At 35.3% G+C, this 56915-nt stretch overlaps 1 protein-coding gene across 6 annotated transcripts; it reads left to right on the top strand.

The window, feature by feature from the left end:
- The first annotated feature begins 13114 nt into the window (after nt 1–13114).
- LOC129249334 (mothers against decapentaplegic homolog 7) lies at nt 13115–56676 on the top strand. 6 transcript variants are annotated; one of them, XM_054889127.1, is made up of 9 exons: nt 13115–13435; nt 15672–15699; nt 15886–16264; nt 38267–39677; nt 43512–43565; nt 52505–52579; nt 55327–55536; nt 55627–55777; nt 55848–56676. In XM_054889127.1, exons 4-9 carry the CDS (start codon nt 38762–38764, stop codon nt 56011–56013), a joined length of 1572 nt encoding a protein of 523 aa, XP_054745102.1. In that variant the 5' UTR covers nt 13115–13435; nt 15672–15699; nt 15886–16264; nt 38267–38761; the 3' UTR covers nt 56014–56676. The 6 variants fall into 6 exon arrangements, with proteins under 6 accessions (XP_054745102.1, XP_054745082.1, XP_054745091.1 ...); XM_054889107.1 differs by having other exon boundaries at nt 15672–15766; XM_054889116.1 differs by having other exon boundaries at nt 15669–15766.
- Nucleotides 56677–56915: the final 239 nt, after the last annotated feature.

Here is a 56915-nt window from a genome sequence, read left to right as displayed (position 1 = left end):
CAAGTACACCAACTTGTAAGCCATATGTGGATCGAAGGCACTTGAGGGAACTTCTAAAGTTTCTCCTTCTGCTGTTCTGTTTTTGCGAAATTACGGTTTAGAAATCTAGTCTTTCTAGTAGGTTTTGATATTAGCACGAAGCGGCTTACGTAACCATAAACAATTGTTTTTCGTAAATAGTTTTACCTATTCTTCTTTCCTGCTTCCCCCGTCACACTTAAATGCTACCACAATAGACGTATTTATAATTCTCGTTCAGGTGGGCTCTCTTACTTTGGGAGAAACTATTTAACATAACCTAATCTATTCTTCTATTCTACTAATTTTTACAATACATACATAAGTATGTAGTAAGTGTACCACTATTCAGATCTATACATAATCCATAAGTAGTCACTTTTGTACTAGTTCTCGGTACTTTATCAAAGTTTTTTACTTCTCTAGGCTGCACGCAGGAGTGCGAGTCGTTTTGAACGCTGTGTGGTTAGTTGTAATGTTTTACAATCAACTGAATTCAGTCGCTCCTCCCGAGTGGCGTCTGTTTTTGTTTCGTGCAACTTGGCTGGAGTCGGCATTTGCCCCCTTGACTGTATTTGATGCCAAACTGGCTAACAGACAGAGCAAAATAATCGAAAACAAACCTTACCGACTATTCATCCGGGGTCCATAGCTACCACGAATTTATAATAAGAGCCGGTGTTTGCAACTCGGTTTACTGCCAAACCGAATAATTGGTAGCAGTACTCAATAGAATGTGTGAATATGTATGTGTACCAGGACGTTCTGAACTAAGTATTTTTGTTTGCATAAATGTGTATGTATATACTACATACAATACTATAATATAATATACCAATATTTATACCTAGCAATGACTAAGCAGTTGGAATTTAATAATTATAATTTAATTATAATATTAATAATTTAAGATATAAAATCGGCATACGCACATCATAATTGGGGTGCATTAGGGTATTATAACTTTGTTCACATAACGGATATATTATACTTGTATAGGGGAAATGGGAAGACTCTCGCAAAAACCAAACTTTCTAAACTGTGAATAGTAATCTGATTAAAATGCTTAAAATTTTGATTGAACTTTTTCTAGTTTTAGAAATTTCATATTTGAAAATAGCGGGTAACATTAGCTAAAATATCACTTGCGGAAGCAGCTATCGGTATACCTGTGTAGTTTATAGACTTTATTTTTTACGTATTCTAGTTTATTAAATTTTGATCTAGTTTATTATTCAACTGAAAAAAAAATATTTGCTAATGTTTCGAAACAAATATTCAAAACAGATTGCGTGAATATCACAAAAGGCAGTGACATTTGCCACTAAGCAATCATTTGCCATAGTGTGTCTCCATTGACTTTTTAAACTTAAGTGGGACTTTTCCATATATGAGGGATAATACTCGTACATATATAAGGTAGTCTAATGAAAAGGTAGTCGATGATGATAGACTGTGTTGTTTTGGCGGTGTCACCCAAATACCTGTATGCTGTTTCATACTCAGTCAGTGATGCCAAGTAATCATATCAATTTATCATTTACAAATGATTGAACTTTAGTATGAAAGATTTGAGAGTATAAATACTTATATTTCGCTGGGAGAGTTGACCGCTAAGATCGTGCGATGTGCCCCATTCGAATTTTTCTTGTGGAGCTTTTTGAAGTCGCAAATCAATATAACTCATAACTCAGGCCATTGCTCGAATTCAGTTCGATATATGTACGGGTTGGTGTCGAAATTCTGTATGTACAAAATTCTAAAAACAAAATTTTGCTTTTTAAAGTCTGCTTTTTAAAATTCTGCTTTCTAAAATTCTGCTTTCAAAATTCTGTATTACAAAATTCTGTATTAAAATATAATGTTAACAATGTTAAAGAGGTAATGTAATTATTTAATTTATTATTATTATTTTTTTTTATTATTATTCGAGATATTAAATTAAACAAAAAAATAATAATAATAATAATTTTTTCTTCAGTTTCGATAGAATCCACAGTATTTTTGCGTAGAATTTCTATTCGCGTGGGCGGCCTTCGGCCGCGCTTCAAAAAAATAACCCTCATCAGTCCGACTCCGGCTACGCAATCCACCGTATTTTTGCGTAGAACTCCTTTCCGTGTTAAAACCATTGAGGCCTTCCAGCCTTTTTTTGTATTCAATATCTCGGAAACTAAGCGAGATATCAAAAAATTTTACCCCTTCATTTCGTTTTCTTTTGTCGACTTCTATAAGAATCCGCCATAAGATTGCGGCGCCACGGAAACAGCAGAGTCCCCTCGTACATATGTATGTACATACCTACATTAATTATAGTTGATAACAGTTATACATTGGTATGTACATATGTATGTTTGACTCTCTTCTTGTATGACGAAAATCACAAAACTTGAATAAAGCAGAATTTTTCGCATTAAACATGCAGAATTTTAGAAAGCAGAATTATAAAAAGCGGAATTTTAAAAAAGCAGAATTTTAAAAAGCAGAATTTTTTTGCAATTTACAGAATTTTGTCACCCAGAATTTTGTAATACAGAATAATGACACGCTCCCTATATGTACATATACAGCAGTGATTGATGATTTGAAAATTGTAGGACTTTAAAATCGACCTATATATTTTTGCCCAGAAGTTTGGTCAAATATTTTACATCCAATTGAGTTAAATAAATGTTTGATAAAATTAACACCACACTGAAAGTGGTTATGTGATTTAATAGTCGTTGGCTTCTTAGTCAGCTATTTTTAAAATATTTTCAAAGTATTTTCACAGTTTTGTTGAGCGGAATATTTGCCTTAGTTTACTATTCTGCTGATATAGGAACGTAGTTCGAATTAAAAATTAGCGGAATTTGTCCACACATTTCTGAGCACAATATATTATATTTTTATTAGTTCCGGCCTAGAAGTTTGATAAATTGAGAACGCAACTTTTTAATATTATGACTACATTTAGATAGTCAAATACACAAACTGTTATAGGGTTAAAATAAAAGTTGTAGCGATTTTTTAGTATTTTGCACTCGTATTTTCTTTAAATTCGTAGCCGAATAACCATCTGTCGTTAGGAGGGGCGTGAAAATATAAAGCCCTCCATTTGTGGAACAACATCAAGACTCACACAACAAATTGGAGAAGTTCGGGCAATTCTGTAAATGTCAACATGTAAATGACCCTTCTTTTATCATGGTGTAAATAAACAAAAGGAATGGAAAACTAAGCATCTCTTTTAGTATGCTGTGAATGCTCTTGCACTCAACTTAAAAAAATTGCTATTATATTTTGTAACAACGATCGTGTATTGTTGCATTCCGTACTTGCTTGGTTGTTTGACCCAGGTTTCCCTCCAAGGAATTATGTCATATTAGGATTTTCTGGATATGATGCGTCCTTCTTTAAGCAAAATTACGTATCCGTTGTCATGTAACAATATATAATATTACACATTTATGAAAAGCCATTGGATGATTGATGGTTTAATCCGTAATATTTTCTAACTATAGTCAGTGATAAGAATTACTAAGTACAATATGGAGATTACTTGAGGAAATCTCGAGAGGTACATAGTTCCAAAAAGAGATTTTTTATATTTATATTTTTTACAAACATTGTGTATTAAAAATAAAATGTATTGTAATATTCCACGCTATTTATGTCAAACCAAATTATAACTATTTATTATCAATTTGAAATTCCTTTCGTAGACAAACATATCGGCAATCTGCGCACTAAAAAGCATTTACCAACAACGAAATATATATGTATGTATATTAAAAAAATTAAGTTTTATGTTCGTTCTTTAAATAATCTGATTCTTAAAATTTTTTTTCATTTGTAAATTTATCTAACGTTGTTGTTACTACCCTAACATTCGCGTAACACTATAAACCGAATATTTGTTTACGAAAATAAAGTTCTTCTAATGCCACTAACAGCGCGCCAAAGACAGTGGCAGTCTGGCGTCGAAAACGAAAAAAATCCTGGCTACCATTCTATGGTGCCGAGCTTGCCATAGAAACTCAGCAGTCAGGATGAATGGCGACCGGCAAACTGATGATGACTAAAAAGGACTTTGCATTGAGCAAATTACACTAGCGGGGTTTGAGGATATACTAGGTACAAAAATTTTCCCGCGCTCACCATCATCACAGTCGCTGTAATAGACATACATGTGTATGTACATATGTAATTGTTCGATATTCTAACTCTTCATATTCACAACAAACCAGCGAGCCACGTCTTTGTACTTGTATATAAAGGGACAAACGCGATGTGTTCGCATTTAGTCTTCTTCCAAACATCACAAATAATACTTCTGCCTTCTTAAAAAGACTTATGAGAAAGAGAAGAAACACGTGGCTTTCGAAGCAATATTTTCACCAGCGAGTGATCAATTACGCGATTAACAAGCTTAACAAATTTTTAAACTCCGACACGACTAATTCAAAAAATTATTGAATATGTGAAAATTTATCCACAACACTTGTGAAGGTTATATGTAAAGGGAAAATACATAAATATTGTTGGCTATAAACCTAATATGTTGAACAAGGAACCTTACAGATGTTTTAAATAAGAAAACCGTTAAGTGCAAAAAAAATATACCAAACTTACATCGTTATATATTTGAGTTCATTTATTTGATTATATACCAATGGATGTGGGTCGGAAATATACAAAAGTAAATATGTAGAATAAATAAACATTATATCAACGAGTGTCAATGAAGTAAGGTAAGTTCCTCCAAGCCTTTGTTCCTTTGTTGACCTTTATGCTGCAATACCATGCAATACAACTCAAAAACTCAAATTAAAACAATCACTAAACAATTTTCAACTGTCATTTGATGCATATTCTTGTGAGACTTTAAGGGTTATCGCTTGGAATTGACGCAAATGTTGAAAACTACTATAAGTGTATTTTTAATTAAAAAAATTAAATCGTGGTTGGGACCGGCTATCAAGTAATTTACAGAATCAGTAGGCTTCAAAATGAAGACACAATTTTTTTCTTAGGCATAACACCCTGGGTATGCAGTTATGATGGAATTCAATACCGTCTCTAATGCCAGTACATTCAGGTATACAAGTATTTTTCAGACTTAATATTTGTTAAAACTTTCTAAAGTCAAATAAGTTGTTTTGAAAAGTTCATAAATTTGGTATGTTCAATAGATGTAGTAACGCGCAAGCTTATTCGGAATTTGGATGCCCGCTCACTTGAGTACAAAAGTATTAAGTAAACTTCTGTTGACAAAATGGTTGCATATAACAGCCTAAAGGAATCGAGATAGATATCATACATATTTAGTCGATTTCGCCATATATGTATCGATAACTCGAGAAAGGATTAATATATTTCAGTAAAATTGGGTACAAATATTACTCTTTCCAAGGTAGTAGGTATTGAAAATTGGGGAATTCGGTCAATAACCACGCCCATCACCCATATAACGGAAATTTTCTAAAACAAGAAAACTTGATAACTCTGAATAAGGGCTAAACCGAAAAACAAACACATTAAAAAAAAATGGATAATTGGAAAACGGATTACGTTTACTTTTGGTTAAATGCGTGTATCTCGATAAGGATTTAATAAAACTCGTCCAAACTTGGTATACGTATAGCCCCCACCTTATTTAGAACTTTAATGCTTTTTCAAATAGTTGATGCATATATCCTTTGTGAGATATTTAGTACTACTTCTCCTTCAACATGTGATGTGTGATTTGATGTTGGACAAATGGAGGACCCTTTAGTTTAATACCGCCTCCGAAGGGCGAATGGTTTTGTGAAAAGCCTTTTCATTGCAGAATTACTCTTTGGATTTTTCCATTCCCTACGCCTGCCATTAATGAGAAATAACTTCTCTATTATGTTTCATGGCAACAGTGGACATCGAGCCCGGAGTCAACAGAATGATTACCACTAAAGAAGCAGCACGGTTATGACGGCCGTCAAAAACATACAAAGGAGTACTAATAAAATTACACACAGTAAAGAAAAACGTAAACAATTATACCATGGAGGTAAACAATATATTTAGGACCATTGTTGCGACATTCATACATATGTACATGCGTGTACGTGCGACATACTTGTATATATTCAGGTAGGTAGCTAAATCCGTTTGATTTGTTCGTGCTCGTTGTAATTTTTCACGTTAACAAATCCGTGAACATATTATAAGTTAGTGGCTTAGACGTGCCATAGCCACATAAATCTGCTGATTGAACCAACCTATGGGCGACACTGTAATCGATGAGAGGTGACATACCATAATGTCGTGGTCATAACCGTAACCGTACAGACCAATTGAATTTTAATTTTTCGCCGTAACGGTTTTCATGTTATTATTGTTATGTGCTGTTATTATTGTTGATTACCATGACTAAATGTACTCTTCTGATGATAGTAAATCTACAGTAAACAACATCGGTTCGTTCCACTTTTGGTTTCAAAGCATTGGTTGCCGTCTTTGAATAACCAGAACTGGCAGAGAAAGATTTTTAATCAGTGCAATTTGATACTATTTTGGACTTTCTCCAATTTGATATCCATGGCGAATGCCCGGCTAATAGCAATGTATGCCTACGCTGGAAAAGATTCAGATTTGGGCACTCAAAAATTCTAGAAACATTTCTGGAAACCCACCAAGATCTAGACTACACTGTTTCGAAAATTTTCTTTGAAAATAATTGTTCCACAAGATTCCCAGAAAGATTTGAATGGGAAGACATAAAAAGGTTATATTAACTGATGGATCAAGGCTAAATAATGGGGTCGTCAGAATTCACTCAAAAGTGGTGCAGCTGAATCTAAAAATACTGGCCCAATGCAGGCAGCCTTTGCTAGCTGTTCTTGCTCTGCTCGGCTTTGAAAACTTGTGTGGCCAAATGAGCGTTTTGAACGTTGCCATAATAATCAAAAGATTCATAAAAGGAAAAAGGAAACAGAGATGTTAGCCGTGTTCAATAATAGATAATACATTTTTGAATCATGATGTTAAGTAGAAGCTCTGAAAACATATTGCGAATGCTTCTCTTAAAATGTACAGGATCAGACGCCAATCACACCAACGAAAAAAGTTTTTCAGCTTTGCGCAAGCTTGCAAGAGACGAGGAATTTATTAAATTTTCTTGAAGCATAATTCCTAAAATTCGCTAATGAAGCTAAACCAAATCCAATACATAAATGAACGACAGGGATGTTCAATTCCTAATGTCAAAACTGCTGCAAATAGAATATTGAGCTATTTCAAACTTCGTCGTACTTCAAGCACTTTAGGAAAAGCTGCCATTTAGTCCCTTTTCATATGTTTTAGTGTTGCTCTATTTTTGACATTTGTCGAAGCCAAGTCAGTCTGCATTGGGTCTGTACCGTAATATAATAATATAAATATTATACATTGACAACAGCAGGCGACCGGCGACAACTGTCAAATATAAAAATATACACCTTGTCGCCGAATTAAATCTATTTTTAAAAATCGACTGTCGCTACGTCATGAAGTGATGCCGTCAAAGTGTTTATACTATAATCCTGAGGCTACCTAACTACTACAGTGTCTTTCAAACTAAGCTAATAGCTATAAAATAAGCTAAATTGCGGGTGGAGGAACTCATTTGGGATTGCACATCTTATCACTATCTACTCTGGCAGACAAGCTGCCATTAAATCCCTACAGTGCAATAATACTTCCTTCAAAGTAGCAATTACACCGGTCTACATCGCGCAGGCCAACAATGGACAGACAACAGAGCCCGCTTGTAAGGTAACTAGGCAGGTCTGACCTAAAATGAATGAAGACAGAACTAGACCAATCTTCCATTTGTACAATAGTTGGTATCATGACTGGGGACTGTCTAATTGAATCACAGGGGAAACGCATCGGGTTTAAACCTATTTCAACATTTTATTATATACATAAATTATCTTCGCTTGGATTTCTCTCTGTTTTCTTGCAACGGTTGAAGTCCTATTTATGCAGAAGGCGTTGTGTAGTCACAATTGATGGTATATCCGCTGAAGCATTCATTGTCTGTTAAGGAGTGCCTCAGGGGAGTCTTTTAGTCCACTACTCTTTGTGTTATTTATCAACGATTTTAGCAATTGCTTCTCATTTGCTGATTTTCTCTAATATCTGACGAATTAAAAATATTTTCCGTTATAAATAACACAACTGACGTATGTAGGCTTCAAGCAAAAAATATCAAAAAATCTATCATGTAATTTTTTCCAAAACCCCCATTCCCCGCATATATGTATAATATTGTATTTCAATCTGTTACAGAGTCTAAAGATTTAGGTGTCATTTTTGACAGTTGATCATTATTCTTTAATTCTAGTAGTCAGCTTGAAGTCTAGTTCTCTTGACTTCTTGAAATAAATAAATAAATAGCTTTATACTACGTGTCCATGATACGAAATTCCCTCTCCGTACTACATAGTATCGTACTAGGAGAGTTTTATCTGGTACATAGATGTATGAACCAACAAATAAAAACAGATAAATATCATTATACTGCTTCTTATCGTTTCCGATATATTTTGGATGAATATTTTTTATAACTTAAAACAATCATTACACAAAGACGCAAATATTTCTTGTTATTGCTATTGTTATTTGAATGAAAGAAATGATCTCTGGAAAAAATTATAGCAGACACGAAAACTCCCTGTCGGCAAAGATCCAAAAAGCTGTTCAAAGCAAATTTTCAAATAAAAATTAGGGAACAGAGCACTCCGTAGCACTCAAAGCTGGTAAATTCTTATTCTTTTTGATTGGCGTTGGTGTTGGCTAATTTTTCACAAGTCCATTTTTCAACCGAGCCAGACTATGCCCTTCTCCACTTGAATGTATGGTGGTATCACTTCTAGTGCCTTTAGAAGTGTCGGCGTGTCTAGCGTGGAATAACCTTTCTGTTTGAAGATAGAAGATACTTTGGTTATGTAACCAATTTGGCGAAGGAATATTTGTGGACCAGTCCCTGCCTTGCTGCACAAGCATAGACAGCGTTTAACTGGGATAACACTTCCTAACGCCGGATATATAAAGGGCGATCAGATTGTACTAATGAGTCGGTGTGTCCATTTCCCTTTGGTTGTTATATCCCAGCGTCTTTGCCATTTAGATAAACTCTCGTATCTGATTTCTTTGCGCTCCTCAGCTATTAACGACCTGCCAAGGCTTCGGCTTTTGTCATATATTCTCTTACTTTCCAGAGCCATTATATCTGGGGGCATTATGCCAGAAATTACTCCGATAGCTTCATGGGATACAGTGCGAAAAGCGCTTGCGACTCTAATAGCGCTCAGTCGAAACAGAGATTTTGTACTCTTGCCGTATGTTTCGTATTTTAACGCTTGTCCCCACACAGGTGCGGCATACATTACAATGGATTGGGTAACTTTTGCCAGAAGTAGCCTTCTGTTCTGGCTTGGCCCGCCTATGTTAGCCATTATTCGAGATAGCGCTGTATTTACCCGTGCTGCTTTCTCACAAGCTTTTTCAATGTGCACTTTGAAGTCTAAGCGTGCATAAATCATGACTCCCAAGTATTTCAGGTACGGTTGGGTGTGGATGTTATGTCCGTCTATGCTGAGTGTAATGTTCTCAATTTTTTTCCTACTTGTGATCAAAACTGCTTCAGTTTTTTGGCCCGCAAGCTGTAGGTTTGACGATGTAAGCCAGTTTTTTAGTTTGCAAACTGTCGCACTACATAGAGTCTTAATTTGAAGCTCTTTTGCCACTATTGCCAACGCAATATCATCCGCGTATCCGATTAATTCGTCTGCTTTTGGTATTGGGATGTGGAGGATTCCGTCGTAGAGCACATTCCACAATAGAGGGCCCAGCACAGAACCTTGCGGCACTCCCCCAGTTACTCTATATTGCTTAACTCCTTCGTCTGTGTCATAGATTAGTATTCTATCCGACAGGTAGCTTTTTATCAAACGCAATAGATATGGTGGCGTGTCCAGTTTTCCTGAAGCTTGCATAATGTGGGACCAGCATGCAGAGTTAAATGCATTTTTTACGTCCAATGTTATGACGGTGCAATACTCCTTGGTACTATGCATCCATCTTGTTCCTTCAATGGCATTTTCCGCTATTGATGTACGCTTTTTTATTGCATCAATAGTCGAGCACCCCCTGCGGAAACCATATTGGTTGTCGGACAAGCCTTCTTTTTCAATAAGGTGCTGCTCCAAACGATCAGCAATAAGCCGTTCTAAAATTTTGCCCATCGTATCAATCCTACAGAGGAGTCGATACGAGCTTGGTTGACCCGGCGTCTTATTAGGTTTCGGCAAAGGACAAGTCGTTGCTGTTTTCAAATTTCCATCTTTGGAGGTGGTGTTTAGGAAATGTGTACACATATAGTGCGCCGCTTACTTCAAGGCAGACGCACGTCCGGAGCTAAGCGAAGTGAACGAAAATGCAACGTGAAATCTTTATATACATCTATACTAATATTATAAAGAGGAAAACTTTGTTTGTTTGTAATGAATAGGCTCAAAAACTACTGGACCGATTTTAAAAATTCTTTCACCATTCGAAAGCTACATCATCCACGAGTAACATGGATTATATTTTATTTTGGAAATAGGGCTCGAGATATAGGTCAAAACGTGGACCCGGGTAACCTTCGGATGTGTATGTACAATATGGGTATCAAATGGAAGCTGTTGGTGAATGCTTTAGTACAGAGTATTTTTCATGCCGCTCCGTGACTGGAGTCTCGAGATATAGGTCAAAACGTGGGCCCGGGTAACCTTTGGTTGTGTATGTACAATATGGGTATCAAATGAAAGCTGTTGACAAGTGCTTTAATACGGGGTAATTTTCATACCTATTGATGACTAGGGTCTCGAAATATATGCCAAAACGTGGACCCGCCGTGTCTTTGCACCGAATTAAACCAAACTTACACACATTGTTAAGTAAGTATTGAAAATGGGTTTCGTAAAGTTTGGTTGTAATTCGGACTGGCACTGGCAACGGGTACAGCGTTCTTTTGAACCAGCCATAATGTCGCTTACTGTTTTAACGCTTGGGGCGGAACTGAACTGTCAAATTGATAGTGTGAGTTACAATGTGTCAATATTTCTTTCTGATTTGGATGCCATAAGGAAAAAACGTAAGTGCAGCATGTAAAAATTGTTTGTGAATTTTTTTGGAGTGGATTTTGGAACAGTGAATAATTTCTTACGAAATTTGAGAATTTAATGTGAAATCCGAATGAAATTATGTGTTCGTGGAAAAAAAATTTTTTTTCGTTTTTTTTTTTGAAAAATATAAATGGATAATGGTTAAAAAAGCTCCAATGCTTAATAAAACATATAAATTGAAACGAAAAATCCATGGATGATCAGGAAAAAAGACGATTGTTTATTCATATGCGTTGATTTGAAATTTAAAAACAATCTTCTTTTTTCCTGATTTTCAATTTATATTTTATATTTACTCAAAAACAAATAGAAAAACATAAAATATTGTTTATGCCAAAGCGCTTGAATAAAGAATAAAGAAATAAATAATATGAAAATCATATATTTTCTGTTCTAAACCATATCTATTCTATTTTAGTGTGCCCAGCGAAGGGGGCCGGGTTTGCTAGTATTATATATAATATATCTAGGTACATACCTATCCCTTTACTTTCCTTCAAATTTCTAAAAGAACCAATACGTAATACAATAACTAATTAAGTCTGCTTCATCATCTGCCATACATATGCATTTGTTTATGTATTTTTATTAATTTAATGGATTGAGGTAGCTCGCTTTCTAAATCGCAATTTAATCAAGCTGTGTTTCAAAGGCCAATATCGAGACCCGCGTAAATGCAATAACACTTGAAATTTTGTATTAGTTATATTTAGATCCTTCATCATCCATTAATATCATACTTCATCTTCAATGTCGTCATTTTCTTAACAGCAATTGTTGTGTTGGCACTAACCGTAAAAATGATTCGTGGAAATTGATGGGTACACTGAATTAAGCCCAGGAAAACACGCTAAAAAATGTGTGTCTACTGTAAAGTAATTTTAAAGCTATCTGGTTAAAATTGATTCTGAGAATACTAAAACCTATGAAGAGTCTTTTTGAAAGCAGTTCTGATGCGGCGTTTAAACCGTTAGCAATTGCTCAATGCATAATAGATTTTATTACTGTTATAATACTTCACACTGTCAAGATTTTGTGCTGTGGCGATAGCCTGTTGTAGAAGACCGCTTCATAGCACCTCGAGTTTAAGAGTTTTAGTAATTGGTATAAATTAAAATTTAATGAACGTGGTAATTTATCTTTATTCAAATTATTTACATTGTGTTACATATGTAATCAATTTGCATGTGTGAAGCTATAAAGATATAATATAGAATTTTGACAATAAATTAATGTTCCTTATTGGCTTTTCTGATTCTTTTGGAAGTACGAGCAGAAAACCCTGTTTTGGATGTGTCAGTCTCCTGATGTCGATGAGTTCCGCTTGCCTTCCGATAGCAGGCGTAATAATTTTTATTACGAACTTTGAGTATTTTCTAGGTTAAATCTTCCTTGGTTATTCCATGCCACAAATCGAGTTGATTTTTCTAGTAGATTTCGGCAAATATGCGCATTATATGGCAGTTTATAAAAACAAGTATTTATGAGAGCAGCTTTTTACATACGTATGAACTCAGTTTTGAAATTATGTTAAGTTCCTAGAAAACAAAGGTTTGAATTTTATTTGAAATTGTACAGAACTTTTAACATAACTGATGTATTTCTAAACTACTTATATACTGACTCTTGTACATATGCATATCAAACACCAGAAGTTTTATTTGTGGATGGCAACGCTAAGTTTGATCCGAGAGAATTAAAAATGAATAGTCATGAAACAAATTGAATTGGAACTGATACCACTACTTCTGCAATGTGCATATGTAGATACTAAAGAGTATAATCACTCTCTCTGAGTCTGAGCATAATCACATAGATATGCACGCACACAAATACACAAATAAACTCGTCGGTATGTCGTGGGTATAGGTAAAAGAGAATTTTCCAAATAACAAAATGTTTAGTTGCTGTTGTCTGTTGGCTGGTGTAAGACGTGTAATTATGTGTTGGGGGATTTAGTTAGTTTTTTATTTTAATGTTTTCCGGCTTTACGACTACATTCAATGGCAAAAATGTGAAGTGCAATAAAAGTACATTAAAAAATCTGTGTTGTGTATAAATAAGTAAAGTGTGTCATCTCGCCAAATTAAAACGCAGTGACAGCCTATTAAATTTGTGCGTGTTATCGAATTACAATATTAGTTTTGTCTCCGTAAATCGCACCCAATAAATAAACCGATAATTTTTTATATAAAATCGGTGAAAAATGTATAATCTTTTACTCATTCTTGTTATACGTACATGTATGTAGATTGATCAGTGTTGAATAAATTATATAGTATATGTATGTACATTTGTACATATGCACCTTCATTGTGTATTTTTATCGCTGCTGCTCTCATCCACTTCTACCTACCGCACACTCGTATATTTTCTTCTTTCTACATATTTTCAATATAATTTGTAATTCATATACATATTATATATGTATACATCCATACGTATGTATGTATGTATGTATATACGTAGGTATTCTTGTGAACAGATGTGTAAGTATGTGATGTATGTATATGTATGTGGCTATATTAAAACCGATGTGTAGGAAAAGAAGAAATTGCCAAAAAAAAAAACTGGCTAAAATTTATGATTTGACTTAAGAGGTGGCGCTACCAACAGTATGTTTTAAACTTGGAAACAAATGTGTATCTATGTGTGTGCATGTATGTTCGTATGCAGATACGTATATACATATGTATGTAAGTAAGTAATGTGAATGAACGCATGCATCTATTTGTAAAAATTATGTTTGCATGTGTAAATGTATGAATTTTAAAGCTATATTTTGAAATTAAGTCAGTAAATATAATAGATATACGATTATACATATAAAATAGAAGTTCAAAGCAAAAATTTTAATTATACATACATACATACATACATATATTTACTCATTGAAATGGGCATAAGGAACTATTACTTACAAAATATTGAAATTCACATGAGCTAAAAATCTAGTTCGGTAGCGTCTTAAGAATGTAAGATTGGTCCCCTAGAATTTTCTGTGCTAATTTAATTTCTCGTTCATTTAAATTACGTTAACGGCAGTTTTCGTTGAGATGCTGTCATTGAGAACAGACCAAATGCTAGTCGGGCTATATCCCACAACTAATTATAAGTTATCTTTTCAATTTATTGACGAGTCCGATTCAGTATCGATAAGCATCAAACCATATTCCCGGAGAAGCAATTAAAATCTTCGTGAATTCTCACCCCATGAATGAAAAAACTAATATATGCCCTGCATGAAACTCACAGCCTCCTCACATGCTTCCGAAAATCAGTTCGTCTAGCTCCCCTTTCCCCACGTAACAGCACGTCTCTTGGTCTTACCGTTAAATTTTAGATTAGATTTAGTGATTCCGTTAGATTAGTGATCAATATTGCATTTTTTGTGTTTTTATATTCCTTGCATGGATACAGTAGGAACTTTTGGGATTCAAGTAGAAAAAGCATTTAATACCAAATTATAGAGACTGCACAGCAAGGCGCAGTAAGCCAATAACAGGACTTTACTAATCAATAATTTTAACTTACCTAACAAATCCCACATACATACATACATGTCATAAAAAGTGAAGACACAAAATCAATCGTTTTACTTAAATCATACAAATGTTCATGTGCAATGACGAATAATATTAAATTTCTACATGTCCAATAAACTCAAAGCACCCACAATACATAAAATTAAGGTTTAAAAAACATTCGTGGGATAGCACAATAACTTGAATATGCTGTGACTTTTTGCTCGAAACCAAATAAAATATTTTTGAAATGTACATTTTGTATTTTGTATTGTTTCAAACGCGTTCCTGAAACATTATGCCTTTTCCGAACAGTAGATTGTTAATATGCAAAGTCTTTCATTCCAGAAGTTAGAGGAGGTATCACCAAAAACTAAACCTATACCAATTTCGGTGAAGTTTCACGTGAATTTTTTAATAAAGAGCAAAATCGTCGCGCCCTTCAATTCATAATTTTTCAATAGTAATGTTATTATTTACGGGTGGAAGGGGGTGGGCGGCTTAATATATGTACATATGTATGTATACACGTTTCTTTATCTACATTAATATTTTCGATGCATTTTCGAAAATGAAAATATGTAGGTTAAAATAAAACAAAATAACTTCATACAATATATATATATATGTACGTAAGTATTCTTACATTTTATTGGTACATACATGCATATGTATATAGGCCTTTATCTATGTGTTTATAATTTTCCATTGCTTCTACACTGACTTAAAACCTATCTTAAAACATATTTCACTTGCATATGAATATACATATGTATATGTAATATAAAAATAACTAAACAGAATATTTACATACATAAATGTACATACATATAATATATATATGTATATGTGTTTATAAGCATATATGCACTATATAGTGATATATGTAAGTATCTCGTGTACGGTTTCTGCGAATTATTAACTAAAATATGGATTATATTTGGTTACCAAGCAGATAAACAACGAAAAGTGCAACTCGAAATGTGAGTGAGTTTGAATAAAATACAGTAACATAATGCTTTCCACAACAACGTTCATATACAATTGCATGTATGTACATACGTATAAATGTAAATAATTATGTAAGCCCATACATATCTACTATGTTTACTACGGATGGCAACAAGTGTATCGAGTAAATAATTTCAAAAAATCATACATCAATTTAGGCAATACTACCGGGTGTGAACAAATGTTTTTAAATTTATGCTGTGAAGCGAAACAACAAAATTAAAAAGCTTAGCGGTGGTGAACCCAGAATCAGCCAGTTAACTATAAAATATGCAAATTTGCATCTATCAATATACATATATACCTACCATGTACATGCACATAAAATTTGAATAAATTTATCGTGTATGCCAATGTAGGAGGGAGAAAGGAATGAACTTATAATAAAAAATAAGTGAAAACGCAACAAAAACATATCGAAAATATACAAATACAATTCACTTAAATATCATTAGTGCTGCAATCAACACTTTAATCAATTAATCTGGCGATAAGAAAAACTATCTAAACTTCGGATGTTAGCGATAAAATTATCATGTAAGTACAAAATTTGTATTGCTATTTCAGAGCTGTTTAAATAATAAACACCTACAGCCATACATACAACCAGATATGTATGTACACATGCACACACATATGTATACGTATATAAGTTCAACAAGTATTGCGTTATATAATACATGTCAGCAAATATTGTGCATTTTCTGAGTAACTTTTTTCCTTTAGCTAAAGATTACCTTTTACTATTTTTTAATCTTATTTTTGCTTTGTTTTTGGAACTTACGACAAACGTAAAAATAGATAAATTGTAAGAAATTCGGTAATTAAAAAAGTCTGATCATGAAAGGGGCTGCGTAAAACTTAACCACGATTGCTTTTATATCAGAATTTGAAGCAGACTGGTTTTAAATTATTTGCGGTGAACTTGAATAGATATCATTGAATTCTTCATGTTTTTAAATTGAATTCCCTTTCTTGTACCTTTGAAATTACAATGTTCGCTGACCCGAATTTTATAGCTTTCATTATTGCTGTGATACTAAATGGTATCAGTGGTATACAGTTCACAATTTAAACCATTTGAAACTAATTAAAATACATTTCATAGATTATGCTTTTCACAGTAATGGCTAACTGATTCTGCAGGAATTTTTATATTATTTTATATTTGCTGTATAAATAGTGATGGACAAAATTTCCGGCATAGTATCATCAAACAATAAGCAATCGAGCATAGGAATAAAATGCAAAAAATATATTAATTAAAAATGAAATTAATTGTTAATTTATGAAAAAATGGAATTAAAATTGAATTAAAAGTAAATTTAAATTAAATTTAAAATAATTTAAAACATCAAGTCATCTCACTGTTGGATTGGACGAAGTACTCGGTATTCAAAATCGTTGCATATACTCGTATATGTAATCTACAAGTAAAACTAATTTTAGTATCTATGTAGTTTGCATTAGTTTTTGCTTTATAACTTCTTTAGGCCTATTTTGCACAGATTGTACCAAGTTTTTAGTGACTCCGACTGATATTTGTCGCCATTCTTTTAGGATAACAGCTTTTAGTTGATTTTTTGGTGTTATAGTATGCCTTCTTATTCGTTTTCTCAAGCTCATTCCACAAATGTTGGATTGGATTGAGCCTGGTCGATTAGGAAGGTGTTTTTAATACGTGAACGAAAATTGTGCGGTATCCAAAGTCACACTATTTCGTCGTGGTCTGCGCATCATTGTCTTGCTGGAAATATAAGTTATTGCCTAAGTTCAATTCCGTTGTACTTTTCTTTAAATTAAAATATTAAAGATGTCTTCTTTGGTCATTGTATTTTCAATGAAAATATGTTCACCGACTTCTGACTACAAAACCTCAAAAATTTGTGGTACGCTAATATACATTTTTTTTAATTACATATAATTTTATAGTTCTAAACGCACATTACTTATCAAAAGTCTCCTTCTGCATATTCTAGCGTTATAACCTGCTTCATTTAGGATCCATCGGATGGTGCTTGAGCTAACCGCATGCTATTTTTCCGAAATGGTTGCTGCAATTTGTGAGGAGCTGCTTTTTGCTCTTTTTTTGGTAAAATTAAATGATGGGGAGAGCAGTATACAAATCAAGTTTGTGCGAGTTTTATCGAGTCATTATCGAGATGTACGCATGTATATAAAAGTGGGCGTGGCACATCTTGTGTTCATTGTTTACATCACATTTGAATAATTTTGCTTCATTTATAGCGGATATATCACCTTACCATTATATGGTAGGTGGGCTTAATTATAGACTAATTTCAAACCAAATTACCTTGGACAAAAGGTAATATGTGCACAATGTTTGCTCGAGTTACCTCTAGGCGAGATTTTCTGATCAATTTTCATTGCTGGATACTGCCAATAGAAAATTTGGACTGCATCCAAACACACAATGCATAAAATTGCCCAACAATTTCTGCACTAACACGTGAGGGTAAACCATAGAAACCATAGAATCTGCGCTTATGACAATAGATGGATTACCTAAAAATATTGCGAACCAAATTGCACTACATTAAAGTTAAATTTATTGCTATAATTTAAATTAACAATATTGTTTAGACTTAAAAATCAATTTTTATTTAAAAAAATTAATTTTATTTATTACACCTGAATGTAATGTGCAATAAAAAGTGTATACCAAAAGCGTTTTCTAAAGACTGCTCACCCAGCAATCTCTCATATTCTTCCATGACCTTAAGGTATTCTTCACTATAATGTTTCCCTGGCTCCGCGTTGAACAATCGTCCATATACATACATATATGTTACATACATACATACATATATACAATGAACACCTCCGTGTAAGCACCAAAAGCGCCTATTTTAACATAGTGCCAACGTTGGCAAGATTTGACTCGACATTGTCGAGACCTTCGCTAAGAGGACTAACGTCAAAATGGCAAAGCCGGACGGCAATTTATTATCATTTTATAGTTGATGGGGCGGTTTCAAATGATTTATCGTACAGATATATGGGTAATAATTATTACATCGAGATAGATTTTCTTAGTTGCCATTATATAAAAGGTCTTTCAAAAGTGAAGTCTTGATGTCAGTAGGGAATAATTCCTAGATGGTACCTTTTTTTTCATCTTTCACATTTGTCAAAAGACAAATGTACACTTTTACACGATAGAGTAATACCTTAAAATTATTGAAACTTATCAAGAAAATAGCGCGAAGTGTTGATAAGCAACCTTCAACATCAATATCTCGCCGTTCTCAACAATTAAGCATTCATGAATCGACTGTGTTGCGGATTTTATCTGAAGACGTACTCATGGTGTACAATTAAATAATGCCATTTTTCACATGTAGTTGTTAATAGCCGTATTTGGAATCAAAATAGTGGAACCTGAAAGTATCCAAATTTCTTTTGAAAGACCCTTTATGTATGTAACTTGTTGGCAAATCGTAAGTGATGCTGGGCCAGCCGTTAGTTTGAATTGAATAACTCTTTATAGATAAAAAAAAATTGGTTTGAAAACTTTTAGCTTTAAAGCAGTGAATAATAAGTGCAACAATCGGATTTAATGATTTGAAGAGTGGTAGTACAAAATTTCCTGCCGTGCTTTAAATATTGGAAGTTACATACATTTATGCTCCCATGAAAAAGCCTTTAAGCACAAAACAAAATATATAAAATATAATGAAAATACGTCCTATTTTCTAAAAGAAGTACACAATCTATTTTAAAAACTTACTGAAAGAAGAAAGTTTCCTTGCGGAGCGGATACGTATGTATGTACATATATGTATAAGATCTCATATGCAAACAATGTTAGACAAAAATTAGAAGAAGAATCATTAAACTCAGTCTTAAGAAGTTTTGCTTAATTTTATTTCCTAATTCTTTTAAGTTATATGGCAATAAATTTACCTAGCTCACTATGTTCGTTCCGACATTGCACGATGTATAGAGCAAAGTTGTGGCCAACATCAAACCGTCCAATAATAAGGATGATAGATTACCTGATTTGGCCATTCGAAGCAAAATTGTGAGAGTAAACTCGCACCTACTTTATGCCACTGTATGTAAGCTTTCAAATATAGGGTTCTTATGTACATATGTATTAGTGTCATTATCAAAAGAAAAAAGTTTAAATAACTATGCAAAAATTATCACAATTTCTTCTTTTATGCTATGTCAAAATTTCACGGCGATATCTCTTAGCAGTATCTCATCACATACATAAGGCATAGTAAATTGGAAACATTGAAGCCGATTTCCTCAACATTTTGGTTTTTTGGATTATGCCACTCAAGCAGTAAATGAGTGATATGTAGATATACATACATATGTAGTATATGCACATTTCTTAAACGTGTAGCCTATAAGCTAATTTGCAAATAGAAACCGGCGATATTTTATTTATTTAATATTTTATGCAACAATTCACAATACTATTGTTTCCAATTGTTGATTTGCGGCACTTTCGCACTGTTCAAATTTTAAAGAGAAATCAAAGTCCGAGAGAAATATCTGCATACAAACATACGTACTTAATAGAGGATGGCGCCAAAAAGATTTTGAAGAATTGAAACTATACACATATGTACACACATACATGTGTGTAAGTGTATCTACGTATGTGAGTAAAATATGTTCTCTTTGGCCCTCACTCCAATGAGATGGCCTGTCACTCAGGAATATATTCGTGATGTGGTTGTAGTTGTAGTATCTGTGAGAAATACAAATCCCATTCTCGTTTCGCTGCACAAAGAGTTCTGATTGCCAGTGTTACTGTTGAAATTTCAAAGATCGGAAAAAGAGATGCGGCCAAAAAAAGTGTCACTAATTCTTTATACCAATACTACTTTGACATTACGATATCTACCGAAATGTATGGTTTTTAATAATTATAGAAGAAAACAACTTGTGTCAAATAATTCACAACATATAACTAAAATTAGTAAAATCATATTGAACTGTTTCGTCATTTGATAACATTTTTTGATATGGTAGTTCCTAATGAACAAAGTATGTACATATAATAGATAGACATGAAAAACATCGCGAAAATACACCTGATGCTGGTTTTTCGCGTTAGATTATGACCAAAATTGGTTGCGTAAAAAATAAATAGTTTTCAAAAATAATAACTTTCTAAAAAAGATAACGTAAGAAAGAAAAAACGCGTAGAAAAAAACAAAAACAGATTTTCATAGGAAAGCTCTAACTCGGGCCAACTACACACATGCATACAAAAAGATATTTTAAATAAATAAGAATAAAAGAACGATTTCTATTAATTCTGTACTAAATAGGATTTTAAGCTTTGAGCTATTTAATTTTTGGTACTTCGATAGCATTCCATTTCTTTTTTTAGTTCACATCGTAGTACCATATAACCAAGCGCTCAACATTCCGATCGTGACCGCGTAAAAGGAAAATCAAATATATGTATAAAATAAAGTTATTAATATTAAAGGGGGCAAGAGTCGCTAAAAATTAAAAAAAAAAAATCCTTAAATTGTGGAATTTTGCTAAAAGTTGGGGTTAGGGGTTTTGCTTTCAAAAAAGGCCAATTTTTCTTTTCAGTCATATAACGGTAACACTGATGACTGCATAGGTGAAGGAACATATATATGTATGTGACTCGTTTTCACAAGAGTGTGTTCATAGATATCTAAATACAGTTACTCAAACTCAGAATGGGACTTAGCAATTTAAAGTTAAATAGTTAGTAAAAGAAATACATTACCCATTCAAAGTATGAATGCATTTAATTTTTTTCAAATATAATTCAACCAATAATTTAAAACTTCCGGTTAAAATAAAATCATTTCTTTGGATAAATTTTGGGTAGTGATTTTTAGTAGTAAATCGGTAAAGATATGCCCATAATTATTTACAGAAAAAGGGTTAATGTAATATTCAAATAGTAAAAACAGGAATTTTAAATTATTAACTGAAGAATTCACCAGAAAGCTTAAGTTTACTATCTCCGGTTATCATTTGAACTCGAGCATATGGGAACAACTATTAACGTAAGTTGATACACTGAATTTGAATCTTCCTATTGTGTGTCAAGTTTAACGCCACTAAAAATAAATATTGTATTCGATACGTGTTTTTTTTTCTTATAACGGTTTAAAACACACATATATCATTGTAAAGTCTGTTTAAGGTATTTCTTTAAGTTATATGGTATACTCGATATAAAAGTGATAAAATAATAACAAATAGTCTGCAGTAACCACTCACAAGCATTGGGTGTCGAAATTGTTTTATAATGTGCTCGTAACAAAACTGTACAAATGGTCGCTTGATATTCATATTTGGAATCTATGAATTCAACAAACGAGTAGTAGAAGCAATTTGGTCGTGGAAAAAGTATTTAACTCCGCAAAGTGAACTGAGTGATTTGACTCGTGAATCGAATTAATCTAAACAAAGTGCACTCGGGAGCACGGGACGCTTTTACAGTTTTTCGAAAAACAGGCAGCTCTACTGTGACATTAACAATTTATTTGATGTGATGAATACCCTATAGAAAATGATATGCTTACATGGGGCACAGGTATATATGTAGCAACCAACTAACAAAAAACCAAATCCTACTTTTAGTACTTATTGTCAGAGTCAGTCTAATATAATATATAGTGATAAATAATAAGGACTTTGTTAATTAGGAAATACACTGGAATGGCAACGCTGCAAAAGTAGCGATGTTCTTCTGAGGGGAAAATGTAGTATTGTAACTAATGAATATACTTTAAAAATATTTTTTGTTTATAAGCTAAAACATAATTTTTCAACAAAAGGCTACTTTTACGCTAGCAATCTTTTAAAACAAAGTTTAAGTGACAGTCTGGCTTTTATATTGAGAAAAAGTCGACATTTGAAGCAGAATATTTTACTTGCAATTTAATATCTAAATATATCAATTAATATACAACCTGTGTTTAGAATACATATGTACATATGTATAAATTAGCTGATTTGCTTATTCAAATACATACATAGTTTTGAAATATTTTTGAACAAATTTTCATACGAATGATGAATTGAACAGTGGTTTTGTGAAATCGGTACCTAGAATAAAAATCGTCATCATCTAAACCGAACGGATGACCTTTTTTTTATCAGTTTCTTGACGTCTCAGTAATGTGACATTGGCAGAAAAAACACTCAACTTATGATCTCAAGAAATAAAATCAGGTTGAAGCATACTTTAATTTAAATCGCGCTTTATCTTCTACTTCTAGTCGACTCTAACTTGGCGATGCCTAAGATCTAATTAAGTTAACTAATGTTGTTTTCTTTTCTCCTAATAATATCGGATTTATTCTGCTCTGCGCCAGGACTATCAAATTTTCCTGTTCCTTTCTGAGCATATATGTATGTATGTATATGCGTATGTACATAGGATTGCGTCTTATTTTTAAAACATTTCTCTCTGACATGGAATACCAGGCCAAGTGAATATTGGAGTTGTACGAAAAAGTTTAATTGTTTAATTGTAATTTTTTAATTGATTACCTACATGTATGTACATATGTACATGTACATATATACATACATACATATATATAATGTGATTTATGGAAGTGCTGTGTTTTTCTTGTTTTATTCTCTTAAATATTGCGTTTTCGCAGGTCGTATGACAATATTTGTGTAATGTTGTCATATAATGAGATGAAATTTTTTTTTTTTGAGAAGAGAAAACACGTTAAAATGAGCCGACTTGAATATAACTTGACTATGAACTATACGTCATTATGTTTATATTGAAAAGATTGCATAGCGTAAATAAAAAGCAGCAGTTGGAATTGAAAATCACTCAATCTCTTAGGAAATTAGCAGTTTAAAATTTGTACTTACGTACGCTGTGTCTCATTTTCTGTGTGAGTAACTGTATATACAATTAAATTCGTTAAATGCATACATACATAAGTATTTATTTTATATATGCATACACATGTAGAGTACGTTCATAAATTTGTTTGTATGTCCGCACCAGCTATAAACAAGGCGCCTTACCAAGAGAATCGGTTTGGTTTATTTTTTGGAGTGCCGTGGCGCGGTGAGAGGTGGTGTACCGCAGACGTGTTTGTCGTTATCTGGTTATTCACTGGCGTCGGAACGCTGGCACTACTCAACTCGTTATGTCTGTGTACGAACATACGATTGCATGTACAATACACATATATTGTAGGTGAATGCTGTTGTAAATGTATAAAGAATGTGTCTGTCTGTGCCACGCCGTGTTTGTGTCTGAATTCGAGGCGCCATTATGACGATGTCGGTAACGTTACTATTATTTCTTTTATTACGTCAGTGGCGCCCACTGGCGCCTAATGTTTAAGATGCCGCTGCACACCCGCCAACCGGTTGCCTTGCGTTATACTTGTTGTTCTTGCTCGTTTGCCAGTGTGGCTACACGCAAGTCCAAGCAAACAAGCTGTATGTATTATTGTTGGTTTATGACGCCACTGCGTTTCTGGCTAGCTGTCGTAGTGTCTGGTTTTCTGCCGTCAGCCACACGCCTTAGCACCTTACAGGTACTTACATACAGTTGTGCAGATGCATATGCATACTACTATATATGTCTGTATGTATGTAAACACATTCAACCATAATCACGTTTAGATACATACATATATAATATAGAGAGGGAGTGTGAGAGATAGCATTTATTTATGTACATATATATGTATATGCAGTGCATACATACATATCTATCTATTTATGTATGTATGTGAGTATTTACATATAACATTGAAGTAGATATTTGCCTAAAAATGCGGGAAATATTTGCAATGGTTAAATGAGTAAAATAAAATCGCAAAACTTAAATAACTCAGTAAGAAGACTACTTGTTAAATGCTTAGAAAAATAACTTGTGCTGTGTATTGTGCATATGTGTATATACATATGTGTGCACATGTGAGAAAAGAGCAAGAAAAATTCAACCTTTCCACTAATTACGTACATATATGTACATATGTATATTAGATACATAGTATATAAATAGGGCAGCCCAAAATATGTTCTAACATGTTTTTTGTCACGCATGCTAGCAACAAGCTGATGTAATGTGTAATCGTTTTACAAAAAAAATAACTAAATTAATTAAATGAATATGTCGTCATTACGTTCAAAATTAATAATAAACATTTCTGAATTATAATAAGTAATATTTGATGAAGTGAATGAAGTTAATATCCAAAGCGCACATTCACTACATATTTACACTTCTAAGTATTTACATACATACATATATAAAATTTATTCTGCGTGAGAACGACAATACTTCAGTTGCTCGTAATTCTATGCTATCTGGTATATTAATTTTACCACGTTTTAGCTTGAAGAGATTTTACCAGGTGGTAACATTGTTGTTTTTTGTTTTTTTTTTTTGTATACAAATCAGAGACATCGAATATGCTCGAGCTGTAATAATTGCGGCAGTGTTATTTTTTATGAGATAGCAGCACGTTCTATCACATAAGTTCTGCAACAATGCCATGCGTACTATCAGCAAAATGTTGACAATTTGATGGTCATCACTAGCTAAAGCTGAAATGAAGGAGGGGAAATAAGCTTTTATTTAATAAATACGACTTTAAAAGTCTAATATTTAGCTGGTACACAAGCTACAAGCTGTCGTAAGGGTTTTAATGCCTTAAGGGGGGAAGCTGGTCTAGAGCGCAAAAAATGGGCATATTTTATGAATTTATTTTGACTCAACAAAGGAATCAATCGAAAATCTGTGAAATAGGTTTAATAATATAGCTTTCATGGTACAAATACAAAATTTTTCGTCTGAATTAATTTCAAAATGGCCGCTGTCCAGCAGTTCTCCTAAGGCGCCTTTTTTTCTAGTGGGTCCATTGCCGAAGACGTAAACTCCTTAATTTTTGTCCTGGATCAAAAAATAAAATTTTTTTAGTTTCTATATAACAACAGAAAGAGACGTACGTAGGATTTTTTCGATATTTTGTTTTTTTCGCGAAATGGTGCACGTTTGAACAAAAAGTTACAATTTTCACTATAAAGAACGACATAAAATTGTTGATTAAAAAAAAAACTATGTAATATAAATAAAAAATCCTACGTACGTCTCCGGAGAAAGGTATTTCGAATGTATTGTCAAAATTTCGTAAGAATCGGTAAAGACTTGTTCGAGTTATGTCTTCGGCCAGTTTAAAAAAAGTGATTTCGAGAAAAACGCGTTTAAAGTTGTAAATAGCGTTCGGGGCATACCTGCGAGACACTGCCGTCGAATGAAAAATTTGGGCATTTTGACATTTTTGCTGGCATCCCTCATTTGGTATATTATTTCTAAGACCCTAAAGCACCTTTTAAGACAAAAAAAAATTTTTCGATTTTTTCAAAATTCTAGACCAGCTTCCCCCCTTAAGTCATAAAGTTTTAAACGGCTAAAAAATGTTTAGTGGGCCTAAAACCACAACCACCTATTTTTCACCTTGCAAACTACTGCCGTAGTCGATTAGGCTGGAATTTAGAACAATGCCGATCTTGGAATTTCTGGCAAACTATAATGTTTTTTTAATGAAACTTGGTGGAGATGTTAGTGAGGTGTTAAGGAACACTCTTTATAACTTTAAATTAATCGGGAAATAATAATTTTTTAATTATTTACATTCAAAATGCCCTTGGGAACATCAGTATAATTTGCCACATTACACTCTATATTTTTTAACATTTCACTATAAATCACCAAATATACACTCACACGCGTGTTTGTACCGATTTTTATGCTAATATTCCAATTATATCTATTAAAATTAAATGCAAATTCATTTGCCTATGCAATCACATTCCAATTTTAAGCGCGAACAAGAAGAAGATTGGAATTACAAGAGTATGGTGTTGCCGGATGCCTGCAAATGAAAACAAAAATTAAGTACTTGAGTTTAGTGTTAATGATGGGAATGGGGGTTATTGTGCCTGCTTACTACATACACGCATATGACGTTTTAATTTTGGGTTCAATGGTTTTAACACGGAAAGGAGTTTTACGCAAAAATACTGTGGATTGCGTAGCCGGAGTTGGACTGATGAGGGTTATTTTTTTGAAGTGCGGCCGAAGGCCGCCCACGCGAAAAGAAGTTCTACGCAAAAATACTGTGGATTGCGTAGCCGGAGTTGGACTGATGAGGGTTATTTTTTTGAAGTGCGGCCGAAGGCCGCCCACGCGAAAAGGAGTTCTACGCAAAAATACTGTGGATTGCGTAGCCGGAGTTGGACTGATGAGGGTTATTTTTTTGAAGCGCGGCCGAAGGCCGCCCACGCGAAAAGAAGTTCTACGCAAAAATACTGTGGATTGCGTAGCCGGAGTTGGACTGATGAGGGTTATTTTTTTGAAGCGCGGGCGAAGGCCGCCCACGCGAAAAGGAGTTCTACGCAAAAATACTGTGGATTGCGTAGCCGGAGTTGGACTGATGAGGGTTATTTTTTTGAAGTGCGGCCGAAGGCCGCCCACGCGAAAAGGAGTTCTACGCAAAAATACTGTGGATTGCGTAGCCGGAGTTGGACTGATGAGGGTTATTTTTTTGAAGTGCGGCCGAAGGCCGCCCACGCGAAAAGGAGTTCTATGCAAAAATACTGTGGATTGCGTAGCCGGAGTTGGACTGATGAGGGTTATTTTTATGAAGCGCGGCCGAAGGCCGCCTACGCGATAAAGAGTTCCACGCAAAAATACTGTGTTAATTAATTTAATTTAATTTTAATTACTTTATTATTTTTTGTGATACGCTTAATATCATTGTTTTTAAGTTTAAATGAGTTGTATGTTTTTATTTTCAAATTCATTTCTCAACTTTAAATTACAGCAAAAAATACTGCAGTTTTACAATGAACCTTCCACTGAACATCCCTGCGTGCGAACTTCGTTTTCATTTCAAGTGTATGGCAACACCAACTTTTCGCTAAATTATAGAACTTTAACATTAAATTACTTAAAAACTATAAGCCTCCGCAGGTTCTGTTTTCAGTTTTAAGATGGGGATACACCCCTCTATCACCCACTTTTTACCGTTTTTTCCAAAGCGATCGGCATTATACTAAATTCTAGCCGTCGATTAGCTCGCTGCATAACTACCACTCGGTAGTACCTCGAATACTCGATAGTTTCTCGAATCTCCGAGTATGAAACACCAAATGATAGAAAAAGTTGTTTCTAATAGTGGTCGTGTCGAGACGTAATGACAAACCTCCGAGTGGATTCCTGCGTATATGTACAAATACATATACATCCTGTCACATCCAAAATTATCCAAAATATTCGAGAGTATTATTTGCGACAGATTGTCATCTATCACTGAAGATAAAGGTATTCTATCCACATACCAGTTTTGCTTCAGGAAATCCCGCCAAACAGTGGATGCTATCAAATGCGTGGTAGATTTAGCAACATAAGCCATTGAAGGCAAAAGATGGCGAGGCGGGGAAAAAAGAGTACTGCGCTGTGGTAACTCTGGACGTTAGCAACGTATACTGGAAACCCTCGCAAAAATAGGGTCGCCTAGTTATATTATCAGAATAATTGAGAGCTATTTCACGGACCGTAGACTGCGGTTTAGAAGCGACAATGGCGCTGAGGAGTATATCGTAACAGCAGGGGCTCCTCAAGGATCAGTTCTGGGTCCACTGCCATGAAACTTAATGTGTGACGGGATTCTAAGACAGGATATGCCCCCTAGAACTAAAGTCATTTGATCCGCGGCTGACATCGCGGTGGTAATGGTGGCGCAAAATAAATCCACGAAATTAAGAGCATCGTCAGCGAATCAGTAAGCAGGATGAATGCTTGGCTAAGGTCTATGAAGTTGGAACTAGCTGAGCATAAGACTGATGTAGTCCTAATAAGCAGAAGAAAGATAGTAGAAACTATATGTAAATGTAAATGTTGAGACTGTAACTATTAGTTCAAAACCCGCTGTTAAATACTTAGGAGTGATGATTGACGGTCGTTTAAACTTCGAAACGCACATGGAATATGCTGTGAAGAAGGCATCGAGTGTGCAGTCTTGTCTGTTGCGAATAATGCCAAACAACGGTGGACCTAGCCACAGCAAAAGAATACTATATAGCAGGTAGTCAGCTCGGTTATTTTATATTGCGCACCGATATGGGCTGACGCACTGAACATAAATAGCTACACAAAAAAACTGATAGCCATCTATAGGCTAAGCGCTTTGCGGACTATCTGTGGCTTCCGTACAATTTCAGACGATGCTGTCTTCGTTATAGCCGGTCTAGTCCCCGTAGACATTTTGGCGAAAGAAATGCAGCGAGTGTATTTAAGGCTATTCTAGCCCGATGGTAGAGCAAGTCGTAAAAATATTGCAGAAAAAGAAAGGCGTCGTTCGATCGCCCACTGGCAAGACCGGTTGAACAGATCACCGAAAGTTAGATGGGCGCATATATACCTATTCTTACGACATGGTTAGAAAGGAACCAAACAAAGGGAAAACCAACTTCCATATAACCCAATTCCTTTCAGGGCACGGGGTGTTTCGAAAATACCTCCATAGATTCGGCTATGATATTCAGCAAACTGCGCAATCTGCATGGAGAGGGAAGAAGACGCTGATCATGTCTTTTTTCAATGCCCACGCTATGCTCCCGAAACCTGTAGCATATTAAACGGAGAGAATATTATCGATTTGATGCTAAAATCGGGTGATAACTGGAAGCGAATCTGCGCGCATGTAAAAGATATCCACACTGATTAAATATGCGCGGAGGTTCGTAGAAGAGGCGTACCTGGAGGACGTAGCGCCTATGGCAGCGAAAAATTGTATGATAATTTAATGAGAACTACTTCGTAATTGTTTCACCATCATAATGCTAAAGAATGGAAATTAAATTTGCATTTTCAAGATAATTTATTACTTCAGGATGCTGCTTTCAAATAATTACGTAACACGTTTAAGGTTAGATTTAAATTATTGATTGAAAGATCTCGCATCGTTACAATAATATATGTATCTTGAACTAACTTGTTACTGATCTGGAAGCTTTGCAAAAATTACAGTTGTACTTTTCTTGCTTTTTTGACGCGAATTCATTTATAATATCATCGAAATCAGTTTTTTCAGTTTCATCCCTTTCTGCACTTAATAATTGACCTAACTCGTTGCACTTTTTTTTGAGTTCTTATTCTTTTTCCTGATAAATAAGACCTTTGACATCGAAAAGGAATCCAAATTTTTCATTGATTTCATTCAACCGTACGAATCTTGCTTTCATTTCTTGAAATAGTCGATCATCCATATTTTTTATTCTTCTTCGGCGTCTTTCAGTTGCAACGTCCCCTTTTTGACATAAAATTATCCTTTCGTCGAGTGAACTATCAACGATGGCCTCTCTTTCATTTTTGAAATAATTTTGAAGAGCCTTCAAATCTTCAGTAGCATCGTGAGAATTTATCGTGGGATCTTGCAGCATCTTTTAAACGCGGTTAATGCGGATTAGTACTTTATTCAAAAATCCCAGCAAAAATCACTTCTTGTTTCACTTGTTTGATTCTTGTCTTCGGTAATTTCTTCAAGAACTTCCAGAATTTGATCCAAATGGTTTGATCCAATTTATTGTTTCTACGTTTGCACTCCATCTGGTTTCAGATTTGGATTTCATGACAACTGGTATAGCTTCCTTAAGTTTTTCCCAACGTTGTGTTGCACGAAAAAAAAATGCAGACTTTCAATCGTTCCAGAAAAAGTGACCATTGCTACATTTTGTTTTGCTGCATATACACCAACTAAGTTAAGTGAGTGATTGTCACAGTTTACAAACAATGCACGGCTATTTATTTCTGTCAGTTTATCATTCACGCCATTTTTGGGCCTAGCCATTACAGCAGCATTATCGTAGCACTGTGACCGACAATCTTCAAAATTCATTTCGTCTTTCTTTAACTGTTCTAAAATTCGCGGTAATTTCAATAAAGCCAAGAAAGGTTCCCTTCACCTGTACTGTTTTTTTTTTTTTTTCAAATAAATGTCCACGAACCGCACGACTTCTGACATTTCTCGCTGGCGAGTATACAAATTACAGAATCGACCATCCTGACTTCTTGTATCTTTATTTAAAACTGAAGTTCAAAATCGCGATTGAATATACATTGAATATACAAAGTTGAGGTGTCACTTTGCGCCCCCCTAGAGTGGCGCAAGAAACATCCAAAATAATGCAGCAATCAGTTATGCAATATTAGGTTGTCGTTATGCTGGTTAAAAACTTTTTTCAACGCTGTTTTTGGGTTTCTTACCCATAAAGGTTGATTTTTATTGTGATTGAAAAAAGGTTTCAAATATAACTGTATTAACACAATTTTCAGTCAACTTTTTGGACTCAAGCCAATGAAAATGGAGGGTGCATGTAAACCTTTGTCCGTAACCGTGTATACCGCCTTGATTAAAAAGTTCCCGGAGTATATTCAGAAAATTTAAAATAGAAGTTTATTCCTCAAAAGTTATATTATCGTCTTCACATGACTCCCCATCCAGATCTCGAAACTTTTCTGGAACTCTATTTTCCGTATAGACATCAGAGTCGTCTCCGATTTTTCCATTACTTCCTTCCGGCTGTTGAAACATGTTCCGCGTAATGTTTTTTTGACTCGATCAAACAGGAAAAAATCGCAGAGAACCATATCAGGTGAATTAGATGACTGTTGAATGGTTTTCGTTTCATTCTTGATCAAAACTTCAGGGATGGCATTGTGAGACGGTGGTTTGTTTTCTCACAAATCTTTTATTTTTTGACGAATGGCTTTACATAAACGTCTTAAACCGCCCAAATAATAGTACTTATTAACTGTCTGACTTTAAGGCAAAAATTTGTGGTGTGCGATACGGTTGTAATCTATAAAAGTCGATACATGAACATCGACTTCTTTTTTGACTGAAAACGCCCTGATTCATTCATAGCTCTTTACTCACTCGCTCGTCGTACTCATGAATGTTCAGTCGAAATCAGCCTTAGAAATCTTCTATTCTTTGCATGAAATTCAGGTCCTTTGGGGCCAACATTCCAGCAACATGGCACAAAACTAAATAATTAACTGCATTGTCCTGAATGTGCTCTAACAATTAGAAATGAATTAAAAATACTTCGGAAGAAGGTGCCATCCTGAAACCGTCCGATAAGTCCTAAGAGAAGCTAATTTCCATTGACGCATAGTCCGCAACACGCCACTTATCAGTGCCAAAACTCGTACTGCCAGATTGGACTTTGCAGGAGACTAAATAACTATGGATGAGAACTTCTGGAGCACCATAATTATTGCTGGCGAAAGCAATTTTGAACTTGTAGTCCCAGCCCATTCTACTCGCAATGCAGAAAGGCAACCGCAACTTCCGCATTACCCTTTGTCCGTCTTTCATCAGTCCCTTCGGATACCGCTAAATACTCAGGGGACAGGCGGCGAAAAAATTAATCACTCTATCGGAAGATTTACAATTTTTGCAAATGGCGGCGTACCTCAAAATGAATTATTTGCACTTGCCTAGTTGCAAAGCTTATGGTATCACTCCGAAAAACATAAGTTTCTTAGAATGCTTCTGAAAAGACATTGTCTCTGAAATATATATATATATATATATATATATATATAATTGGCTCGTACACCCTTTTTGGGTGTTTGGCCGAACTCCTCCTCCTATTTGTGATGTGCGTCTTGATGTTGTTCCACAAATAGAGGGACCTACAGTTTCAAGCCGACTCCGAACGGCAATATTTTTATGAGGAGCTTTTTCATGGCAGAAATACACTCGGAGGTTTGCCATTAGCTGCCGAGGGGCGACCGCTATTAGAAAAATGTTTTTCTTAATTTTTTTGGTGTTTCACCCAGATTCGAACCTACGTTCTCTCTGTGAATTCCGAATGGTAGTCACGCACCAACCCATTCGGCTACGGCGGCCGCCTTTGAAAAATATTTATGCCAAATTTATCTTTGATTCGCTATACTTACTTTTGATCTCTTTGTATTTTCGAACCATAAACATTTCTTCACTATTTCTTCATTATTGTTAGAAGGCCCTAAAATGAAATGATTACGATTTCAATAAAAATTTATGAAATTGGAAAAAAAACACTTACCCCTGAACGATTATAATTTTGCTGATTCACTGATCACAAAAAAAGAAATGAAAATGTGAAAAGCATATCTCGCGGAATTGCGTTCTTCTTTGCCTGAAATTCAGTAATCATAAATTTTTAAAAAAATATGCTCACAAAGAAATCTCAGTGGTTTCCGGGCAATTGTTTTCTTTGCTTTCCATTCGTATCCTATTTTTCGCACTGCAAGATACAAAAATCGACTGTCACAGGACAGACGCAGAGGGCGATAAACCCCTAGAATGTATTTTTTTTGCTATCTACAATGTAAGGCTGCGAAAATACTATCGGATCTAAAATAAAATGTTTTAAAGCGTTTACTTATACTTATGTAACTGGCTGGTAGATCCTTTGATATGAGTGGGTGGACCCAGTTTCTCCTTCAATTAAAGTTTGCTTCTTAATATCGCCCTACAAATTGATCTACAGTTTTATAAATATGTATATCCCTGAACGGCCGCCGTAGCCGAATGGTTGGTGCGTGACTACCATTCGAAATTCACAGAGAGAACGTTGGTTTGAATCTCGGTGAAACACCAAAATTAAGAAAAACATTTTTCTAATAGCGGTCGTCCCTCGGCAGCTAATGGCAAACCTCCGAGTGTATTTCTGCCATGAAAAAGCTCCTCATAAAAATATCTGCCGTTCTAAGTCGGCTTAAAACTGTAGGTCCCTACATATGTGGAACAAAGTCAAGACGCACAGCACAAATAGGAGGAGGAGCTCGGCCAAACACCCAAAACGGGTGTACGCGGCAATTATATTATATATATACAATATGTATATTAGGGTGGTCCAAAAAAAATTTGTATGCTGCCGCCCCCCAAAATAGTAAAGAATGAAAAATAAAAAGACCCGTATTTTTTTTTTTTTTAATTAGACCATATTTAATGGTGCCGCCGGGGCTTTGAAATATCCCATGTATTTTGCATGGGAAAAAAATACTTTTTCGTAGATTTCATGTAAAAACCTGGAAAATGAATATATTTTAACCGGATAACTCAGTTTCTCTTCATAATTGGTCAGGGAATAACAACCAATTATGAAATAATTAATTTTTTTTGTATTAACTATTTTCATAAAAGTAATATAAAATATTGTTTTTCGATTTTTTCTTAGATTTTCGTTTTATGGGGGCTTTTTGGGGTTCTATAAAAAATAGTTAATACAAAAAAATTAATTATATCATAATTGGTTGTTATTCCCTGACCAATTATGAAGAGAAACTGAGGTATCCGGTTAAAATATATTCATTTTCCAGGTTTTTACATGAAATCTACGAAAAAGTATTTTTTTCCCATGCAAAATACATGGGATATTTCAAAGCCCCGGCGGCACCATTAAATATGGTCTGATTAAAAAAAAAAAAAATACGGGTCTTTTTATTTTTCATTCTTTACCATTATGGGGGGCGGCAGCATAAAAATTTTAATATAAATTTTTTCCCATGCATTTTTGGACCACCCTAATGTATATATATCCCTGAACGGCTGTCTGATAGTCTTTACGATAAGGTTTTTCACTAGGAGGGGTAAACATTGAAAATACCTGAGGAAGTGGTAAGCAAAATATCGGGCGTGCCATCAAGACCGCCAACATATTTCGAATTTATGTTATTTTTGCATCGCTATTATAGAGCTGTAATTGAAAGCTGTCATGCGTGAACATAAGGTAAGAAGTCCAAGAAGAGTCCGATTTATATTTTGAAATTTTTTATAAGGAAAGATTTACAAATAGTACATATGCTAAAGAATCCACAAATAACAGATGGACCGGAAAACGGGATTCGATAAACCACTGATGATATTGCGCTGACGTTATGTCATCTGTCTTCGGAAATTTTACCCCTAGGCTAGCACTATACTTTTTGAAAAATGATAGTTAAGAAAACGTAAATAAATGATATTCAGACCTAACCATAAGTATATTAAGGTGTACTTCAAAACACCAATGCCAGAAGGTTGATGGACTTTTATTGTAATAAAAGCATCAGAACCTTTTACATAAGCAGTGCGGGTTTTGACAAATTTTAAAATTGACAGTATTAATGGAATTGCAACAGTTGTGCCCAAAATGCTTTAATATATACACATACTGAGTAATGCCAAACCCGGGATCCCGATGTATTGATTAATCCAAACCGCGGAATTTCATAAAATTTAAAATATCGAACGTGAAAAAGTACTTGTTTTAATTTACTTATGCAATGTGGTATAAATTAATTCGCGTTGAAATCTACTTCTTTAATATTTACAAATACATCAACTCATTCAATCGAACTGAGTAAGCTTTTATTGTTTAAAAATTTGTACAAATCAAACTAAAAAAAAATGTACCTATAAAAAAAAAAAAATAATAAATAATTGGCGCGTACACTTCTGTTAGGAGGTTTGCCATTGCCTGCCGAGGGGCGACCGCTATTAGAAAAATGCTTTTATTAATTTTGCTTTCACCGAGGTTCGAACCAACGATCTCTCAGTGAGTTCCGAATAGTAATCACGCACCAACCCATTCGGCTACCGCGGCCGATGTACCTATACTATTGCATAATTTAGTTTAACCTTACATATACATATATGCACATACAGTCATTCACACCTTATTTGATACAGATACGATTCTTTAGTAAAGTGTTTTATATTTCGTAATATTTTGCGAGAATGGAAAACAGAATATGCAGATATTTTATTTACTTTGTTTTATTTCATTTCTCAACATAAAATACAAAAAAAAAAAAAACGTACAGGGAATTCACGCCACAGCTTACATGATACAGTTAAAAACGAGCAGCTATTTATTTCAATTTTTCTTAATTTTAAGGTACTTAGTAATTTGGTGGGTATCCTTTATTATCAATTACAGCTTGAAGTCTGCGTGGCATGGAGTAAACCAATTTTTCACTCTTCAAGTATCGCCTTTTTAAGATCAGATTTGATTTGGTTGTCATATTTTCTTATAATTGTCTTTAAAACCGGGAGTTTCAAGAACGTGGGGACATTTAAATATTAACCATGCTTGTATTATTTATGACTTGTGCTTAAGGAAGTTTTAAAGAAACATATTTCTTCATTGTTTCTTAGGCAAAGGTCAAATGTCCGACTCCATTTGATGACCTGCATGCCCAAATCATAACGTTGCCAACGCCGTGTTTTATAGTAGCTCAGGAATTTTGGGGTTTGAGCTCCGTATTGGGTTCATGCTATATAAAATTAAATCAGTTTAATTTTAACTCGTCTGCAAAAGGTACTGTCCTTCAAACGGACCTCCTGCTGCAGTCTTATTTAGATGGTCAAGCGCAAACCGCAATCTCTTACTTTTATTTCTTGCACTTACGAAAGGTTTATTACGGGATATTCTCCGATTTAAATTTGCTTCCTCAGTATTTTTCGAACAGTTTCTGTATAGCAAGTCTTACCTAAATCCTTTTAGGTCATTTCAGTTAGCTTTGGTGGGTTTCTGTGTGGATTTTTCTTCACTTGGCGCACTAACCACTGGCAATCTTTCTCTGTAAAAATTTTATTTTAAGTCTGACGTCCCTTATTTACCACACGGTTTTAATGCATAAAGCTTTCAATAATGTGCAGAACTGTTCTTTTTGAAACCAAGTGTGTGTACTAAAGGAAGGATGTTCTCTCATTATGGGTAGAAAACAATTGTTCAGTATTCGGCGATAATAGGCCGTCACTTTGGGACTGTGTAGTTCCTGTTGATGTTTTAATAGTGGGTTCTGTGCTTTAGGTATCCAATAATGGTAATTTTGCGCATGTACTCGCCATTTAAATGAAAATAGACTTCATCACTCCAAGAGGCAGTGTTTACCGTAAGATATCGCTTCAAAATTGTCTCGCAGAATTACGCAAATTTTAATCGTTAGATTTAAGCGCTTGCGCGATTTGAAATTTGAACAGGTGATGTCTTCATCAATATTTCGTGCACAATCGTTTTTCAAAGTTCCAGGGCAGCCGCTTTCTTGAGCACGGACTGTCACGGATTATGATGCAAGCTTGTGACTAGTTTAATATTTTCATTTGTTCTCGATAGGACCCTAACCGTGGACTGTTTGTCACCGAACTTGTTGCCCAAAACCTTCACACCCATAAATCACATCTTAACTTGGGGCATCACGTAAAGGCCGAATATTGTAAAGTGAACAAAATCTATGACGAGGCGTTGCTCCCGAATCATTGGCTTTGAAATACGCTTCTATTGCGAACGCAAGTTGTTCACACGTACACCGCGACATCATGACTAAATATCCCGCACGAATAACAAAGCTAACGCGATCCCCTCCTTGCCTATACGTTCAGCGGTTAGGGGAGAAACTTTAAATTTAAATAAATTTCAATTGGGAGCAGCGAATTTCACTGTTAAAACATATCTGTTTTACCGAATTTCTTGTCATCACTGTTTTAACATAAGTTACTATAGTTTTTTTCCGCGCCATTTACATAGGCGAATACAGCGATCTGGTTTGCTGGGTGCCATTTTGGAAAAGAAATGTGAGGGCAGGAATGTGCCCAAATGAGAAAACGAGACAAAGTCAACACAAAAAATGGAAAGATGTTAAGACACATTTAGTAGAAGGTGTAGATATTAGGTTAAGACCTAATTCTGCCACCGAAAACCCCGTATAATAACTAGCAATGTAAAGAACTCAGTTTGATTCAGTTTGCTTTAATGCGAATGATTTTGTGAAAAAATACTCTATTGATGTTGATTATGTTTATTACGGTGGGGGCCACGGTTTTTTGGATTGTCTGAAAAATATGTAACCGACTTGTATTTTTCTTTCTCTCATTTTCGTCACTTAATTTATGAACGGCTCCAAAGTAGTGCATCAATTTCCTATAGGAGTCGTTAAGGTGGTTTCTGAAATTTCAAACCCTATCGATACTCTTAAAGGCCAAATTTAGTAATCTTAATTAGTAATTGTCTGCCTCTAATGAGAAGTACCACAAACGCAATAAAATTACACAGAAATAGTATTATGGTACAAGTACTTGACCAACATATGAAGCAGTCATGTCGACAATGTCATCAATTGAACCTAAAAGAGAGTGTATTCGAGTTTCTTACAAGGGCTTACAAAAGTAGATCAACACCAATTTAATTTTTATGCATGAAATTTTGCAAACTTGGGGCCGTACATGAGATTATAATTACTTTAAGTTCGTGCATCTCGATCTTCTACATCGGAAAACTCACCTCTCCAATACAAGAAAAATTAAAGAGGCATAGATATGTGCTTAAGGGAATAGGATATTCCAAACTACTAAAATTGACATTTTATTTGATCTTGGGGAGGTTAATTATTAATTAGTCTGTGGCTAAGCTAATATTTGCTTGTTTGAAACTACTTATACTATTTAAATAATTTTCCGTTTTCTATTTCAGAATAAACGAATTTTTAAAATGGATTCTTCTAAAAAACAAAAAAATGCAAAACTCTCAACATATCATAATATTAATTGAAGTGATAAATACATACATATATTATTACTCGAATATATAAATGAACTAATAGTAAACAAAACACAACTATATTTGATATCAAAGAAAATATTCGTGAACAGAAGTCAGTTAAAGTTAAGAGCTTTTGTTTTCTAAATATTCAGCACGGACATCTAAAAGCTAAGCAAAATACACAGGAGTGACAAGCAAATAAAGTCAACAAACATACATGTGTAGATACGCCATTTGTCTCGAAATTTAAAGGGCCAATCGTTTTGCTTTCAATCGTGTTTGCGTGTGTGCTTTTGTTTGTGCTGTTGTTGAACAGCGTTTTGGTTCGCAAAGCAGTGACAGCAGCCAATTTAATAGATCAGTCAGATTAAATAATGTTAATACAGTAAGTAAAATAAATGTTCCGAAAACATTTTATGTCCCTCCATGCTATTTCCAAAGGAGAAGGAACTATGGCGTTATGCGTCAAAAAACCTGTCAAGAAATTTCGATGGGATAAACAATTTGGAGCCACAACAGCCGCATGCCCATCAACATCAACACCCCCTTCTAGCGAGCCATCACTACCGGAACTCACTTCAGTGCCAGAGTTCATTTTGCAATTCCACGATTACATCGAGCACACTGACATCCAATCTCGAATACTCTGGTTCGTCTACGGAAGTAAGCTTCGAACAGAAAGCGAACGATTCCGTAAGTGGTTGCAGTTATGGAAGCAGTTGCGACGGTATGAGCGTCGCCTCCTACATACGGGTAAAAGCTCAAAAAAACAAAAACCCCAATCGCTCCTCGGATCACTTAGCGAGATTATCCCATCGTTCCCTTCAATCGAGTCTAAAGAATCTGTCGGCCTCAACCCTGGCGATGTCAGAAGTGACGACGGTTGCAACAGCGGCTACAACAACAGCAGCAGGAACATTTGCTGCCACAGTAAATATGCTGCGGAATTGTTGTGGCGGCAGTGGTTTGTCCACAGACTCGCGCGCAAGCAATTCGATATCGAACGCTTTCTATCAAAACGACAAAGAAGCTATTGGTCAACAAAAGTTCCAACAAACTTTTCGAAAGCTTATGAAAATGTTGAATTGGCAACAGCAAGCCACATTACTGGATGCGGTAAAAAGCCGCAAAGAAATGTCGGTCGTCAACACTTCGTGTTGTATTCTACTAAAAAAATCCTTAATTTACAAAGAAGAGCCGTACGTGATTGTATGTCGACTGTTTTTTTGGCAAAATTTGAGAGATGCAACGGAGCTGAAACGATTACCGAGCTGTTCAAACGACCGCCATCCTATGTATGTTTGCTGCAACCCTTTGCACTGGTATCGAGTTCTCGAAACAGGTAAATTATTATTAAAAAACCTTAAAAAACATTTCTTTCAAATGTAATTCTAACTAGAATTCTTAGCTGCAACAACCATAACTAATATTCTTAAAAATTGGCATTCTTCGTCATTATCATGTATAGTTAGGATGTAAGCGGCCACCGAACTGAATGAGTTGGTTCGGAAGTGCCCGGTTGCAAAACTCCAGGCGTGAGACACCAAATGTTGGAAAAAGTTTTTTCCGCCCTTGGCAGGTAATGAAAAACCTCCGAGTGTATTTCTCCCATTAAAAAGGGTGACTGCCGTAGCCGAATGGGTTGGTGTGTGACACTTATACGGAATTTGGAGAACGTAGGTTCAAATCTCCGTGAAACACTAAAATGAAAAAAAAACATTTTTCTAATAGCGGTCGCCCCTCGGCAGGCAAGGGCAAACCTCCGAGTGTATTTCTGCCATGAAAAAGCTCCTCATAAAATATCTGCCGTTCGGAGTCGCCTTGAAACTGTAGGTCCCTCCATTTGTGGAACAATATCAAGACGCGCACCACTAATAGGATAAGGAGCTTGGCCCAGCACCCAAAAAGGGTGTAAGCGCCTAGTATTTATATAGGTATATATGCATTAGAAAAATCTAAATTTTTTGTATTGTATTTTACTTCGTACTTGTGTTGCGTTTGATGCATTCTTTTAAATGAGTGTGCACGAATACTGTAGTGGTTAAAATCTATTTACTATTATATATGCTGAAAATTTTATAAAAATTGGTGTATCCATTTGTCTTGTTTCATATTACAACAAAAATAGCACTGCAAATACCTTCATTTGAATGCATGCGTATGCCGGATGTTGATATTAAGTTGTTCAAATATAACTTCTGTGGCATTTTTTACCCTTTACGAAAAGAGAGTCAAAATAGTTGTGCCAAAACTTTAATTGTAACAAAAATTTGGATATAAATCATTCTATTTTTTATATTCAATATATATTGTTTGTAGAAATTTTATATATATTTTGTACAAATTAATATATAATTTGTGGAAGTGTTGAATTTTCCTTATTTTATTCTCATAAGATATATCGTCCCCTTTCGTGTTAACCTTGTAACTTCATTTTTTTCGAAATTGAGATTTTTAGTGAAAAACACTCCTTAGCACTCCTGTTACGTAAAACAAAACATACAATGTTCATAATGATTATAGAATTTTTTTCAGAGCGTATCGATTTTTCTCGTATCTACATGTTCGAATTCAAAAACCTCGTATCTACTGTAAGTATCGTATCAAATAAGTTATAACTTTTCATAGAAGTTAAGTAACTCTAAACATTTTTATCGATTTACTGAAAATTATGATTTTGTAGATACGAGGTTAACACAGAAAGGGGACGATATGCAATATTTACGCAAGGCGTATGACAATATTTACGTAATAAAATTTAATTAGACTATTAATTCTGGCGGCCGCTGTAGCCGAAAGGGTTGGTGCGTGATTACCATTCGGGATTCACAGAGAGAACGTTGGTTCGAATCTCGGTGAAACACCAAAAATTAAGAAAAACATTTTTCTAATAGCGGTCGCCCCTCGGCAGGCAATGGCAAACCTCCGAGTGTATTTCTGCCATGAAAAAGCTCCTCATAAAATATCTGCCATTCGGAGTCGGCTTGAAACTGTAGGTCCCTCCATTTGTGGAACAACATCAAGACGCGCACCACAAACAGGAGGAGGAGCTCGGTCAAACACCCAAAAGGGGTATACGCGCCAATCTTAAGTAATTAATGGATTAAATAGTTAATATTGAAAAATATGAAACTTTATTCCCTTGAAATGTTTTTAATAAAATATGTTTTATTTAACATAATAATAATAATTCCGTTTACACCCTTTGTTGGGTGTTTGGCTGAGCTCCTCCTCCAATTTTTAGTGTGTGTTGTGATGTTTTCCCACAAATGGAAGGACCTACATTTTTATGCCGCCCTCGAATGGCACATGGTTTTTTATGAGGAGCTTTTACAATACAGTAATATACCCGGAGGTTTGTCATTGGTTGCCAAGGGCTAACCGTATTAGAAAAAACATTTTCTATCATTTGGTGTTATATGTCCGTGGCTTCAAACACGGTCATCACCGAATGGTAGTTACGCATCAACTCTTGCTGCTTCGGCGGCTCTTAACAGAACACTAAATATTGACATTGAGTTAAGCGCAAACTTGTAGTTTTAAACCAAAGAATATCACTGTACAGTTCCATCTTATGAGTGATTTTTTGTGGCAAGACTTTTTCCGGTCCTTAATTTCTCTTGAGACATAGGCATACACTACGCCTACGCACCATCTTGTGCGATTCTTGACAACTTTAATTCGCTCCAGGTCTTCCCGATGCTTTCTAGCCTCCAAGTTTCCCTTGGTACCTCAGTCTTGCGGCCAGCATTCGCAAGAGGACTCAACTACAGTGCCTTTCAAACAATGCATTTTGCTACCTCCATTTTTGGAGCTTTATGAGCACTTCAATTATCTCCATTTGCCACTCTTTTTGCTTTATAACAACATTGCCAAGTATATATTATATAATATGTATGTATATAACAAAAAACCTTACGCCCACATTTTTTAGGGGCTGTCAAGATTTCTCATTGACTGATTTGTATCATGACGATTTTATCCGATTTTATCCAAAGCTCGCCAGTCGTTTCTTTCTCGTGCTAACCGGCACAGAACAGTCGAAACATTTGTAAATTGAAAGAAAAGAACAAAGAGCAACACGTGCTCATAAACAGCGTTTTTTATACCGAATCGTCACGAGAGATGAGAAATGGTGCCTATATATCAATATGAAGCAAAGAAAAGAGTGAGTGGTTCCAAGAAATACGCCAAAGCCGAGAGTGAAGCCGGATCTTCATCCAAAGAAGATCATGATATGTGTTTGGTGGGACTGGGAGGGCATGGTGCACTGGGAAATACTCGAAAAGAATGTCGCGGTCAACAAGGAGCTTTACATTGCCCAGCTACACCGCGTGAATGAGGCTATTCGACCTGAAAAGACCTGATCGAAGTAGTCAAACCACACTCCTTCACGACAACGCCAGGCCCCATGTTGCACAAGTCGTCAAAGCCGCACTCCAAGAGCTCGAATGGGAGGTCCTTCAGTGTCCGCCGCATTCTCGGAACCTTGCACCGACCGATTATGATCTTTTTCGCTCCCTGTCAAACCATATGAAGGGCTTTACCTTCGATAACAAAGAGGTCCTTAAAAACTGGCTCAACAACTTATTTAACCACAGACCGAACGATTTTTGGGGGAACGGCATCAACAAATTGGTTTTTTGTTTTATTTTTCGGTAAAAACGCCCCCCCCACCCAATATTTGTACATAGTTATAGTTTTTGAAATATTGTATGTATATATGTAATATATGTGTTTACTACATATGTGATATTTTTGTTGCTTCCCATAAAATATTTTGTTTGCACTAATTGAAAAGTGGAAAAAAATACATGAAGTAAATTATTAAGTACGAACCGCTATGTCAATTAAAAAACTTTTATTGCAGAGATAAATTTTATGTTGAATGCGGTTTTTTACAGAAAATGTATGAGGCATAAAATATTACAACTAATTGAGCATATCCGAATTGTTTAGCTCTTGAAAAAATGCATTACGATGATTTACAGTTGAAATATCGTTCTCTTCAAAATATTTATTATTTACAGACCCTATACAGGTGCAACGTGTATTATAAAAAAACTTTTTGTACAAATTCAAGTAGTTAATTACATTTTAATAATATATACATAGCTTAAATTTATGACTTCTAGTATTGATGTTATATAAAATTGGGTTTATTCTTTTATTACAGATACTGCACCTCCACCATACCAAATGCAAGGAGTGCCCAGATCGAAGTTCGAAGGTAATTCTAAATAGATTCGAAATTTGTCTAAGTTAAACTAGAGATGCCTAACAGTAAGGTGGTAATTAAAAGTAAAACATTACATAGAAAACCCTACATAAGAGCCAAAAGGAGGCCTTGAGCAACACGTTTGTGAACTGGTGGGAAGCCATGCCTAATTAGCTCACTTTACTTTGCCCGAGCGTGAAATGTTCAGTTGTCAAGATAAATGCGAACTCTGTACTATTTGCTCAACATATTTTTACCCCCCTCATCCTGGGGAAGTGGATCGAACTTGTGGAGTCCACCAACATCGGTTTAATCCTATATTTCCATGTTAATACTCAGAATTGAACTTGGTGCAGCAGGTGAAAAAATCTTTTGAGAGCCCTTTGAGAAATTTATTGGTCTGAATTAGCGAATGTTCCTAGCAGAGAAGGCATTAAGCATCTGATTGAGTTTTATAAGTTTGGCTTCAGACATACGAACGCACGATTTTCACAAACCAGATTTTGTCAAATCCTGGAAAAGACACAAAGACAACAAATTGGTATGCCATCGAAATTTTTTTAATGTTAATGTTGCCATAAAATGAGATGACATTTTTTTCGAGAAAAGAAAACACTTATCAGTTTTTATCAGCTCCATTCCGTAGCAGTCACCATGGTTTAATAGTTTGTGCAATTTCGTATTCGTTTGCACTCACTTTGGTCATGAAATATCAAATCATAGTTTTAGAGTTTTTAATAGCGTTAGCCCTTCGGCATACAAGGGCTTGCCTTTTGGAGGGGACTTAGGATATTTGTATGGCATTATCAAATCGTAATGAATTATTTATTCGGGTCGTCGTAGTTTTTCACGTTAGTGGTGTGGTAAGCGATTAAATCCGATTACTTTTGTTAAGACCTTTGGACTATATAGGATTGTTTGTAATAACTTGATTCAGAGTCTTGGTGGATAAAAGACGATTTTTGTAACAGCTCGACTCTGACACTATCTTATAAAATAAAGTCTTTCATAATCTTTCAAGATACCGTCACATAGACGGCACTCACTATTCATACTGCCTGCTAAAGGTACACTTCATTCGGAACCTAACCACCTGGAATGTTCGGTCCCTTAATGAGGAAGGTGCCTCTGCCCGGCTGGTTGATGTCCTGCCATTCAAGAGATGCGATGGACGGAGCAAGGCAAGGAAAACCTAGGACCTTGTGACGTCTACTACAGCTGCCATGTAAAGGAGCACAAATTCAGTGTCATATTTGATGTGGCAGAGAGACTTCGTCGCCAAGTACTGTCGTTCACTCCGGTGGACGAGCGTCGCGCAATAATCCGCATCAAATCCCGACTTTTTAAGAGAAGGACGATGCGTCCCAAGATTCCTTCTATGAACGCCTGGAACTTTCTATGAGCGCAGCCCCCGTCACGACATAAAAATCATGCTTGGCGACTTCAACGCCAGGGTGGGTAAGGAGGGAATTTTTTGGTTGCACAGTCGGAAAATTCAGCCTGCACAACGAAACATCCGGTAACGGACAGAGGCTGATCGACTTCGCCGGGGCCCGAAACATGGTAGTCTGCAGCACCACATTCCAGCATAAGAAGATCCACCAAGCTACCTGGCTGTCTCCTGATCGAACAACACGAAACCCGATCGATCATGTTGTGATAGATGAAAGACACACTTCTAGTATATTAGATGTACGTACGATCCGAGGAGTCAACATCGACTCGGATCATAATCTCGTTGCAGCCAAACTGCGCACACGTCTCTGTGCAGCAAAAACGTACATCTACCTACGCGAAGAATGTTCAACATCGAAAAGCTGCAATCATAACAGACAGCCAGAAATCAGATTCCGGCGAGCCCGAAAAAACAGTTGGTACGACGAGAAATGTCGTCGTGCGATCGGGCGCAACGTCAGCCATGTGGGACCGCTATAGTGAGCTAAGAAAGGAAGAGAGACGTATTATCCGAAAGAAAAAACGAGAGACCGAAATACGTGACCGTGAGGAGCTAGAGATGCTGGTAAATAGGAACAACGACCGAAAATTATACCATAAAGTGCGGCGATCTCACAGAAGGTTTTAAGACTAGGGCGTTTTCCGTAAGAACAAAGACGGCGATTTGGTGACTGACATCCAGAGCATACTTAAATTATCGAAGGAACACTTCTCGAATTTGTAAAACAGAGATAGCTGCGCATGTCACAGAGCATGTGAGAATCTCGATACCCCAATCGTTGACGACGGAATTGTCGTTCCGCTACCCGACCATGACGAGGTGAGAATATCGATAACGCGGCTATAGAACAATAAAGCCGCGGGCGCTGACGGACTGCCGGCTGAGCTATTTAAACATGCCGGCGAGGAGCTGGTAAGGTGCATGCATCAGCTTCTATGCAAAATATGGTCGGATGAAAGCATGCCTACCGATTAGAACCTAATTGTGCTCTGCCCAATCCATAAGAAGGGTGATCCTGCAATCTGTGTCAATTATCGCGGGATTAGTCTTCTAAATATCACCTATAAGGTTCTAGCGAGCGTATTGTGTGAAAAGCTGAAGCCCACCGTCAACCAACTGATTGGACCTTATCAGTGTGGCTTTAGACCTGGAAAGTCTACCATAGACCAAATATTCACAATACGCCAAATCTTGGAAAAGACCTACGAAAGGAGAATTGACACACACCATCTTTTCGTCGACTTCAAAGCTGCATTCGACAGTACGAAAAGGAGTTTCGTGTATGCCGTGATGCCTGAATTTGATATCCTCGCAAAACTAATACGGGTATGCAAGATGACATTACCCAACACCAGTAGCGCCGTCAGAATTGGGAAAGACCTCTCCGAGCCTTCTGATACCAAACGAGGTTTCAGACAGGGTGTCTCGCTGTCGTGTGACTTCTTTAACCTGATGTTGGAGAGGATCGTACGAGCCGCAGAACTTAATCGATCAGGCACAATATTTTATAGCGTACTATTGTTGGCGTATGCCGATGATATTAACATCATCGGCATTAACAACCGCGCTGTTAGTTCTCCCTTCTCCAAACTGGATAAAGAAGCAAAGCGAATGGGTCTGGTGGTGATCGAGGACAAAACGAAGTACCTCCTGTCATCAAACAAACAGTCTGCGCGTATCGACACCCACGTCACTGTGGACAGTGATGATTTCGAGGTTGTAAAATACTACGTATATTTAAGAACCAGCATTAATACCGATAACAATGCCAGCCTTGAAATCCACCGTAGAATCTCTCTTGCCAACATGTGCTACTTTGGACAAAGTAGGCAAATGAGTAGTACCGTCCTCTCTCGACGAACAAAACTAACACCCTACAAGGCTCTAATCATGCCCGTCCTAACATATGACGCAGAAGCTTTGACGATGATAACATCCGATGAAGCGACGCTTGGAGTGTTCGAGAGAAAGATTCTGCGTAAGATTTTTGGACCTTTGCACGTTGACAACGGCGAATATCGTAGACGATGGAACGATGAGCTGTATGAGCTTTACGACGACATAGACATAGCGCAGCGAATAAAGATCCAGCGGCTTCGTTGACTGGGTCATGTCGTCCGAATGGATACAAACGCTCCGGCTCTGAAAATATTCGATGCGGTACCAGGTGGTAGTAGCAGAGGGAGAGGAAGGCCTCCTCTGCGTTGGAAAGATCAGGTGGAGAAGGACTTGGCTTCACTTAGTGTGTCCAATTGGCGCCGATTAGCACGAGAAAGAAACGACTGGCGCGCTTTGTTAAACTCGGCTAAAATCGCGTAAGCGGTTATCGCGCCAATTAAGAAGAAGAGAAGAATTAGTTACACTTCGAGTGCCAGACCCTGTAATTTTGTTCACATAACGGTTGTATGTAACAGCATTAAGAGATCGGTGTATATATATGTGCGTATATGTATATACCAAAAGGTTCGGAATGAATAAAGGTGCCAATTTAGCCATGTATCTCCGTCCATGCGCACGACAGCTTGGTAAAAAATGAACACAGTTTCTTGAAACTTGGTACACATATTTCTCTTTATAACACAAGACTTTGGCACACTGTTGACAAAAAACAAAATTCTCGTTAATAACTTTATCTCAACAAGAACTTAATAAAACTCGTCCAAACTTGGTATTTGCCTTGCTCTCCACCTCACTTAAAATTGACATAAATAGATATTGTTTAGATCGAATAAAAACCACACCCCATTTTTATACGGTAAAACTGAAATTCCGTTCCTGGATACGAGGTAATTTAAAAAAAAATCTGAGATCTCTGTTAAAAATAAAGTAAAATTGCTCATATTTGGTGGGAATGATAAGCCTAAAAAAAGAAATGGGCGTGTATCCCGCTAACAGTTAATAAAATTCGAGTTTTATTACGCCTCTTTTTAAACAAATATGTGCATAGTATGTAAGGTTCTAATAAGACATTTTGAAAATAATATAATGTTAATAAGGTTCTTTGTTAAATTATTTATTATTTGTTACATTTAAATACACCTAGCAAAACTACGAATAAATCTACAAACTTTTCTAATAAATCTCAATATTAAATACAAATCAGCAAAAATGCGACGCAAACGATAGGCAAATAAGCCCAGATCCTTACGTAAAATTTTCCACGTAGTTGAAAGACAAAGGCTAACGAGTTGATAACGACGATGAATCGAGATTTCGGCATCATCTTCGACACTTCGCTCTACGAACTTCATGAACAGATATAATTTTTTCAAAGCATACGAGTATTTCTACAATTTGGAAGCGTTGTTCTGGCGTTAGCGACTAATGTTGACTTGTCAAACCATACTGAAGAGAAATGTCAACACAATTTACCAATCCCAACTGTGAAACCTAAAAACACCCGATGCAAGGAATTTAGATATCTATGTATGTGTGATGTTAAATAATTGTAGGAGATCTGCCTTCGTTTATATGTGATATTTTCAACGATTTTGCGGGGGACCATTTGACCGTTGGTTTGATGGTGTTTACATATTTACCATTGTGAGAGTGTTTTAGTTTTTGTTTGTTTTTTTTTCTGTTGATGGCTACTTGAAGGTATTTTGAAAATTCCAGATCATTCATCGTGCTAGTTTTTGGACGTTTTCGGAGAAAATGGTGTTTAATATGTGATATCTGCTCTCTGTGGCCTCGGATTTTTGATAAGATTAAGACTTACGTAATTTTGGTTGGTGTGGACTATAGTACTTGACAGACATTCATTCTTGAGCAGAATGTGGCTTAAAGTTATTTACAAATGGAGTTAAAAACATTGTTCTTGAAAACACTGTTCTAGTAGGTATAGCAAATTCTGTAGATTAGGGGCAATACTGTTGAACTGATCGGTATCCATTAGAGGACTGTATCATGTAAAAATCATTCCTTAGCTTTTTATAAAAATAAAAAAAACGCAAACATGACTTCAGTTTCAGTTTCACGCAGTATAATGGGTATCAAATGACAGAAGAAAACTATGGAATATTAGGAAGGAATATTTTTCCTATACTAATTATTTCCAAAAAAATCAGAATATTAAATTTTAAAATTTATTTCTAAATAAGCGAAATATTTCCACATTTTGCATTTTGCATTGCATGAAACAGTTAAAAAGAACTCCTCGTTAAATTCTACTGCAGTAACCTGAAAACAGGAAATTTTATTTGAAGTCGCTTTAAACATTTCGATAAATTACTTGCCACTTTCAGCCAAAATATTAAAACCTTGACCTTCGTAAAAAAAATCCGAACTTCTTCATTGTACTTCAGTACTGCTTTCCGCAAAGCAGACCTCTGGGTGACATCGTTTTTCATAATCATTTGCGGTTGTTCGTATTGGGTAACATTTTTGCGCACAAAACAACCCGAATGGGTTGCTGATCACCATTCAGAATTCACAGAGAGAACGTTGGTTCGAATCTCGGTGAAACCTAAATTAATAAAAAAAGAGGTTATCTGTAAAGTCGGTTTACTGACAATAGTTTAACGTGACAACGCCATAAGAAAATATTGATGTAATGGTTGCAATTTTCAAAACAAAATTTTAATTTTATTTGTTTGATAGATATTTTGTATGGATATAGAGAAGGAGGTAAATGGAATCGCAATGGAATTGGTCAAGTTACATTTACACAAACGTGGAAAATGACGAAACATTTATCAAATTCATGAAAGATATGTTCAATTTCGATTGTGCATCAGACGTTAATAAGTCAACAACACTAAGAGGCAACATCATCGATTTGCCTTTTTCAAGACACATTACACTTGAAACACCCCCTTTCATTTCCTACTTTTCCCATCTCCTATTCTCAACAGAGAAAAATTTCATTACCATGCACACAGGAAGAAGGCATATGCAAATACAAATATGTGAATTTATATACATATGCGCATATAGATGCTCACTCAAATAGGAGAGAGCCAGATGTCGAACGTTCCGAACGCGGGGCCGATTGTGGTTTTTGTCGTTCGTTCCGCGCTCTCGCTTGCAGTTCAAGCAAGGTAACGACGTATAAGCAAGATAACGACGATTGAGCAAAATAACGACACATTTGTTTGTGCGTGCAGTTGGCTAAATCGAATTATAAGACGTTATCACGTCAAAAACATTTTTCTAATAGCGGTTGCCCCTCGGCAGGCAATGGCAAATCTCCGAGTGTATGTATGCCAAGAAAAAGCTCTTAGGCTCCATTCGAAGCAATACACAAATGGCAACGATTAGTTCAGTCATCAAAGCACCTTTTAAACGCGTTTGAAGAGATCTTCTTCAGCTTCTTCAGCGAATTCTCCTTAATGACCTCTATGGACTCAAAGCGGGGCAATTTAAATTTTGGGAAAAAGAAAAAGTCACAGGGAGCAAAATCCGTTGAATACGGTGGGTGTGTGATAAAATTTGTCGAGTTTTTGGTCAAAAAAGTGTTCACAAAATGAGCTTTGTGAGACGGTGCGTTATCATGGTTTCCTACGAACAATATCTCAAACGTCGCATAACTTCTGAATAATATTCTTTATTTACCATAGAACTACTTGGAACGTATGCGAGATTCCGAGTGCACAACACCATGATAATCAAAGAAAACGAGTAGCATGATTTTCACTCTTCCACGACTTCTCGGCCTTCTGGAAAAGCCTAATACCACTCGTAGACCCGTGTTTTTGATAAATCACTGTCATAACTCGCCATAGACTTTCTGCAACATTTTCAACGATTCGGCATACGAAAACAACCTATTCAAAACACAAAATTTAAGACAAATTCTTCGTTCGATATTTTTATCCATAGTGAAAATCGCAGAGCACACCAGCGGTTGACTGATATAATCAAATGCCAATAACAAGCTAATAGACAGATCAAGCTCATACTCTGCAATACTAAAGAGGACAGTTGTACTAAAATTCCAGCAAAAAAAATTTAGAGATATGTGTAACGCGCGCTTTTTAAATGAACAATTCCCGATATTTTTGACGTGATAACGTCTTATAATTCGGTTTAGCCGGCTGCACGCACGAAAAAATGTGTCGTTATCTTGCGTGATTTACTTGAAAAATTTAAAATAAAACCAAGTGTATCATCATCAACCTTACCGAATTAATAACACAGTCCTGCGAGGGTGAGTTTCTAGAATGGCTGTACTTGTTTCTTGTAGTTTTTTATGCGCTGAAAACGTATACGTTGGGTATAACGTCTATTGGCGTAACTGAAACTGTTAATTTCAAAATGTCATAACTTTTTTTTAAAAAATCGTACAATAATTTAAAAAAATGGGTTTTAAAGCTAAAGAGTTGTACTATGCGACCTTTTCGTCGAAAATTGAAAAAAAAAATTTTCTATCCCAAAAAAAAGTATCAAAAATGGCTAAAATGGCCATTTTTTGACCTTTTAGGCTTCATTTACCAAAAATCCTGACGTGATGGAGCATTTTGGAGGTCAGATTCGTTTTCAGCGCATAAAAAACTACAAGAAACAAGTACAGCCATTCTAGAAACTGAAAAAAGTTAAATTTCGCAGGCCTGTGTAATTAGAGACGACTAGTTGTTAATAATAACTGTTGTTTTAATGTTTTTATTATTAATTTATTATTATATATGAAGGAAAAAATTTATGGTAATATTTACCACATACCTTATAAGATATGTTGTATACTAATATATGTACATATGTATATAAACATGCATCCATACATATACTTTGGTGCAATTTTCATAGACTAATATATGTACATATGTACGCGCCAATTATATATATATATATACTATACATATGTATGTCCTATGCCAATACATATAAACATGCATATATACAATTTCGCGCAATTTGCAAACAAAAAGAACAAATCTATATGTAAAGATGTATACAATCATATGGACATTAAATTAAAATTTTGTTTTAAAAATTGCAACCATTACATCAGTATTTTCTTATGACGTTGTCACGTTAAACTATCGTCAGTAAACCGACTTTACAGACAACCTCTTTTTTTTTACAGAATGTAAGTACACTAAATTTTGTGCACAAAATATACTTCAAAGTTTAGATGTTTACGTACACACATGTATCTACGTATTTGCATTAGATTTTAAAAACTCCATAAAAAGTAGAGGATAAGGTTCAGTGTATAGTTTGTTTACAAAAAATGGTTAAAAATAAGATGATCACTCAATTCTGTGAGCAATTGTATTTAATAAAAGCAATTGAAGATAAATATTTATAGGCAGCGGTGGCATGGGCAGTAGGTCCTGGGATCGTCCCCCACTGCTGACATTTACCACCAAGTGATGGGAAATTGTTTTAATAATGGTCGCTGTTAATAAGGGTAGCTCCTCGGCAGTCAACGACAAACCGTCGAATGTTTCGTATCTTTTATGTTTCATGTGGATGTGTTTGCATATACATACATATTTCAGCGTATTTTAGAACAAAAAATTGTGCTTTAGTGAATAATATTTGTTTTTTACAGACGAAGACTGCACCGAAATTTTATGCAACAACAACAATATTTCAACCAAAATAGGCAAAATGACTGATAGTGAAGGTAAGTTCCTTACATTTTAAATACGTACGAGTATTTATAAATTTGTATAAGGTATGATGATGGAAATGGAATAGTTAAAGTACAGGAACTAAAATATATATGTTTAATCTACATATGTATGTACATATGTATGCCGGTATTTTTTTAGGTATAGGAAAACGTGTCAATACATTCATATTGGGGATGTGAATGATTTTTTTTGCCACTTTTATATGTTGTTTATATACCTATCAACGAGTTTGTGTGATAGGTAGAAATTAGCCAGTGTGCACTTCTTTTATTTGTAATTATCATTAATATGCATTAATTATCTTAGTGATCTTGATGATCTTTCACCCCTTTTTATAAACAGGAAATACAATTTTTTAACTACAAATCCCTAAAAATCACTTTTTATCGAGCTTCGTTATACGTGTAAACTAGTGTTTATCATCGTTTGGTTTTTTTTTATTGTTTGGTTTATCTTTCGCATTCGGTTGCCTTTATGGGTAAACATTCAGGAAAGTCTCAGCTGTCAGTCACCGTTTTTGAAAACCGAATAATCAGTCGAAATTCCGATATCAATTGGCCGCCTCGGAGCTGTGATTTAAGCCCGTTGGACTATTTTTTGTGGGGAGCCGTTAAGGACAAATGCTATGCGAACCATCCAGAGACGATTGATGCTTTAAAACACGAAATCGAAGTTTCCATTCATGAAATTGAAGCCCAAACAATCGAAAATGTGCTTAAAAATTGGGTTGATCGAATGGCCTACTGTAAAGCCAGTTGTGGCAGTCATTTTAACGATATTATTTTTTATTCATAAATGGCAATGTTCAATCTTCAAAATAAAAAAAAAAAGTTTAAGAAAATATTGATTAGTTTTTTTTTTATAGCCGATTCAAAAAGCAAATTTTACATGGCCCACCCTATATAAGTATACATATCTCCATATATACATATAGCGTCGGGAAGAAAGTAACGTATTTCAGCGAAATTCTGCTAACTCGTTCGTTTGACCGATTACGTATTTGGCGTGAGTTTTTTCTTTTATACCATGCTCGTCAGTCACGAATCTTTTTGTGGTTTTCACATGAAAAATTTTATTTGACCGAGCAGAGCCCAAACAAGCTAACACAAATTGGGTAATCGAAGTCGTAATATGTAATAATATAATATAAAAAATAATGTTTTTATATATTGGAAAATATTTTTGCAACTCTAATAATTACCTCATGTTTTGTAAACATGTCAGCAATTAGTGTTATTTCGGCTTCATAGGGGAATCTTAAGGGGGGACCCTCATTTAGACGGTCGAAAAATGCATCATTTTTGGGAATTTTTTTCTCAGGTAAAATAACTTCAAACGTTTTGTAATTCATAAAGTACTTTAATAAATGTCTTGACTGTCTACAAAAATTTTCGGAGAAGAAAAAAAACATTTTAAGTATGGAAATATACACCTCGTCCATGGCACCTCATTCTATCTGTGTACATTCTAGCGCTCTGAATTTTTTTCTGAAATAAAAAAACCAAATTTTTTTTAAAACTTTAGGATAATACCTTCGATGTGACATTTTGATTTAAAAAAAAAATATCGAAATTTATATTTTTTACCCAGTTTTATGTTAAAAGTGATTTTTCATGCATAAAAATTGACTTTAAAATTACAAAAAAATATGAAAATCTTTTTTTTTTTAAAAACACTTAATGTCACATTGAAAACAATTTAATTATCTTTAAAATGAGCTATTGTAAAGCCTGATTGGTTCAATACAGCGTTCTCAATTGTGTACACAAAATCGAAAAATGATGTTTCGAGAAAAACTCGTTTAAAGTTTTGGATACAGGCGATCAGGCCACCCGTCGCGTCCTGTTAAAAATTTTGTCACTCCTTCAAAAATACAGATATCGACTTGAAATTTTGAAAGTATATTCTTAAATAGTTGTAGAATAGATTAAAATTATTTCCAAAAAATCGATTTTTTTGACCCGATAAATGAGGGTCCCCCCTTAAGTTAATTTGATAAAGGGAAGAAATCCGAAATTATACACCATTATATTTTCTTATGGGTCCTTAGCAAGACAAATTTAGCAAAAAAACAAGTTTGTGAGGCGGCGGCTGTTAATTTTTAAAATCAAACAAGTTCATAGATATTGAGTGATATAGCTTCTGACATCAGAGGGGCAGACGGAAATTCAACCTTAGTATATAAAATTTTATATTTTATTTGATCTCAATAATAATGAAATGCACCAAGTTTGGAAGACTTTTATAAAGTTATCGATATACTCGAACACATATTTGCCCAAAAGTGCGCGTAGCACTACCCATTTTTCAAAACTGTACTTACGAATTGCTTTTCTTGGGGTCATTATTTATACCAAATTTGCGTAATTTTGCCTCTTACCATGTTTTTTCTTTTTTGAAAATAGCCGTTGCATGGCCGGAGGCGAGGCAATTGACAAAGGGTAATATGTGTAAGAAGTTTCATTGAAATGCATTCATTTTTGCTCAAATTATCGCGCGTATAGACATAGACTGCTTTCATCAACCGGAGCCTTTAGGTATACATATATGCATATGTCTATTTGTTACATCAACCAAAGTTTCCGGAACTTCACATCTAACGTGATACTTTAAAAAATCGTGCGACGTAACTCGAATAATCCCTTATAATCTACTGTAGTTATAGATTTAGCCTTGAGTCCAATAGACAAACACACAGCTATAATCTTCACCGTATTTTCTCACCATGTTTTTTTAGAACGACAATCTTGGTGTCAAGTGGCATACTGGGAGCTGAATGAGCGTGTTGGAAATCGTTATTGCGTGCAAAAGCCCTTTGTGAACATTTATGCAGAAGGTTCAAGTGATTGTAAGTGGAGTCAGGATATGTGCTTAATGGAATTAGCTGCAAAAAAGGGTACACCATCTCGAGAGGGCGTTGAAAACACAAGACAGAAAATTGGCTTAGGTAAGTTTAGAGGAATACTTCAATTATTTAAGTACACTCATAAATACCTAAATACACATACTATATTTATTCTTAATAAATTTTTTCTAGGTTTGATACTAAGTCAGGAATCTGATGGTGTTTGGCTTTACAACCGGTCTAAGGCACCAGTTTTTATTTTATCACCGACTTTGAATGAAAGTTTAACATGTGTTTATAAAGTGGCACCAGGAGACTGTCTGAAAGCCTTCGATAATAATAGGTATAATATTATAAATAACTACAACATATGGAAATAATTTTAACTAACCATTTCTTTTATCGTCCCTTAGGGCTCAATCACTTAACTGTTCTTCACAATTTCCTGGTGCTGAAGCGGGTCCAATAAACATGCAAAGCATCTGCATTAGTTTTGTAAAAGGATGGGGCGAACACTACAAGCGGCAAGATATTATGAAATGCCCATGTTGGCTTGAAATTTCTTTTAGTCAACGGTGACACCCCTTATCGATTGGGACTTTAAAATTGGATTTTAAAACTTATATGTGAGGAAGTCAAGCCAAGGAATCTTCGCCAATAATTATATCACAATCCAGAATGTGGAGAAATTTACTGCTGCGACGTCGTACCTCACCCAACAACTATGGAATGGTCGATATAAGATATAAATTGTTACGATCGGCCACAGAAATTGAACAAACAGCGGTCTAGCATGAGATAATTTAGCTGAAACATAATTTCATGAAATTAAGCTCTTGCATATGTAATTAATATCGTAGCAATCAAGTTCGTGGAGAAATCGAAGCTGTCGATACCGACAATGAATATCGATACCACGAAAGAATTAAGATAATTAAGATAGGGAAATCCTGTGATTCAAAAACTTACAATAGTTAAGATTTTTTTGAGTACGTTTTATATTTTAGTAAGCTGTGTTGAAAAAATAGTATATTTCAAGAATTGCGAGCGTTGATCGCTTTTTAGTGCCCAATTCAAACTGATACAGATGATTAGCGTTAAGAATGCATAGTGTCTGAAAATGTGTGTATACTTGAATTATGCTTAAGTAGCAAAGAAAAGCAAACGCAGAAAAAAAATAAATGCCTAAGGCAGTTCTAGTAAGAATCATAAAAATAAAAAAGGCTCAATTGCTTAAATGTATTTTTAAAACTATAGAATTCACATACATATGTACATAGAGAAGAAGTATATATATTGCCAGAAGCGAACATCTGGCAAATATATATATGTTGCTGTCCATGCATACATACACAGACAAACATAAGGCAGTAAGGTAAGGGTAAGGGTAAGGGTTTACCCACAATGACCGAAAGTAATAATCGTGGTGTTGATTGCCAAATCGTATAAAAAATGTTTTTGAAAAACATGACCCATTTTCA

The sequence above is a fragment of the Anastrepha obliqua genome, chromosome 1, assembly GCF_027943255.1.
Source record: "Anastrepha obliqua isolate idAnaObli1 chromosome 1, idAnaObli1_1.0, whole genome shotgun sequence".
Lineage (NCBI taxonomy): Eukaryota > Metazoa > Arthropoda > Insecta > Diptera > Tephritidae > Anastrepha > Anastrepha obliqua.
This window is presented reverse-complemented; position numbering and strand designations above follow the sequence as displayed.

What these genes read in the sequence shown, in the direction of transcription:
- LOC129249334 (XM_054889135.1), top strand. Translation starts at nt 38,762, where the DNA reads ATGCTATTTCCAAAGGAGAAGGAACTATGGCGTTATGCGTCAAAAAAC. An exon ending in CAAAATGACTGATAGTGAAG is followed by an intron (nt 52,580 to 55,326) that starts GTAAGTTCCTTA and finishes ATGTTTTTTTAG; the next exon opens with AACGACAATCTTGGTGTCAA. An exon ending in AAGACAGAAAATTGGCTTAG is followed by an intron (nt 55,537 to 55,626) that starts GTAAGTTTAGAG and finishes AATTTTTTCTAG; the next exon opens with GTTTGATACTAAGTCAGGAA.